The following is a 69,715-nucleotide window of genomic DNA, read 5'->3' on the forward strand; positions in this document are numbered from 1 at the left end:
TTCTCCAGTTGTTTTACATTGTTTTGGTTCCCAAAACAACCTTTCTCTGGAATATTTTACTTACACCTTTGTTTCTTTCCCTCCAATGCTTTTGCAGTTGGTTGAAGAGATGTATTGTTCTCTTTCCATTTTTTTTTTTTTTTTTTGAGATGAAGTCTTGCTCTGTCACCCAGGCTGGAGTGCAGTGGCTGGATCTCAGCTCACTGCAGCCCCCACCTCCCCGGTTTAAGCAATTCTCCTGCCTCAGCCTCCCGAGTAGCTGGGATTACAGGCATGCGCCACACCATGCCCAGCTAATTTTTGTATTTTTAGTAGAGATGGGATTTCACCATGTTGCCCAGGCTGGTCTTGAACTCCTGACCTCAAGTGATCTGCCTGCCTCAGCTTCCCAAAGTGCTGGGATTACAGGCCTAAGCCACCACACCCGGCCTGTTGTTCTCTCTTGAAAATGCAAAATTACTCCTAAATTTTCAATTTAATTCTAGATGGCAAATACATGTGTATTTGTTATTTTAATAACCTTCCTCTAACTTGAAGATGTTTCATAACAAAAAAGGAAAGAAAGGGTAATAGAAGAACTTGCGCATTCTGGCTGTTTTCTCTTCCTTGAAGTTAGGATACAGTTAGAAAATTTACTATTTAGAAAATGAAATGTATGTGTTCTGAAACATCCCTTTCCCAGATGCAAGTTTGGTATACAGTGAGCATGACATGTTCCGGAGGATTGCTAAGGAAGAAACTGTGCAGTCACTCCCTGTTCTGTGCATATTTGCCTCATGGGTTCTTCTTGTCTCGCTTTTTTATAAATTATATTCCTTTTTTTCAATTGTTTTACCACAGAGTTATTCCAGTATAAATGTCTTCTTAAGAGAAATATACTCAAGTATGTAGGGATGACGAGTCTGCAATCTCCTTCATTAGTTCATAGATAGATAAACTGATGGATACATAGATGCCTAGATAAATATATGCATAGTTAAAAAATAATTTATTAAAATATAATGGAAAGTATGTGTGTATTATTCTTTCACTTTTTCTGTATGCTGACATTTTTTATGATTAAAACTTAAAAGAATGAATGAGAGGAAAGAAGAGATGGAAAGAATGAAAGAAAGAAAAAGAAACAGAAGAAGAAAGGAAGAAATAAATGATTTCTTAAGACAGACCCCCTGAAGATGTAGTGTTTAGCTGGTTTGTTCATTCTGAGAGCTTCCATGGTCAACAATAGCTTACAACATTACATTTTAATAACCTTATGTCCAATTATTATAAATTACACAATCACTTTGTGAAATTTGATACCAGCTCCACTAGACTTCTCAGTGAACCTTCACAGAGCAACTTCTCTGAGAATCCTCTAAAGTTTAGCTGTAATCTTCTTCTGGCCATTCTGTGGGTCTGATTTATAGGTGAGATCTGCTTCAGCATAAATACCTCACCCCTACTCTTTTCAGCAGTTCCAGGAATCTTTTTATTGTTGACCACCTGTCTTGAACTAGTCAAGGTAGGTATTGTTGACTGGATGACCCCACCAGTAGTCACAACTTAGCCACCTAGCCCCAGCCACCTCTACCTGAGATGGCATATGTCACAGTTCTAGCCTTATAACATATGTGAAAATCTGGTGGGTGAGTTCTGAATAAATTCTTGTTTTCCTCATTAAATGGGCCTTATCACCATTTTACCCTTAAGCCTTTGTCCTTTGGCCTTTAACTCCTTTTCCTTCTTCCTGCTACAATGTAAACATGAGTTCTGGAACTCTAGCAATCTTCTAGAGATTCTGAGGTGACCAAAGAAGAATGACAGTGGAGTGGCAAGAAGAAAAATGTCTAGGTTTCTGATATCACTGGTAAGCCACCTTGCCAGCCTTGGAATTCCTTTTGAGAAAAATAAATAATGGCCCCTAAGAGTGAAACCTTATAGAAGGGTTTTCTATAATTTGCAGCTGAAAGCAGGTCTCACTGACTTGACGAACTTTATCACCTTCTAGAAGATTTGGTCCTGGCATAACAAGAGTCACTCCCAGACTCATACTGTCCACTCATGATACCCTAATCAGAGCTTGGGCTGCCCACAAGTTACCAAGGGAGTGAGTCTTTCATGTGCCACATTTTTACACTCCACTGAGAGACTGATCTTAGGTTCTGAGCGTGACTGTTTCTTTTATTTTCTTCAAATCCTTCTTCCAAAAGAGCAACGTGATTTTTTTCAGACCTGTGGACTAGGTCCAATTCTCTCAGACAAGGCAATCTTGCTACTTTCACCCCTGGAGAGTTACCCAAGTATTGAGCCAAAGAAATTGAATATAGTCTATGAGTCAGTAATCATACCCATGAAATTTTTCAAGAAATAAATCTTCCTCTGGCCTATAGATATGTCTGGAGACTCTGGGAAAAGAATCCTGGACTTCCCATTGGGTAGAGAGACAGAAAGAAAAGATATTCTTTGTTCTCATAAACTTCCAAAGAACAATTTAAGTAAATAAGGTTCGACTAATAACTCTGGAGATAAAATCCTTTACCTTGGCATTGCTGAAATGCAAGCCAAGACAGAACGAATTTTCCCTGCCACTAGTCCTCAGGCCTTAGTTTTGTACTGGGTCCCAAAATGATTTCTGTTTTGGAAACCCCAAACCACGCAAAACTTGGTAGGTCTGGAGTTTGTACATAGGAATAAAACAAGCCAAGTTTCCTCCTGACCTTGGCTAACCTTAAAATCAATCGTTCTTCCAGTGCTGGTCTGGCCAACAGTGAAGCTTGTGGTTTCATCTTGGTTTTACCACAAAACTTTGTGATGAAACATTAAGAACCCACTGAGATTTGTACTTCCATTCTTGTCTTGTTTCAAGTTATTTTTGCAAAACCTGGTGAGTTCTGTAGCATATGACTATATCACCCTAATATTTCTCTTCTGTTGTGCATGGGCTTAGAACCAAATTTCTGCCCAGAAGCAGTTTTTGAGAACCCAGTGATGAAAAGGCAGAAAATATCACTAAAATCCAGTCAGTGTAACATCAAGAAGATTCTACAGATCTGATAGAAATCTATGTGATACCACACTATTACACCAACTAAAGCAACAATTCAAATAATTTGAAACACAGTAAAGAAAAAACTTGCTGGGGGCTGGGTATGATAGCATAAAGGAGTTGGAGGAAAGAAACCCAAGAATTGACAAATGCTGCCCCAGACTAAAAGTACAAGAAACACAGAACTGGCATAGCACTGTGAGAAACCCAAGAGACAAATAAGAGGCTGGGATTTACCCCCAATAAAGAGTAGCTCCATGGTTTCTAGCCCACAAATCTGGGTTAAATCAAGAAACACATGTAGAGAAAATTCAAAAATCTGAATGTGCAGTCATTAGCAAGGACAGAGTACTTTAGTCTCATGAGCTGATTGTGCCATTGTAGGTGTAAAAATTAACATCTTCATTCTGTATTCTAGCTTTGAATTGGTGTTGATAAAAATAAGCATGCCAAGTATTAAGTGGTCTTATCCAATATGGATTGTCATCACTAGAAATCTTTGGGAAAATATCACCAAGCACCCATCATTTTCTCATAAAAATAGTGAATTCTAACCCCCTTCGGTTATGAGGTACCTGACCTGAATATAACTAAAAGTAAAAACAGAAAGCTCTATATGCCTTAAGCCCCTTCGAAACCTGAATCCTATTTTGTAGGTTTAGAAATTTAGCCACAAAAACTAATTAACCAACCTTGGAACAGAGAATTTTTGCTTCATCCCAACAGACTCTTGTGAATTATGTATGATGTTTTTCGGTGATAGTAAAAGGGAAACCAGGGAAGGAGAGATACGCACCACCAACTACTATAAAATCATGAAAGCAGAAAACCAGTCTCATGTCAAGAATATACTAGGGACAATCCTTGGGTCAGTGATAATATACAGACCAATTCCTGGAACTTTAAAATTTCTGCAAAAGCGATCAGGAATGACCCAAGGAGAAGACTAGATAGATGACTGTCACTTCCCCAGGGCCCCTCTTTCTCCACCTCTCCCAGGTAGCTAGCATACAAAGTGTGCTATGCAATTTTCATGTCTTTCTCAAGGGCCAGACTGATAGAAACTTCATGAAGTTCTAATAGATCGAGGCTGGGCACAGTGGCTCATGCCTGTAATCCCAGCACTTTGGGAGGCCAAGGCAGGAGGATTGCTTGAAGCCAGGAGTTCACGACCAGCCTGGTAACACAGCGAAACACTGTCTACAAAAAAAAACAAAAACAAAAAACAAACAAAAAAAAACTCCAGGCATGGTGGCTCACGCCTGTAATCCCAGCATTTTAGGAGGCCAAGGCAGGCGGATCACTTGAGGTCAGTAGCTTGAGACTAGCCTGACCAACATGGTGGAACCCCGTCTCTACTAAAAATACAAAAATTAGCCGGATGTGGTGATGCACGCCTGTAATCCCAGCTATTCGGGAGGCTGAGGCACAAGAATCACTTGAACCTAGGAGGTGGAGGTTGCAGTGCGCTGAAATCACGCCACTGCACTCCAGCCTGGGTGACAGAGCCAGACTCTGTCTCAAACAAAAAAAAAAAAAGAAGAAGAAGTTCTAATAGATCAAGACGTGTATCTATTTATCCTAAAGAGTCATTTCTACCTTCTTGACCTCAATGAAAATCACAAGTTGCCCCAATGCTGCTATGAGTTCCAATCTACTGAATTGCCCCATAGGTCACAGGTCAAGTTACCTCCAAGGAACTGATTACAATAAAGTGATACAAAGAGGCACTTCTCCCCTAAATACCAACCCTGGGCTGTGGCTCCAAAGCCAAAATTCTAGGACAAGATCACATATTTGACATCAAAGCCATCACAGCCAACGGGCCCCAATTTCCTACCCTTCTGCAAGATATACATATAGCCTCCCTATGGTAAAAAGCCACCCACCAACTGCCTATGTCACCAATGTATAAAATTCAGTGAGCTCATAATATAAACAGAGGACTATTTACTATACTCTTGGCACTGGCAAACTTATAAACAATAGCTCAGTGGAATATTTTTGCATTGAGTTTGTTTCCTGAGTATGTTTTTCTTATAAATCTGCATGCTTATCCAAAGACCACATAACTCATTAGGCATTACAGCTGTCCTTGTGACCTAAAATCAAAGGGGTGTTACTTGGGCTCTTTCCCGTTGAAAACTGTAAATGATTTACCATTCTTGGTTTAAGGTTCAGGAAAGAGTTTCTGTACATTGGCCAGCAGGTGGCACTCACATCCAAGGCTATGAGGCGTTTTCCTGCTAGCCAAGGAAATCTTTGTTCACAAAATATTGGTTCATTACAGTTCAGTAAATACTAGGTAGATGACTTTTTAGTAAAAGACCGTGAATTTCACTCCTAGTGTCTTCTTAAATGTTGGCATTGGAGGCCGGGCACAGTGGCTCACGCCTGTAATCCCAGCACTTTGGGAGGCCGAGGCGGGCGGATCACAAGATCAGGAGATCCAGACTATCCTGGCTAATACGGTGAAACCCCGTCTCTACTAAAACTACACAAAATTAGCCGGGCGGGGTGGCGGGCGCCTGTAGTCCCAGCTACTCGGGAGGCTGAGGCAGGAGAATGGCGTGAATCCGGGAGGCAGAGCTTGCAGTGAGCCCAGATTGGGCCACTGCACTCCAGCCTGAGCGACAGTGTGAGACTCCATCTCAAAAAAAAAAAAAAAAAAAATGTTGACATTGGATATAAGCAGGCACTCTATTTGTGTCATTTTTTTTTTGCATGAAGTAATGCGAATGGAGAAATTTCATACTGAAAATATGTGTTTGTGAGCACCATTATTTGGCCCAAGGTACTTCTGTCGTCCCTTTCCTTGGCAATATTTGGAATAGGATTAAGGACTCACATACTAATTTGAATGTTTAAAAAGCAAGCCAAAACCATTTTTTTTTTTTTTTTTTTTTTGAGACGGAGTCTCGCTCTGTCGCCCAGGCTGGAGTGCAGTGGCGGGATCTCGGCTCACTGCAAGCTCCGCCTCCCGGGTTCACGCCATTCTCCTGCCTCAGCCTCCCAAGTAGCTGGGACTACAGGCGCCCGCCACTACGCCCGGCTAATTTTTTGTATTTTTAGTAGAGACGGGGTTTCACCGTTATAGCCGGGATGGTCTCGATCTCCTGACCTCGTGATCCGCCCGCCTCGGCCTCCCAAAGTGCTGGGATTACAGGCGTGAGCCACCGCGCCCGGCCCAAAACCAATTTTGAATAAGAATGAATTAAGCAGAAATAAATAAAGACAGTCCTTGCTAAAGAGTCTCTTAATATAACAATAGTGGCTACATTTGCCAAGTCATAGTTCATGAAGGTCTAGAAATTGTTTTGTAAAAAGGGTTGAAATTTAATTATCCATAGACTATGCTTAGAATATATTTACCACTGAGTCACATGTACAAATTTTTTTTTTCTTTTGAGATGGGGTCTTGCTTTATCTCCCAGGCCAGAGTACAGTGGCACAATCATGACTCACTGTAACCTTAGGCTCCTGGGCTCAAGCGATCCTCCTGCCTCAGCCCCCTGAGTTGCTAGGGCTACAGGTGTGCATCACCATGACAGCTAATTTTTTGTAGAGACAGGGGTCTTGCTACATTGCCCAAGCTTGTCTTGAACTCCCCTCAAGCCATGCTCCTGCCTTGGCCTCTCAAAGTGCTGGGAATACGGGTGTGAGCCACCTCTCCTGGCCATACTAATTATTATTAATAATCCATATATCTCCACCTTGAAGAAGCAAAATCAATCACCCTATTATTTTAGTAAATAGAGATACAATAAAGTCTTATTGGCTGTATAAGACCAGGTATACTACTAGCTAGCACTACCACTTGCTGAGCACTTATTACATGTCATACGCTGTCAAAAACCTGCAACATACAGCAATTTAATCTTTACGGCAACCTTATGAGGAAGGTAGCACAATTATCTTCACTTTGCAGAAAAGGAAAATAAAGGTCAGAGGCAAGTTACATAATCTATGTAAGCCTCATCTCATTTTTAAACTGTGAATAACAGCATAGACATGTCTTATAGTTGAGTCCCGGTCAGGCACAGTGGCTCACGCCTGTCATCCCAGCACTTTGGGATGCTGAGGCAGGTGGATCACACGAGGTCAGGAGTTCGAGAGTAGCCTGGCCAACATGGTGAAACCCCGTCTCTACTAAAAATATAAAAATTAGCCAAGCTTGGTGGCATGCACCTGTAGTCCCAGCTACTTGGGAGGCTGAGGCAGGAGAATCGCTTGAACCCAGGAGCTGAAGGTTGCAGTGAGCCGAGATCACACCACTGCACTCCAGCCTGGGCAACAGAGAGAGACTCTGTCCCATTAAAAAAAAAAAAAAAAAGTCCTTACAAAGCACTTAGCATGATAAGTGTAACTCTTGAATGTGTGATTACTATTACAACTACCCAAGGATTACTGCTACTATTTATTTATTTATTTTGAGACAGAGTCTCACTCCATCACCCAGGTTGGAGTGCAATAGCACGATCTCCGTTCACTGCAATCTCCGCCTCCCAGGATCAAGCGATTCTCATGCCTCAGCCTCCCAAGTAGCTAGAATTACAGGTGCACGCCACCACACCCGGTTAATTTTTGTATTTTTAGTAGAGACCAGGTTTCATCATGATGGCCAGGCTGGTCTTGAACTTCTGACCTCATGTGATCTGCCTGCCTTGGCCTCCCAAAGTGCTGGGATTACAGGTGTGAGCCACCACGCCCAGCCAACTGCTACTATTTATTATTAGTAGTAGTATAGAGGTTATTTGCTCAGGGTCACACAGACAGTATGTGACAAAGTTGGAATTTGAACTCAGGTCTATCTGACACCAAAACTTGGGTGCTTAGCCAGTAGGAGATGATGCCTCTAAATGACAAATCCAGGGTAATTCTGAGAATAAAATAACACTTCTAGAAATATGAAAGTGTTATTTCATATTAACACTTTTATGGAGAGAACATACAAGAATGGTCATCCAGCAATAGAAGCCCATCTCTTTAAAATTTCTCCTTCCAGACCCAAACACACATACGAAGCAAATGTCTCCTCCCACTCATCTTGCAGGTCAAGATGACCTTTTATCTATCTGACCAAAATATGATATCTTGATGGTCATAAAACTATATCCTTCTCAAGGGAGGAGGGTAAGGAACTAGAAGTTAATGAAGAAACATGACTGGTGCAAGCCAGAAACACCCAATATTGAGCCAAGATGACCACACCATAGAATGCAGAACCAAGTCTTTATCCTGGCTGATACAGTACCAGCAATATGACTTTGAGTGAACTATGTAGTTCAGGCATATAAATCACAGTGAATGGTGATGCTGAACCATGGCATTAAGGGACAAGTTCTCTGAATAGTGGCCTTAGTAAGATTGGTGTGATTTTTGAAATATTTCTTGATATGGTTCTAGTTCACCCACCAAGTTAATTTCACGCATTTGCCATTCTTCTAGCTGCCTTGGAATTCATATGTGAAATTGTTTTGGATCAGTATATTAAAATAGTTCAATGAAACCCCATTCCTTATTTATCAGGATAAAGTAAATTGATTTAAATTACATTGTTTTAGGTTTCTGACCCCCAAGATTTCTCTGTGTGTCTGTGTTTTAAGCTATCATTTCTCAAACACCTACTATTTGCTAGGCATTAGGCCTACCCTTTAAATACATTAATAGGAGAAATGTTCCTATCACTCACTGTCCCTTATACTCCTGAACATCATTCTTTCATCTATTCAAAAAGCATCCATGAAGCACCATCTAGGTATTTGGCACTGAGCTGGGCACTGGTCATACAAAGATAAATAAAGTGCACCCTCTCATATGATAGATACCCATCTTCTTCCTCTATTTATCTTCCCTCAGATGCCATCTATGCCTTAAAACTTAGACAGAATTATGGACGAGAAAATAAAGAACACAAAGGGAAATTAGGTTCAGTAATAAACAGGAGTAGGGGAATGTCCAAGAACAAAAGTTTGGAAAAATATAAAACCGATCAGACTCTCCTCAGGTGCTCCATATGGATCAGGTCTTACTAGAAATCTCTTACCTGGGAACTTTAAACAAAGGACAGTCAGCCTCTAATATCAGGATGACATCTGGCAACCTGAGAACACTCCAGAGACATTTATTCAATATTCAGAAAAGAAAACTACATGTCTAGGTTCTTTATAAATCATCAGAGTCAAGGTTTTCTTGTTGAGGGGAGGAAGAAAGAAAAAGGAATGATAATGCTACCTTCTGAAGTTGACCAAGACAAAGTCTCTAAATCATCACAAGCTGATCCTATCTAAAGTATGGACAATTTGAAAATCCATGAGATATTTTCCAGATTTTAGCCCAAGTCCTAGACCCCTTGAGGTTTAACTAATGTGCTAAACTCGAAATGATACTTGCCCCTCTAAACCCTTTCTGAACAAGACTAGAAGGGGTTTATTGAGAGCATAATTACTGCTTCTGGAAATAACACCAGAAAATGTTTTTTAAAGGATAAATACTGAGGTGTTTTGAGTGGGCATCAAAGGTGGCAGTGAACTTCTGCCAAGAACCTTAAAAGGCAACCACAATGCAGTAAACTCAGCCTGTTCTGATGGGTTATCTAGAACCTTAAATGTTTTTTTTTCTAGCCACCCTGAACTCTTAACAAGAAGATGACAAACCACAGGTTAGACAACTGCAATAAAGGATGTTATTTATTATGTACAAGTTACACTCTTAATAAATTATCTTTGCCAACATGCTGAATACAGTAAGGCATTCAGGCAGCTGGTGTACTCTTTAGCAGATCTCTAAGATATGATTCTACTAAAAATATAGAAAGAAATTTTAAAACATAAAAAGATAGAAATAGAACCCTGATGGCCTGAAAGCTTTTGTGTACCTTAACAGACCTGTAATTTACTAAGGGGTGAGGGAAAAGGTTGACTGAAGCTGCCTGCCTAATCTAGATTTACAAACTGTTTATAAAATTGGAGCAGTCAGTCCAATAAACATTATGCTTTCTGTACTGCAAATGGCCAGTTTCACTGCATTTGAAGTAGTTGTTGTTTTATGGGAATGTGATGCCAGTTTTCTATAGGCACAGCCTTAGGCATTTGGAAGAATCTAGTTTAAAAAGTGTAACCATAGTTTATACACATGCTTATACTTGTTAACCAATACAACTACAATTATTCCAAAAAGACACTGTTTATATTAGATTTGTTTTTCTGGGTTTAATACAGAGTTAAACACCAATAAATTCACTGAATGTAGTTAGATAAAAATCTTGCTCTCATTACCTTATGAACATTTACTATGGTTAACACCTTCCTGGGGTAATCTGGCAGTATTTTTGTTTGGATTTTTTTTTAATTAAAAAAAATGCTAGCAAAGGTAAAGAGTCACAGTTTAAAGACAAAGATCATTTTTCTAAATTTTTTATAATAAAAATACTTATCTCCCCCAAACATGAATGACGTATATATTAGATACAACTTAATGAAACCAGCCTACACCTTTGTTATAAAATATGTGATGTTACCATGATGCTTTTCTAGGTAATTGTACTTCCCATTTCTCAGGGACAATTTGTCTCCAAGGCTACCTGGACGGTTTTTAGTTTCCACAATCTTATCAAGAGAGATCAGGCAGGGTGATAAGGCTATCCCATATACAGTTGTATCTGGAGGCCATGGCCAAATCCTCACTGTTAGCGCTACACTTGACCCAAGAACCATTTTGTGGATTGCTCGTGAATAATATTTTTAACCATAATTCTCTACTCATTGTTAGAAAGGAGAGCTTTCTTTATATTTAACTGGTCAACTCTTTAAAATAAATGTGACCTCAACTCTATGAATTAACCAGTGGCCATGAGCAGATTCTTTCTGAGACAGCCACATTAAATCATTCTACCAGGAGGGCAGAGGCCTTTCACGATGGTGGTTTTCTAACTATTGCCAAATTCTCAAGGTAGAAAAGTGTTCCTATAAGAGTTAGAGGTACACTCCACTACCTCTTTTCCTTGCATTCACAAACAAAGACAGTACTAAGTTGGAATTCTCATGAGATGCTTACTGTTTTCAACCTTACTTTTATTATCATTGCTTGTACATACATGGCCAGCAATTTCACTTTGCCAGAGATTTCATTCTAGGCAAAATTTCTAATTTAACTGTAACACTCAGAGCATATCTAAATATTTGGATTCATTTCTGATGAAAACAAAGGGGCCAGAAGTTTAGAAGAGATCTCTGTGCTGACATGTCTGCTTTCTAGATGCAAAGCATTTGGCTCAACCAGGCAGCACAAGTTCACTCAATTATCTAATCCCTTCTAGCATTACATTTTTACTTTTTCAAATCTTTAGCTAATTATAAGCACAACTTTATCAGCAAAAGAGAGAAAACGTTTTTTCTTACCCCTTTTGATTCAACTTCATTACCAACTCCAATGTCTCCCCCCTACAAGCCTTAATTAATTACCCACTGTTGATGAATGAGTCAATGATTCAATAGTGTTTATTTCCATTAGTAAAGACAATTGCATAGAATCTACCTGGCATGGTTATGAGAATGTGTGAAAGAGGAAGATATAGGGAAAAGAAAGAGCCAAGCTTTTGAGAGATTACTAGATAGGTCAAATTGCTGAGAAAATAAGTAAGTTACAGTAATCTCTCACTTCACATACATTACCAAAAACTATGGTCCTTAGGAATTCACTGCTGGTTCTGTTTACTGTCTCCAAATAGCTGATCCAAGATAAGAAATTTTTTTCTGACATTAAGCTGATTCGTGAATGCACATTGTCTAAGATGGTACTTCATCTTAATAACCCATTGATTTCTATAAAACTCAATAATCGATTTTTTTCTTACTGAAAAAATTTACCAATCTGGTAGTCATAAAGAGATACAGTATACATATAATAGCCATCAGTATTATAGTCTCAGTAATTCACCTACACTAAGCAAGCTTATATTTTTCTTCCATAAAAAGTATTTATAAACATTATAACTTTTTGTTCAATCTTAAGAGGTTAAATCAATTAAAATATGAATAAATAGAAAGTCTTCAAAGCTTCCTCAGCCATCAGCTTAACAGCCATCCACATACACACAAAAGATACCACACTAAAATCTAGAACAGGAAGTAAAGAATAAATACCACTTCCAGTTATGACTGGAACATAAAGGCGCATACGCCAGGTCTTACATCTGAATTCCAGCCAGGATGCCAGCATCGTTGATACTACTTCCAAGAGAACTAAAAAATATTAAGGTGAATTGTGTGGTCAGGACTTGATGTTTTATTTCTCAGCTCTTAAGAAATGTGGCATCTTAGAATTCTCTTCTCTTAATGGATAAAATACTGTAACTTCAACTTTCGACCAGTTGATGTACTGGGTCAGAAAGGGCTAATGGTGGACTTAAAAATAATAGTTGGCATCAAATTAGCCTTCACAATACAAACTGGCTTGTGGACAAAGAAGGAGCTACAGATCAGGCTCTGGACCTGCTGCCTCTTACCCACTCTACCCAGGGAGGCATGAAATCACCAAAAGCATTTCCCGTAGGAAACCACAAACCCCAATACCTCTGGTCCCACCTGCATGTCCTCTGTACAAGGGTTGGCCCACCCCAATTCTGTTTAACTCTCAGAGCCAGCGGGTATACAACTGCAGCAAACCACTGAATTTCACAATGTAACTTGAGACAAACTGAATCTGAAAGGCTATTTTATGGGTATTTTGCCTCCACTCCTGCAGGTAACACAATCCACAGTTCACCCACTGGCTAGCAGTATTTGACTCTCCTAATCCTCATTACCATACTTCCTTTGGTATACTTCTCAAGGGAAGTATGGCTGAGAACACCAGCAAAGAAAATAGGTCTTTCTTAATCGCTCGTGTTGTTCATAAAAAATATAATGGAAGATTAAAATCAATCTTAAGTCTTGTTTGTGAGTTTTGTTTATATCTCCACAAAGATTTTGTACTTTTGTTTTACTATGTTTATTATCTATTTAAGGTAGTTATCCATATCAAAATCTTCATTGTCCTAAAGTTATACATGATCTAATAATAAAAAGGGGAAGAGATCACAAATTACAATATTTTTCATGAGCATGTTTTTACAGCAAGTTTGCCACCATAAAATGCTGAAAAGTTGAACTTTGAGAAATGAAGCTGATATTTCATTACATTCTCTGTTTAGCTCAGTTAACTAATGTTGAAATTTTTACTTTTTTTTTTTTTTTTGTGACGGAGTTTCACTCTGGTCACCCAGGCTGGAGTGCAATGGCAAAATCTCAACTCACTGCAACCTCCACCTCCCAGGTTCAAGTGATTCTCCTGCCTTAGCCTCCCAAGTAACTGGGATTACAGGCGCCTGCCACCATGCCCAGCTAATTTTTGTATTTTAGTAGAGATGGGGTTTCACCACGTTCACCAGGCTGGTCTCGAACTCCCAACCTCAGGTGACCCACCTGCCTCAGCTTCCCAAAGTGCTGGGATTACAGGCATGAGCCGCTGCGCCCAGCTGAAATTTTTACATTTTATTTGAAGTTGACTTAATTTTCCATTGTTTTGGGCTTTAATCAAAAGGAAAAAATATTTTTAACAGTTGACAGACCAGTCAGCTATCTGAGATTGACCTATAATTAAAATCATAAAATGTTATGCATCATGAAATATGCTGAAAACGTCTAGTATGTTATCTTCTAAGCACTCCATGAGGGCTAATTCATTTTACCTATAACTAATTTCCAGTAGAAAGAGAGTTACCATACTTCTGAGCATACTGACAAGTCTTTCAGTTTCATGAAGGCTAAGTGATTGAACAGGAACTACTATCTCGGCAGTTATATATATAAATTCTTTGAAGAAATTCTACAATTGAAGGGCCTAGATTTCCACAGTTATTTTATTTCACCATGATAGATCTGCTGAGTAGAAATAAGACTCCCCTCTTTATCCAGCCTTCAAGTTCAGTCATATATTTTTTTATTTGAAATGAACTAAAGCTGATTTAGAGCGGACATGCCTTTTGGAATGCCCTGAGGCCTTTCATTTCTTGAATGATATGCTAAGGTTTGGAATCTACCCAAACCTCCTCGAAGAACCCTCTGCAAAGTTTAATCTAATTTAAATTTACTTATTCCTCAGCATAAAGTGCTCTTTCTTATTTCTCTTTGTTTTTTCGAGTGAGCACATGGACATATTTTTGTGTTTCTAAACATTTGGATGCTGGAACAATATAAAAAGAAAAAATACTACATATTTTATTCTAGTCATGTTAAAAGTTGTGGCAGAAAAATATAATTCTTAGAACTCCTGGCCCTGGTATTATGCAAATCATTTCACAATATGCAAATAATTAAGCTGCAGTGTAATCACAGTTCCTACCAAATGTTTCTCCGATTATTAGACACATTCTTAAAAGTGATGGACCTGAAGTTTCACTTTATCTTCTATCCATTTCTGTGTACTGATTACATTTAAATCTTTGCTTTGCAAATAAAAGTAGTATTAGAACATGTATTTGCCAAAAATATGTGTGTAAACAAGTATAATTTTGCAGGCATAAAGCAGAGTATAAATATATAACAAGTCTTTAGGTAAATTATTAAACATGCATCTGCTGTTTCCAGCTCTACTTCCAGGAATTTGTGAGTGTAATACATAATTTTTTTTTTTTTTTGAGATGGAGTTTTGCTTTTGTTGCCCAGGCTGGAGTGCAATGGCATGATCTCAGGTGACTGCAACTTCCGCCTCCCAGGTTCAAGCGATTCTCCTGCCTCAGCCTCCCAAGTAGCTGGAATTACAGGCTGAGATGGGTGGATTACCTGAGGTCAGGAGTTCAAGACCAGAATTTTTTTATTATTACTATACTTTAAGTTTTAGGGTACATGTGCACAATGTGCAGGTTTGTTACATATGTATACATGTGCCATGTTGGTGTGCTGCACCCATTAACTTGTCATTTACATTAGGTATATCTCTTAATGCTATCCCTCCCCCCTCCCCCCACCCCAGAATTTTTTAAACAAACAAAAAAAAAGTGTTCAACTCTTTCTGAGCCTATATGGTGATTGACTACAAATTGATTAACTTCTCTAAATTTAAAATTTAAACATACACAGTTTTTAGTTGGCCAGGATACTTTTGAAGAAAATAAAGATGATGGAAGAACATGTAGTGTTAAACAACTAAATAAAAAATGGTTTTCCAGGCCAGGCTCAGTGGCTCATGCCTATAATTCCAGCACTTTGGGAGACTGAGGCAGAGGATTGCTTGATTCCAGGAGTTCAAGACCAGCCTGGACAACATAGTAAGACCTCATCTCTACAAAAAATAAAAATAAAAAACAAAATTAGCCACGCATGTAGTCCTAGCTACTTAGGAGGCTGAGGTGGGAGGACCATTTGAGCCTGTGAGCTCAAGGCTGCAGCAAGCCGTGATTGTGCCACTGCAGCAAGCCATGATCGTGCCACTACACTCTAGCCTAAGCAACAGAGTGAGAGCCTGTCAAAAAAAAAAAATCTTTCCAGTAGTAATAACAGTGAAATAACTGTGAAGGGATTGCAGTGCATGAGGATCCATCCTTAAAAACACCTACCACAGGCATACTCCACCTACTCTCTAGGTTTCATATCTACTTGTGCTGGGGTTGTTCCTCCTACCAATAGTTCTCTGGTTCTACCACTGCATCATTCTAGGGAGAAACAGTCCCCTTCCTGTTCCTCTCTCCCCGCTCCCACTTTTACCCAAGAAAATTTCAGCTATGCATTTTGCTTTCAATAATACCTGAATGAGAAAGTCCTTGAAATAAGAGAAGGATGTATTATATGTCAAAATGAGCTATTCATCCCTGGTGATCATTAGAGTGTCACAAGAGAAGAAATGTACCCAGGAGGGTCTTGCAAAATTTCAACTCTGGGAAATGTGTTCTATCTAAAGACTCTCCATCATTTCAGCAGCCCATTCATTTACTCAAAAATATTTATCAGGTGCCATTATATCCAGCACTGTGTTAACATCAGCAAGACATTAAATCTTAAAAGTAGTTTCTTATTCTACACTTATGTTGACACATTTAGGTGGGGCCTTAAATTCTCTACTCAGCTAAATGCTTTAGTTCTCTTCTAAGTAATTTGTCATTTTCCGTCACATTTAAGTGGGTTTTATTTTTTATCAATAGAATTCTACCATATATAATGACATTTACGTAAAAGTTCAAATCATGAGAAATAGCGATAGCAAAATCCAAGCATTACAGATTTAAATATTCTTCCGGAATTAAATTACTGGAGTTAAACTTCTAGATTCCAGACTCACAGTTTCAAGAACTAAATTTCAGCTTTGACTACCCTCAAAGTCTAATCAAGCCCTATGTCTTCATAGAATAACTTGCGTTTCTTTTCGTGATCCAGAAAAGGAGGAAATGGCCATAATCTGCCCTCACTACAAACTCTAGCATCACGGGAATTTTCCCAGGCGGCTTTGTGGCAGTCTAAGGAGGCTCCAAGCATGTTATAACTGCTATTCATTTAACGTCTATAGTGCCAAGCACTTTACATTCAAGACTTTGGCTAATTTTAAGCTTCCCTTGCAGTCTAAATATTGTAGTTCCTATTTTCCCGAAGAGGAAATCGAGGCTCAGAGATGTTAACTTGACTCAAACCAATGCAATTTGTGTGTGCCAGCGATGCATCTGTGACATTGCCCCATCAATTCTCTCCACAATGTGTTTGTACGTTTAAGAAAGAAAAAACAATCATCCGTGAAGGTTGAGGAGAGAGATGGGGGTTGATAATGTTGTCTGAGAAAGATTTCTGAACACAAGGGGAAATTTAAAAAGAAAATTCTGTAACAAAACAAACCAGTCGCAGCTGTTTGGGTTAAGGGGGAAAACTCGCCTTGAGGGGTCCTGGGTATACTTCCTCCTATCTACGGCTAGGCTGCGCCTGCATCAGGCGTGGTGATTGGCAGGCGCCTACGGCCCACGCAGAGATGGCCGCGTGGGGGTCGGAGCGCCAACTTCTCAGCTCCCCTTCTCCCATGACCCTCACCCCCCACACCATCTTCAGCCGCCCACTGGGAGCTTCCTCCACCCCTACCCCCCAGTGCCGGCGAGGCCCCCTGGCAGATGGAAGCTGCTGACTGATGGGGGCTGCCGAGCGCGAGGGAGCTGAGTGAGGCCCTTGCGCCCTAGGCGGTTGCACCCCGGACCCCTGCAGCTGTGGACGCCGGAGCTGTGCGCAGTCATCCTGAGCCAGCCCGCGGGGCCCGATCGGAAGGGACGCCTCTCCTAAGAGCTGGCCTGGAGTCCTGGAGCCTCCAAGCGGGCAAGTAGGGGCCGCAAAGGCTGGGCTGGGCCTCCGCTGAGGCCCTCGGGGGCCTCTGGGCCCTCATGGCCTGGAGGCCGCGCGGCCCAAGCCCCTAGAGCAGAGGCCGCGCTAGCCTGCAGGGGTCGACGCAGGGCCGGAGGCAGCGGCTTTTCCTTCCCACTCCGGGTTGACCCTAAAGACACGATTTAACGTGGCGGCGGCAGCTGCCCACGCTGTCTGGAGGAGCAGGGCGCCTGGGATGCGGCGGCGAAACTGGCCCGGAGGGGGGCCCAGGCCTCACGCGCCCGGCTCTCTCCCAGCTCTCCTCCTCCTCCTTCTCGGGCTCAGAAAGCCTTCCAGCCGCGGCCCCAGCCCTCCCCCCAGCCTGTGCTGGGCTCCGCTTTCCCTCCATCAACTCCAAGCCGAATTCAATCCGAGAAGGCTCCTTTGAGCTTTTGTGTTTGCTGGGGGAGATGTGGGCGCAGGAGGGATCGCGTTACAACTTTCATTTCCTGAAATGTTTGAGGGAACATCCAGGGTTTTTATCCCCACATCAGGCCGGGCGATGGGCTCGAGTTTCAGGCCTTGTCACTCAGCTGTCACCAAACAAACGAAGCTCTCAGAGCCCAGGAGAGGGAGAGCTACCTGCTATTCATGACCCCTGGAGCAGGTGATCGCTCATGGGAAAAACAGGTAGAATTAATCATAGGACTGTTCTCTGTTTCCTCTCCTTTTTGGCAGACCTGCCCACAGTGCGAAACCTATCAGCAAACAAATTAACTCTTTCTTGTCACCCAGGGGAATTAAAAATACGGTTTTAGAAAATAACTAAAACACACACGTTTCTCACCAAATGACAAAATGGGAGTTGGAAGGAACATCTTACATCCCGCCCTACCTTGCAATTTCTTAGTTTGTGGGATTCTCATCTTGGTAGGATTTAGAACTTGGGGAAACTGGTAGAGAATGAGGCATTCTCATGTTACCTGGTCCTACTACTGGATGGAGCCCCAGGTGTGGTCCCTGAACTCAGGTAGATTTCAACATCTCCTTCTTGGCTGGGTGTCAATGCAGTTGGGCTTGATCCTACTAAAACAGAAAATCTCTACTCCAACAGGAATTTCTAAGAAATTTCTGTAAATTAGTGTTTTGCTTCCCCCAGCCTCTTCCCTAAGTCAATCATGTTGAGCATCCATGTTGGCTTCTGTGTTAGAAAATCCAAATGCTTTTGAAATCTCCCCATTCATTTCAATTCTAACTTAATCCTAACAGTTTTTTTTAAAAAAATTACTTCTTGCCTTAGTTGAACTAAGAAAGTTCAGCATACTGGCGTTGTTTTTGTAGATACTGTTTAATGGCTACTTATTAAATATTACAATACAAATTTCAAAGTGTATCTTTATTTTGTTTAGTTCTACTTTTCCCTTTTTTACATCTCTTTCCCTTCCCTAGAAAATAGAAAGAAAGAAAGAAAAAGAGGAAATTCATCTGGACTTGCTTCTAAGATATATTGATACTGGAAAAGTTAGGCAAGATGGCTTGGGAATCTTCAACCAGACTGATTTTTTTTTTTTTTTTAAGTAGAAATATGGTAAGGGGCCAGTATTGTCATTCTGCCTTTCAGTTCTTCCATAAAAGTTTTGTGTGCATGTGTGTGTGTGTGTGTGAGAGAGAGAGAGAGAGAGACAGACAGACAGACAGAGAGAGGAATCAGGAGATATACTGTATGTAAAATAATCCTCCTGGTCCTCTTCATGAAGATTTTGTCTGTTTATTTTTAAAATAGCCATTGGTTCCAGATTCCCAGAGCTGATTTTCTTAGATTAGCTATTTGTACTCAGAGGTAGAGCCCTGAGCAATATTATTCTTCAATTAAAATCAAGAACTTGACTTTAGGAGGAAGCATGTTATGTTTATATAACATCTGCAATGCATAGAAAATATTCACCACACATATCTGAAGACAAAGCTTCAATTGTTTAAATGTTCTTTTCACTTCATAGATACTAAGGCATGTTGATCTTCTATCGAGCTTAATTTTTTAAAAAGCTTGTTACCTACTTTCATCTCCAAGGCATTTTAAATAAATACAGAGCTAATGCTGTCTTCCTTGTAACTACCTCCTTGATTTAAAGGTAAAATTACCTTTTGTAAAGTATTGCAGGCTGCCATCTCACCCTCATACATGTGCATTTTCTCTACAAGCACTCCACCAAGTCCCCACCACTACCAGTCCCCACCACTATCACAGGCAAAAGTGCTGCAAAAGTTAAGAGGAATATGACTGCATACAGAGTTTAATATAATAGCTGTGTGAAGGCCAACACAAAATGTCACAATTACGTGGGTTTGGTTTGGTTTGTTGGCTCTTTTGGGGGGTGGAAGGGAAGAGGTAAGGAGGTGTTCACAATCCCATTGTCTTTTCCTGGTATTTAGACTATTTGGAAAACTGGCAACTCAAATTAAAACTGAATTATTGCAAAGCAACTAAAGTTTTTCCTTGAGGGGGAAAAAAAGGAGAGTAGTTAAGTTTGTAAAAACACTTAATAACAAGAAAAGAACATCTAGAAGGTTGATTTTACAGGCATCCTGGCTGGCATCTGCAGATTTTCTATCAAGGATGTCTATGAAATGTTCTTTAACATTTCAATATTCTTTAAGAATCCTGACACTTAATGGCTTATGTCAGTAAAAATATGTAGTCTAGACTGTTTTTTCCCCCCTTTAATATCCCACATGCATATCAGCTCAGGTCTTAAACCACCACCAACCCCCCACTGCTCCCCTCCCCCCACCACCAAAGAATGTTTCTACTGTAAATAAGCCATGGCATTTTAAAACCAATAATCAATTTTAAATCACTAATTAAAATAAATTATATAGAAACTTAAAGTAAATTTGCCTTGTGTTAATCCACGAGTGTTTCTACTTGGGTCTACTTATGTCAGTCTCATAAAACACTGATCTTCTAAGTTAGCATGGAAAGGACGGGACCAGATGAAGGGAGGTGGTATACATTTCCATGCCTTATTATAGTAACTAATTTCCATGCCTTATTATAGTAAGCAAAGAGCCAGAGTCTCTCTGTCTACTTATTTATCTTTTTAATGGCAACCACTAATGGCAGTAAAGAAGGGAGAGTACCCAATATCACCTAACCATACTTTAATTACAGTTGGGTAGCCACTTCAGGTAAGCTTAAGTATGTGTTAAATCTGAAGGTAACTGTTTTCTCTTTCCAAGATAAGATTGTTTGAGTTTTGGGTTTTAGGTTTTTGCTTGTTCCTGCATTTTTCTGTTTAATCACAAAAAAAAAGAATGTTATTTCAAGAATATTTAACATATGGCAAAGGAAAACAGTGAGCACTCTCCCGAAAGGAGAGGGGAGGAGGGAAGATTCTCAGGTAGCAAAGCGGGAGGGAGCAAACCTTAAGGTGATGGGTTGGACTCTATCTGCTGAGAACTGGGGTCTCAGCTGTCCATTAACAAGTTAAAAGGCGAGAAACTTAAACTCCATTGGAGAAGAGACAGGCGTCCACGCGCCTCAAGCAGTCTCTTTCTCTTTGTTTTTAAACGCTACTGCAGTGTTGTTTCTCGCTGTCTGAAAGGACCACAGCGTCTAAAACCCTGATTGTCATCCTCAGTGGGAGAACAGGTTTCCAATTTCATCAGCTGGACCCAAGTTGTGTGTGTGAGTACTTGGTTTAAAATATTAGAGAAAATGCAGCCTTTCCAGGGCAGCGCTTTTTCTGGGTAGACCAATAGCCAACAACTCGCCTATGATTTTGGCTATTTTTGTTCCTGGCTGGCTCACACCACTCGTATCTAACTCAACCCCTTTAGATATTCTTCCAGGTGGAATTATTGGATTCGGTCAGAATGGGGGAGGGGCCACTATGCCCTTAAGAGGCTCAGAAGTGCCTACCTGGCTAAGGTCGCGGAACACGCGTGCAGGCGATGAGACTGAGCCTTCGGGTCCCTCAGTGTGAATTGTCCATGGGGGCGCGGTGGGGACACACACTAGTGCGCTGGCTTCGGGCAGCTGAAGGAGGTAGTCTCCGAGAGTTTTTAGAGTCCCCTCCAAGGGAAAGCTTGGAAAAAAGAGAAATGGAGCGGAGAGAGCACGTGGGCTACCAGCGACCACCCTCACCTTAAACCTAACCCACCTGTCCCTGTCAACGCCACCCTAACAAATCAGGGCAGAAGGTGAGCCGCGACAGCCTGACCCGAAGCGCGCTGCAGACCTAGGCTGGTGCCTTCCCCTTGGGGCCAGGGCTGTGCGTGGGGGACAAGGCCGCTGCTCTCCCTAGGGCCGCTGGCTAAGAAGGAAATACCTGACCTGGCCCCACCAAGAAAGTGGAGCTCCTCCACCCCCAGTTCTGCTGGAGACACTAGAAGCCAGGGCCCCTCTCTCTGCCGCGGGAAGTTCTAGCGACAAGCCCAGAAAGTGACGTCCTCTCTACCTGGCACCCCTCCTCAGAGCGCGCGGGTGAAGAGTTTGGGTCCGAAAACCAAAGCCAAGACCCCAGGAAGCGAAGAAGGAGACAGGAGGTGTCTGAAGCAAGAAGGGCACTGGAGAATCGGCAGCAGGGCCTAGGCCGCCTCCGAACCAGGATCCAAGGCCTGCGCCATCTGCCCTGTGCGGGAAGCGCGGGGCCTGGGAGGCAGGGAGCGCTCACACCTGCGGTCGGGCAGGAGGCGCAACGCGCTGCCAGGGCGGCTTTATCCTGCCGCCACAGGGCGGGGACCAGCCCGGCAGCCGGGTGTCCAGCGCCGCTCACGTGCCTCGCCTGGAGCTTAGCTCTCAGACTCCGAAGAGGGCGACTGAGACTTGGGCCTGGGAGTTGGCTTCGGGGTACCCAAGGCGACGACAGCTGAGTTGTACCACGAAGCTCAGGCCGAGGCCTCCTCCCTTGTCTGGCCTTCGAATCCATACTGGCAGCCTCTCCTCTCAGGCACTCCGCGGGCCGGGCCACTAGGCCCCCTGCTCCTGGAGCTGCGCTATGATCCGGGTCTTGAGATGCGCGCGATTCTCTCTGAACCGGTGGAGAGGAGGCTCTGCCCCGCGCGGAGCGAGGACAGCGGCGCCCGAGCTTCCCGCGCCTCTCCAGGGCCCAATGGCAAGAACAGCCTCCGAAGTGCGCGGATGACAGGAAAAGATCTTCAGTTCTTCTGCCGCTAGAGAAGTGCGGGATACAAGCCTCTATTGGATCCACAACCTGGAGTCCTGCCTTCGGACTTTGCCAAAGACTTGCAGGCGGTGGGGAGGCAGTAGGAAATGAAGCCCCCTCCAGCCTCAGCCGCCGCCGCGTTCGGTGCAGCAGCAGCAGTGCCACTGCCACAGAGCAGAGGAAGGCCCGCTCCGCGCGAGTTCTGTGCCAGGTGTCCCGTTGGCCCTCAGCGGACAAGGGAGAGCCGCTAATAAGGGTCGCTGCTCAGCAAACTCAGAGCTCATCCATAAGTGCCAACGCCACTGCTTCTTTCTGGAAGCTTCCACTCCGGCCCGGGGTCCGGCCCCAGCCACGCTGTCCTAGCCCAGAGAACAGGTTCAAGAACGGTGGTGCCCAGCCCCAGCGGTGCCCTTCTCCGTCCCTGTAGCTCGCTGGGCTCTTGAGCCCCTACCCACTAAGCCAAAAATTCGGGAACCGGGAGCCAAACCCCTTGGCCTCTGAGAATTTAGGAAGCTTCGTTTTCAGCCAAGAGGTCAAGGCGAGCAGAGAGTGGGGACTCGAACAATCGCGTGTTTAGGTTTAAAACGTTAAAAAATAAACATCACTCGAGTGTTTTTTTTTTTTTTCATTTCACTTGGCACAATGCTGTATGGTTTCGTCCTACAAACTATTTATAAGCCGTTGTTCATTACTTTTGGCTACCGTTATGACATCTGTAGAGGAGAAACGAAAAGTGGCTTTAGATTCAGTTAAACTGCGACGCCCAGAAGGTAAACTGGAGGTCCCTTAACAGCTGGTTCTCGAAGATTTCCTCGAGGGAAGAAAAAAATATGGTTAGTTTCCCCTAATGATCTCTCTGAAATGATTGCCAAAAAAACTCAAAGCAATATCCAGCTTTCTCGCCTCCTCCTGCTCGCCCCTTTTACCCAGACTGAGCCGAGGATGGCGGAAGGAGGCACATTGTGCAATTTCTTATTAAACACATCTGGAATATGCGCGCTCTGGATTTAGTGCCAGGGGTTTTACAAAGAGTTTATGACTGTGACAGAAAATTGTCCTTTTAACAAGTTTACAAGCAGTAATCACGGGGGCTTTTACAGGACCAGCGCTCTTGCTCCTCGCCGGATCTGCAGACATTTCCAAGATTCACCAACTAAGGGAGCAGGAAGTGGGCCGGGGCGCCCTGCGAGACACAACTTCCACGAGCCTAAAATTATCCCAGGCGGAGCTGGGAGAGTGGAGGGTAGTCACCGGAGTAGGAAGAGACGGCATGTAAGAAATTAAAGTAATTGGCCCTTCCTATTTTCCAGAGAGATTTCCGCAGCGTCCTTTGAAGCCTGTCAGGGTCATTGAAAGCTATCTTTGTGCAGGGTGTTTGTTTTGGGGAGTGAATGTGAAGAATGTGAGGAGATTCCCTGTGAGAGCCCCTCCTGCAGAGGGTGGCATTTCTCCGTGGCCCAAGACAGGGAGAATAAACACCCTAGTGACTTAAATAAACACCGACTTAATGATCCAAAACACTAACAAGGGAGATTGGGACCCTGAGCTCCCAAACCAAATGATGGTCTCTGAGTGGCTGTGTGCACATCTGTCCATCACTGAGGGGGAAAAACGACTTTATAAGTAAAAGTGTGTACAGTTAAGTACAGTGACCATTTCTCCCTGGAACTCAAAGCTATTTGACAGTTTTAAAAAATAAGGCCTTGATTTCCCCAAGCACACCTCAGTTTTCTAGACCAGAACAGAAATAGGAAAGAGTAAGAAAGAAATAATATATTAATGGTGACAATTATAGATGGGAAAAAATCAAAATTATGAAACTGTCATGTCAGAAAATAAATAGATTCTCCCTGGGGAACAATATTTTACAAAGCACAAGCAAGCCAATCCTGTTATCCTGAGTAGAATTTTAATAAATAATGCCATTTGTTTCACTAATTTTAAAAGCTAAATACAGAAGATACATCATTTTGCCCCAGGCAAAAATAATATGGAGCCTACATGATTACTGGGATTTTTCTAGACACCATCCGGCAGCACTGCAAAAGAGCTCCTGTCCTGCTGGTCTGCTTTCTATTTGTACAAATTAATTCACAATGTTTCTATCCTTGTTCTCCTTCCCTTTTTTGTCTTCAAGCAGATAAATTATTTTTACTTTCACAGTCTTGTCATAAACTTGTTAACACAAAAGAGCTTAGTTAACATATGAATGCTGTGAAGAGATAGTGGTAAACAAAATTGCATATCTAAATAATAGAAGTTAATAAATACCCCAAGGCTAAATTCACTCTTTCTGTCATATAATTAATCTAGTTACTACTCTTGGTTCAGATGATGGCCTTCAAAGTACCCTGCAATTCACAGCCACCATTAAGTAAGAAAGAAAAATATATTTAAAAAAAAAAATAGGGCCCAATGACAGCAATACACCACTCACCTTTCAGAAACAGAATCATACTCCTGGTGTTCTACTAAGTTTTAATTTAGACTGCTTTAGGTACAATAGAAAAGAAACCTGAAAACACATGCTGTTTTAGTAACAAATACCAGGTTGCCAGATTCGTTGGCATACCTTTGCAAACTAGAAACTAGAAACAGGAGAAACCCTTTACAGGAGTAGGCTACAGATATGAAAGCTTTGAGGGCATGAGTAATGGCATTCAGGAAAGTGTTTTTTCACATTGGTACATTTTTAGAGTTTGTCATTTAAAAAAAAAAAACCCAAGAAAACAAACAACAACCAAAAAATCCCACTAAATTTGACAAAAATAGTTGCATTACTAATGGTCACGTCTATTTCTGTCTCACATAGAGAGCATTAAGACATTTAGGCACTTGTTTTTTCCTCCTAATACTGGTCTTTTATTTTAATCTACATTAAATTGTTTAACACTAAATATGAAAAATGTAAACTTAATTTTTCCTCATCAAAGAAAGTTATAGATTGTATTTTTCCTGTTCACCTTAAGAATGTAATCAGTTCTTCTGAGCCTGGAGGCTCTTATTTTCACTATTTTTATCTCCCTTTCTCTTTCTCTTTCCATTTCCTTTCCCTCTTCACATTTCTCCATATATAAATTAAAAGGAAATAATGAAAATCCAGTTGATTTGCAATTCCCATTCATTGAAAAAAAAGAAAGGCTGCTGAAACAGGCGTATCAGTTGCCCAGAACTCAGACTGGGTGCCTGGGTGCTTTTGTTTGTTTGGGTTTTTTTTTTTTTTTTTCCCTGATCTCTGCATTGGGAAGGAAAATGCAAAAGTGGAAAGAGTTGGAGAGAAGAGGAGATTAAGCTTGAGATCGCTGTTGGTTTTGATTTTTAAAAAGATATTTGTGAAAGTCCACCATTCCTTTATGCGCAAACAACTCCAGAAACAAGCTGCAAAAATGTTCCTGATTTCTATTTACAAGTGTCCCTAGTCGCTGCAGTGGTTGCTGCTCCAGGAATCCCTTCGAGGCCCCAGTCCCTCCCCACTTAGGACCCCAAGTCCACCAGACTGGAGGTGAGGGGGCCGAGCAGAGAGTCTTGGAGCTGATGCTGGTGGGTCTGCAGGCCGTGACTGGGCTGCGAGGCTGTTAAGCCCGGGAGAGAATAGTTTGAGCTCCTGGCGTGGCCCATATTGCCCTGCAGCAGAAGGACCGAGTTCTGGTCTGGACTTTGGGGAGGTGAGAATTCCTCTTCTGAGCTGGACATGAGCGGCTTGCCCCCTTCCAGAGGAGAGAGTTGGTTCTGCTTGTTGGAGGAGGAGTTATTGTTTTCGGTGTTCTCCCTAAGAAATAGAGGACAACACCATATGGTTAAAAAAAAAAAAAAAAAAAAAAAGTAGGTTAAAAAAAAAGTGTGAGATGGAGGGAGGGGAGCTGGAAGGAGGAAAGGGCCATTGTGCAATCTGTCACCAACCCAAATGGAGGAGCTCTACCCTTCCACCCATCCCCAAGGGTAATGGGGGAGGTGAGGAGTCAGAGGAACCTGGAGAAATGGAGAGCTACGGACAGAGCCTCCTGTTAGGAGCCAGGTCCTTTTCTCTTCCAGATTTCAGAAAGTGATAGATTAGCAGGATTTATTTGAAACATACAAAATATATGTTTTAAATTTTGTTCAAGCAGTTACATTTAAATACATATAAACTAGCAACATATTTAAATGTAACTGAAAATCTTTCAATAAATAGATATTGGTGATAAAGAAATGATAGAGGACAGAGTCCAATGCACAAATGTTTGGGGTGAATCAAGTCCATTGCCTTGTTCGCATATGAGGAGACAATTAAACATCCCGTTTTCCTGCCCCAGCCCAGAGTTGGTGGTTTTGCAGACACAGAACAGGTCATGGGAAGTGGTGCCCAGCGCGGCCCAGTGACCTGAGTAAACACAGGGAGCGCAGCCAGTCTCTGATTTCATCTGGAGTCGGCCCTCGGGCCTGGCTTATAGGACGGCCGTTTTGTAACTAAAGGCTAACTGCAACCATACAATCCCTGTTCCTGTGTTACTTGCTAACTCTTCAGCCCCTCGTGTCCCCCTCTCAAACTTCCTACCAACACCCACCCCAACCCATCCTTTCTGGGCAGGGGAAACTTCGCCGCCCCGCACAGGCTGCCAGCGGGCGCGGCGCGCTGGGGCGTCAGTCCGGGCACTCGGTACCGGTTAACTTCAGGATTTCGCTTCCCTCGCCGCTTCCGCCTTCCGAGTGCTCGTCAGTCCTCCCGACTCCTAGCGCCTGTCTGTCTCCTTTCTTTCCCCTTATCCTCACAGTCTCTGTCTCCCGACAAGCCCATTTCAGCAGAATTTATCCTGGCTCTGGTTTTCCACCAAGACAAGAAAGGGAGCAAGATCTTCGGCCCCTAGTCTTGGAAGCGAACAAAGGAAAACCTAACCGGCCCCTGCGCTCAGGTTTTCCCCCAAACTCTTTGGCTTCGCGGAGCGCTCTCCCCGCCACAGCCACCTCCCCACCGTCCTTCTGAATCTCTGTCCGAAACGCTATAGAGAACAGAAGGAGCCTGCCCAGGTGGCCGAAGGTGTTGCCCCGAGGTGGGGGAAAGTAGAGACCAATTTTTAAAATATTGCCTTGTGAGCTCCAGTGCGAGAGAGGGCTGCGACTGGAGACCCTTTCCTCGTCTGGGCATGCGGCGCGGTCAGCCAGACCGACGGGCTGCAGTGCCGGGCCACGCGCGAGCGAGCACGGCGAGGATCAACCCTTTCTTAATTTGGGGCGCCGGGGAGTAAATGCAGCGCCAACTCTCCCCAAAGCTCTCTTTTTGTTGTATCTTTAAAAGTCTCCTCCATTTGTCCAGCTAGTGAGAAATGAAGCAGGCTACCTCTAAACCAAAAGACTATCAAGAGAGAGCTGTGGAGAACCAGGCGGGAGTGGGGGCAGAGCCAATGTCTCAGGCCAGCTTCACCCCTCTGGGGAGCAAGAGGAGAGAGGTTCGCGAACCTCAGCTCCCACCAAACCCCTTTCCTTGCGACACCAATCAACATTTCACTGCCCGTTGATTTAGAAACTCACTCTCCACCCACCACTCATAGCCGCGGCCAGCCAGGGAGGCATAAAGACCAAATCTAGCGCCAATATTTCCCGACACTCACATCCCAGAGAAACCCACGCGCGGGTGCTCAAAGCAAATGAGGCCCCATCCTTAGCAAGGAACCTCAGAGTTCATGAACTTTCGCTGCAGCGCCGCGGAGGGCCTGCGCGCCGCCCCGTGGACGGGCTCCGGCCGGCGGGGAGGACTTGGTGGCTGGTGCCTGCGGGGGCGGGAGGGGGCGGAGGAGAAAGGACGGCTTCCTAGGGTCGCCCGAGTCGCGGGAAGCACGCCGCGTACCTTTCCTTGGCCTCCGCGGCCCGGTCTCTTTGCCTCCGGTTCTTAAACCAGTTGCTGACCTGGGTGGTGGTGAGGCCGGTGGCCTCGGCCAGCTCCCGCTTCTCACGCGGCGATGGGTAGGGATTGTGCGCGTACCACTCCCGCAGGACACCCCTCGACTTCTCCTTGAAGCAGTAGCTGGTCTCCTCGCCGTCCCAGATGGTGCGCGGCAGTGGAAATTTTCGGCGCACCCGATATTTGCCCACGGCGCCCAGGGGTCGGCCGCGCAGCTTCTCGGCCTCCACGTAATGCGCCTTCAGCCACAGTTGCTGCAGTTTGGGGTGGTTGTGAGGCGAGAACTGGTGGCTCTCCAGGATCTTGTAGAGCTCACGGAAGTTGCCGCGGTGGAAGGCGACCACCGCCTTGGCCTTGAGTACGCTCTCGTTCTTGTGCAGGTGGTCGCAGGCGGGCAGTGACCACAGGAACCTGCCCAGGCGCTCCAGGTTTCCGCCTTGCTGCAGAACCTCGCACACGCACGCCACTTGCTCCTGCGTAAAGCCAAACGACGGCAGCATCGACATGGCTGGGGCCTGCCGGGGCGCACGGCCCAGGCGCACGCGGCAGGGAGCAGAGCCGAGAGGCAGGGGGCGGCGGCCGCAGGGAGGGGGGCGCGGCTGTTCCTAACCTCCTCCTTAGGCTTTGCAAAGGCGAAAACCGGAGTCGGAACTTGGCGGTGGGCGGCCAAGGAAGAGAAGGCGGAGGAGTAGGGGAGGTTCTGGACACGGAACGGCCGGCGCACTCAGTAGCCTTTAAGGCCTTGCTGCCTCCGACCTCCCGCCCGGTGGATGCTGCTAGTTGCCGGGGAACTTGGTTTCTGTTCTCCCCGCAGCGGCCTTAAAGCGCGCAGCGTCCCCGGCACGCTGATTGGCTGCCGGCGGCGCCTATCCGGGGCTGGCCAGCCAGCGCGCCGCCCGGCTGGGCAGAGAGGCCGCACCGCCCAGAGCGGGGAGGGCGAGGCTGCGGAGCTGGGGGTTGGGGGTGTTGCCGGGGCTGCGCGGGTAGGGAGTGGTGGGAGGAGAAGGAAGAGGAAAGGTGGGAAGCCAGTTGGGGTCTGAGGGAGCTGCGCTGCGGAGGTGTGGGGAGGTAGGGAGTGGGTGAGCGCGTCAGGACCCTGCAACGCGGGACCCGTCGCCAGTATCACCTAAGGGGAGTCGCGCACAACTCCGCACAAATCAATGACTCCAAACCTTAATTCCTCCCCTCTCCCTCCGTACTCTTGTCCTCATCCCTTGCAGACTTGCCCTCTCCCGGTGAGCTCATATTTAATTACTTTAATGTTGGAATGAATAAATAATGGATTGATGAATAGCTTATGGAACGCGATAAATAATTCAAGAGCAGACCAGGGTCCGCGCATGCAGCCTCTGGAAGAGTGGCTTCGGGTTGGCTTCAGCTCGAGGAGTCCAACCCTATTTCCTCCTCCCTCCCCCCACCAACTACCACTGTCCTCCCCCCACTGCTGCACACCACCCTCCAAAGGGCACAAGTACTCCCAGTCGGACAGCGTTTCCCTCGTTCACAAAAGACCTCCATGATTTGAGACCAGGCAGAGAGCTGTTTAGAGCATACTTGCTGAGCACCTAGAGACTCCGAGCGTTCATTTGTGATTTGGTATCTTAATGTTCTGCGATTGAAACCAGCAGGTTCCTGAAGCTTCTGGACTCAATTTCCCCATCTGTGCGGTTGTGTTTTGCAGTGCCACCTCTGCTACTGAGGAATGCCGAGAGGCTTTACTTGCTATTAGCAAAAATGCTTTGGGAACCTCGTACGAAAGGCGCTGGATGTGGTGTAAATTAAATAAAACTGTGCCCGGCTCCAATAACCGTCCGGTTGTAATATAATCCTTACCCTGCTCTGAGAGGGACACTGCCCTCAAAGCGAGAACGACAGCGGCTCCAAGAAGATTAAATAAAGAGGTGTGTGTGTGTGTGTGTGTGTGTGTATGTGTGTGTGTGTGTGTGTTGCAATGCTGGCCTATTTTGCTGCCAGGGAATGAGAGATGCACTGCAATTTAAGTCCCATCATCTGCTGTTTTGTTTATGTGTGGAGAATGCTTAGTAAAACTGCACAAACAAGTGAAGTTGTAATTATCTTAAGCCTCATTTGCACACCTAGTTCCAAAGCAATAATTAAAAGGATTTTGAAAACAATTAGCCTCTCTAAACAAAGATAATCTATTGTCAGTAGCTGAGACTAGCAGGAGATAAGAACAATGCGTGGAGATAAGGGAAGCCAAATGGTGGAAGGAGAGTGACTTTATGACTATACTTATCTCTGATTAGATAAGTTCAAAACAGAATTCTAAGTACACTTCAAAAATGCTTTTGATTTCAATGTGCCCTCTTAGTGAGTGGTGAAGAACAAACTGTAGGCTCCTTAAACTGGCTTGTCTTCTTCAAATATGTTTTGATTCCTTTAGCCAAAGAGCCCAGCACTACAGAACCTTTTGCATATTGAGATGCAAGTGGGAGAAGGAGAAGCATGTCTTGGTTTCCTCTTTTATTATTAATATGGTTTTAAAATGATGCACCCAGTACAGTGCACCCTGCAACATACATTCTAAACTCATAAAGGGTTCCCACCTCAGGGCTGCCACATGGGAGATTCCAAGTAGACAGGAAGCTGCTTCTCTGCTGAACATAATGTTTTCTGCATCCTTGAAACTCTTGCTTATTCCATGCAATTAGATCTTGGAAGCAGATGCTGATATTTCATTACCTTAGGCTTTTTTTTTAAAAAAATGCATTTAATAGGTGTGCATGCTTTCAAAAGAGCCTCTGCCATATAGTATGCCCAATGACTTTCTAAACTGGAAGCCTGGCACTGCTAAACCCAGAGCCATGTCTGGTAATTTCCCCTCACTGTCTTATTTTAGTGCTTATGATGTTTCACATGAAGTCTTAAGGAGCTGCAGTGCCCTCCCAGAAGGAATGCCTCTGCTTGAAACAGTCCTTATTGACATGGCAGCTGTGTGAGGACCGGAACGGAGGCTTAAACCCGGCTCTAAAAATCAGTTAATACCCTAAAGTCTGGAGCAAGTGCGCACAATTACAATGGGGGGAGGGTCTTTAAGCACAACCACGTCTCTTAAAAGACAAACAGTATGTTGAGTATGGGGTGTGCTTTGTAATTAACAATTTTGTATAAGGAAATGAGGCATAGCCTGCACAAATAAGGGCAGGTATAAATTTACAGAGGATGACAGCAGAGATGGCAATTAGACACAAATAGGACCACCTTTTTTTCCCGGCTTCCTCCAGACCTACCTGCCCATTTCTTTTTATCTGTCTTCAAAAGGAACCAGGACGTACTACATTGCCGTCATCTGGGAAGACGACGTGTAGAAGGTGTGATTGCGGGAACCCGGGCAGAAAAGAGGTGCTCTTCCTCGGAGGCCGTGACTGGGCCGGCCAACATTTTTCCTCCCGCTTAATCCAATAGATCGCGTAACTGGAAAGGGAAAGTGCTATGCGCTTTATACCAAGGAGTCTACCTGCTATTTCGATCCCTCGGTTAGGGGAACCAATTGTTATAAATGTTAATTATTGGCTCGGATATATAAGGTTTCCCAAAATGGAACCTTTCACTGAAAACCGCTGAAAGAGGTAAAATGACATGAATTTACAAACCACCTAAACTAAATGATCCATTTTAAATCGCACACAGAAAGGTTTGAGTTGTTCTCGTAACATAAAACCTTTGCTGTCAATGCAAATCGCACGAAAAGCAGAGATGCGTTGGAGATTTAAAGGAAATGAGCAACTCTAGCCAGCCGGCTGCTGCCCTCGCTGCAGCGCGGCTCGGGAGGGAACACCGCTGGCAAGGAGCGCCCGATGCCAGGTTTCGGCTCTCCAGTGCCTCCTCTGTGCAGGTAACGGCCGCGTGCGCTTTAGTCGATGAAAAAGCATTCAGTGGGACAGCATTAGCTGTTGCTAGGGTTTCTCGGCTGGGTTGACAGGCCTTGATGCAAACACCCCTAGCTGGGACCCACTTGTTTCCCTTCTGGCTTGTAGCAAGATAGTTAGGGGCTCCCGGGCCGCTTTCTTGGAATTCTTTCACCATCCAGAACGACGGTGAGGATTCTACTCTACCTACAAATATTTGGAAAGGGAGGGCATAGAGAGGTGTTTCTTCAATAAATTCGTGTCATCGCTCTGGGGCAGTGCGGAGACTCCCCAAATCCGGCTGAAGTGCCAAAATTCTTTTTCCTCTGCTTAGTCGGAAACTCCGGGTGCCCTCGACCCTTGGGAACTCCGGCTCCGATGGCCGGCGTGGCGCCGGAGCAGCAGCCCACCTGCTCCTGGGGGACGCCGCTCCCCGCGAGGTCTGAATAGGCCTGGGGCTCAGGCAGAGAGATTTGCGGACTCAGAGAAGAGAAACCCAAAACCAGTCCATTAGTAAATGAGTTTTGTGTTGTCAAGGTTCTTTCCCATCCACTTGCTGTTCTGAAAAATAGATCACGTTTCGTTATCTTTAGTGGGAATCTGCAACGTGACACCGGATCCGCGCGGCCCCCGCCTCCCTCCCTGCCTCGCTCTGCCTGGCTGAGGGGAGCAGGCGGGCCTCCTCAGCTTATTTCTGAACAATGAAGATTTGTCTCTTCCCCAAGTGTATTTATGTATGTATGGAGGGAGGAAGTTTTCTCCTGGAAGCGGGAAGCTCGAGAGCAGAGCCTCCTACTTCTTTGGTGCGAAAACGCTGCGCTGGCCCAAGATTCAGGGCGACTGACGCCCCCCACCACCTCCACCGCCCACACCTGGACAAACAGAGCCAGCTGTGAGCCTGGCTCGCCGCTGAAAACCCTGCCGCCCCGCGCGGCTCCCGAAAATACCATCTCCGTATTGTCTCGAGGTCAGGGAAGGGAGAAAGAGAGAAACACACACAGACTGATGGACCGACTGAGGGTCAAGCACTGGGAGGGAGCTCAGACTGGAGGGGAACAGAGCTGGGGTGTGTGTCTTTGGAAGAGTTATTCTCTCTCTCCCTCTACGTGTGTCCCCGTGGCAGGTCTTTCCCAGAGTGTGTCTCTAACTCTTTTCTCCATCTGAAAGAGGACGCTCGTTCATTCTGTCTGTATGTGAACCTGTTTCTCATTCTCTCTCCTTATCTCTCTCTCTTCTTTCTCATTGTTTTTCCTCTTCCTCTTCTCATCCTCCTCTTTCTTCCTCCTTCCCTCCCTCTCCCTTCCCCTCGGCTCTGGGCGCTCGTTTTTTTCTCTCCGGGACTGGGCGCTGTGAGGTTTCACAGAGTGTGCTTATGTCACCCACTGAGGCAGCGCAGGTAAGTTCTCTTGAAAGTAGACCCTCAAGTCTGGGCGGTGTAGTAGGCCTTACTTGGCGAGAACCTTTCACAGGGAGTGGAGGGCGGGCAATAGATGGTGTAGCCTGCACGGAGGGCGGGCAAAGGTGTATTGGCCACCTAGGGGAGAAAAGGGTTAACAAATTGCCCTCTGAGAAAGCTCTGACCAATCGCCAGGTTTGAGCTAGAAGACCCTACTCAACATCAGATGCCAACTACCTCTCTGGAAAGTGGAGCCAAGGTGTCACAAGAAACAATTCTTAAGAATTAAAGGGACTCTGCGCCCCACCCCCCATTCCCTGTTTTTTAAAATGTCTCCTTAGGGCAGGTTTATGAAATGAAACTCTCCAAAACCGCTATCTTCCATTGAATTTCCAATCAACTTTTTTTTCTCAACTTATGTACATCCTGAATACCACATCTGTCTAAGCTAAAAAGAATTTCCTTTTGGGAGGTGAAAGCCTGCAGCTCCTCCTGTTCAGAGGAAAGTGCTAGTGACGGTAATGCAGGGTGACACTAAATAAACAGTTAGGGTGGACTGGAAAGATGGAGTTAATTATCCAGTGAGCTGCATTTCAGCCCAGACCATCAGGGGCTGATTTGTTTTGGCTCATATTTGGAGGAAGGAGACAAACCACTCTTCTCCACATCTCCTTGGGATCCTGATCATTCATGTCTTCAACAAAACAAAAAACAAAAACCACTACCCAGGTATCACTGCTTCACTTAAATTTTGGTTTATTACTCCTCTGCAGGCTCTGAAAAAATGTCCACTCCATTGCCCCATATCCCTGGAGGGAAGAACCAAAGCGACTCAAAAATGTACTCCCACGAGAAGAAAAATCAAGCTATTTGGAGTCCAAATGGTAAGGAGGCCCAGTGACAAGGAAAGCAGACATTTAGCACCCCTCCCCATCTCTTCACTTGAATTCTTACAATAAGCTTATAAAACTATGTGTTTATAAAAACTAAGATATTGGCTTGGTTTCATGATGGTTTTACTCCACTCTCCAAAAAAATCAGGCTTCGTGAAATTTGAAATGCAATTAGATTTATCGTTAGCGTGATTCACTGACTATCTGGTTTCCTCAGGTAAACCTGCACTTACATATAAATCCTAGTAATTTGAAACTTCTCCCTACCCACTTTGCCCACCCACTCCCCCCCCACCCCCGCATTCTGATATTAATAATCCCCGGCTGCCCCTCTTTCCGGGTCATTACGGTACTGCTGGTCTCTAATCAATCCTAATGCGATGGCAATTGGAGTCCCTGATGACTGCGGCTCGGGTTTCTTGTAATGGCTCTACCACATTTTCCTGGACCTCCTTCTTTAACCTGAGATGCCAGGGGGACAAGTCTCTTCTCGGCTGCTGATTACTTCAAGATGTGGGGGCTGGTTTGAACTGAAGGATAAAGACACGCGCACAGCGTGGCTGCCACAGCAGGCTGGGCGGCTGGGGAGAGCAGACGTCTGCACGCGGGGCGCCGCAACCCGAAAACCTTTCGCTACTCTCTTTTCTTTCCCCCATTTTCCAGGCCCAAACTCACCCTGGTGGACCGAGATGAAGATTCTCAGAGCAGATTTTTTTTTTTTTTCCTGGTGCGGAAAGGCCTGGTGGTCTCTGGGACTCTCCAGTTATCGAGCGTTCCCACCCTACAGCGTCCGCCCAGGCGCAGGCCTGCCCCTAGTTCAGGAGTGAACCCCTTCTCCCATTGCAAAGAGCCAGCTTCTTTTTCCTTCGGGTTGTTTTCTCCCAATGCCTTCCTCCTCCCCAATTGCCCAATTGTAGAGTGGGTGTCCTGAAGAGAAACTGGAATCTCTGTCCCGCCCCCCCGCCCCCATCTCATTCACTAACCCTTGACCTTTCTCCTGTTCCTCATCCCAGCAGTGCCTGAAGTTCCCAACCTGTTCCTGACCCAAACCCCAGACCCTGAGACCAGAAGCTTGGCCTGGTCATGTTGGGATATGACCTCTTCTCCCTCGACCTTTGGGGATTCGTCGCTGGGAATCCTTAGCCTTTAGAGATAAAGGGCCAACACTCCTTTCTCGCTGGTGCCACCCGGAGACGACCACAAGTGGGAACTTGCGCCTGCCTCCCTTCTCCCCGGCCGAAAGCTCTAGTTCGCCTCCCCTACCCCCGGTCCAGGCTCGGCAGCGAGGCAATCAGCACGTTCGCGGCATTTGTATTCTTCCATTTCTCAGCCTAAGCCATTTAGTGTAACCCGAGCTCAGGATAATTGCCACGTCTCTGCCGTGATACTTTTTAAAACAAGATAATGCTTCTGAATTGCGGAAGAAAGTGCTGCGGACAAATTGGGCGCTGAGCTGCTGAGATGGATCGCTTTGTTAGTGGAGGCCAGTGGTTTGTGACTCAATTAGTGCATTTCTGGGAGCCGCCTGTGTTGTACAGTAGGGTCAGCTGGAAGCAAACTACCCCTGTGGCTCCCACAAGCGGGTAGGAATTCGGGGGATGGGAGCACTTCAGGCCTGTACCTCAGTCGGTGCATACCCAAGCCGTGGGATCTGTTTTTGCATTCTCACACGAGCATATTGCTCGGGTTCTAAAGGATCCAGATTTTCGCAGACAGAAGCTCGACCGCCTCTGTTCCCAAAAGGGCCGAGCGGCGTTTGTCTGAATCACCAGTCCTCTGAGCAGTGGGAAAAGAGATACTGGGTAGAGGGTGCTGGGAAGGTGCCCACTCATCCATGCCCCTCTGCGCGTCTCGCCCACTCGCTTAGGCTTGGACTTTGCAACAAGGTTTCCAACACCGCTGCAGTGCTTGACAAAGCCCTCCTGGAAGCCAGCAGGGTGAGGCTGCCAGCAAGCAGGCGGGCTGCGAGGGACGCTTTTAGGACTAGGAAGAAGGCCGTAAGATCTTTCCTTACCTCTACTCAAGTTCACCCGCCACCCTCACCCATCAACCCTCGTGCAGGCCCGGGTCCACGTTTCGCGGACTGATCCTGAGCCTCAGTATAACTCGCTGTGCCAGGTGCGCGCGCGCAGCCAAGTATCCGCGCGCGGACGCCGGGGAGGCTTCACCGCCCGGTGTGCTGGCGGCCCCGCCCGCTGGCTCGCAGAGCGGGGTCTCGCAGAGCTGGGCCTCACCCGTCGCCCCGCCGCCTGCACCAGAAACTCCCTCCCCGGGCTGTGCGGGAGCTCTTGGGCGCCGCGTCTGCGCCGGGGCCGACTCCGCCCAGGCTTGTAGCCAGAGGTCGCGCTATCTCGCCGGGCTGGCCCGGCGCTCTCTGGGGTTGTTCCCTCGGGCGGTGCATGGGGCCCACAGGCGTCGGGGCTTGAGGGAAGAGGGGCCGGGGCCTGAAGGGCGGGGACCACAACGAGGCGCGGGGAGGTCAGTGGAGCGGAGAGCCGGCGCAGGCCGGCGGCGGCGCGGCCGGAGGAGAAAGAGGGCGCTGTCTTCCTGGCAAAGGAGTTTTCGCCTGGCCGGCAGGAACCGAAACAACAACAACAACAAAAAAAAAAGAAAGAAAGAAAATCTGCTCCGCCGAGTCCCCGGAGTGAAGAGCGCGCGGCGGGAAGGGTCTGGGGTAGCGGAGCGGATTCTCGGCCCAAAGCCTGGGGACCGCTCAGCCCACCTTGGCTTCGCCAGCGCCACGTAGCCCCGGACGGCACTCGCGAGGAGGGAGTTTTCTTTGGCTTCTTTAGCTGTTTCCATAATCGCCTTCTTTTAGGGCCATCCCTCCCTCACTTTTTCCCTCCAAAAACTGGAGGCGTTGGGATAAGGACGGCGACGCTTCGCTGGCGAATGAGGTGCCTCAATTTGCCCGAGGCGAGCGGGGAAATCGGGATCTCCTTTCATGAAGCCGAGTTGGCTTCTCGGTTTCGTGGAATCTGCGGCCGGAAGCCGCGACCCCAGCCAGTCATTCGCGTTGAAGCGCCGCAGCAAGTGGCAATGCTTTTGGCCGCGCATTGCCCAGGAACAGCAAAGAGATGGAAGACCCTCTCATTTACCATCACCAACTGGTCGGGGAGCACACGCAGAGACCAATAAGGTCCCAAAGACAACTACTATCAACCATTCTCCACCCAAATCCACACATCAAAAAGACTGAACTTGTATTAATGCGGGTGAAACAGCCATCCCTCCATTCCAAAAGTACATACTTCTCTGTCATCTACCCAGGATAATTTGTTCTTGCCTTTCCATGAGCGTAGTAAACCAGGCAAAGCAAAACAAAAGGATCCCAGACTCACTTATCTTCTGCCTTGAAAGGTCGCTCTGGATTCATGGACATATTTAAAGGCCCTCCTGATTTGTACATAGATACTAGAGCCGATCATCTCCATCCACCTCTGCCGCCAGAGCGCCTCAAACTCCAGTCTCTATTTGAATTTCCTGTGAAGTCTTGACTCTTCTGTAGCCCCTCCAGTAGAATCCAGGTGGCCTTGTAGTTCCGCCTTTGGCAGGAGACTTATTTCCTAGGAGTAACTGGGTGGGCTGCAGTCCGCCTGCCTCTTCACATTGAGAAGCGCTTCTCTTGTGGGAACGTCTGTTTCTATTCAGCGGATTTTCTAATTTCTTTGATCAGCCTAAATATTTTCTTGGCAAACGGAAATTGACCATGCCATGAATATGATAACAACCTGCTTGGAAAAAAAGCTATTTTGTTTCCAAGCAGCAGAAAAAAAGGGGTGGGGGGACGGTGAAGGAGGCTGGCTGTTAGGAATGCCTGTAACAGATTCCAGCACATACATCTTTTTGCAGTCTCTGAAGCAGCTTTGTGAAAACTGCCTTTTCTCTCTCGTGAAGCTTCTTTCCTTCCTCTCCTCCTCTCAGTTAAACACACACCTGGTCTCCTAAAAGCCTTTGATACTCTTTATTAAAAAATAGAACTTCAATGGATGCCTCAGGAGACTTTCCCTTTAAAACATAGATGAAAGGCAAGGTTAATACAATGTTCTCTTAATCCCTTTGCCTTCTGAGTCAAAATAAATATTTTCTTCTGCATGTGATTGTACATCCTGCCATTTGGCTATGGCTATAAGCAAATTGACGGTAATAAAAATGTTTTGAGGCTGTGTATTAAATGCCGTTCTCTTGAAACCAAGGGAGGGGAGGGAGGAGCCTTACTTCACAGGCAAGAATTGGTGGATTTCTGAAAAAGCTGCAAGAAAAGGACCTTTCACCTCTCATTAGTGATGCCATCAGTGCTCAGGCAGAGTGGAGCTGAGGTCATGTTACATATGGCACACAGTCTGCTCAGCACTTGAAACGTCAGCTTTGAAATTTTAGAGAGGGGAAAGGTCATCTTTAATAAGCTAAAGTCTGGGGCTCCCATTGCCCTCACTGCTAGCTGGGTGGGTGTCCATATGCTTCAAACCCTATGCAAAAGTTTTTTTCTTTTTCTTTTTAATTTGCAGTTTAAGGCTGATTTTTGTTTCTTCATTGAAATCTTAATGTTTTCAGCTGTTAATACTCCAAAAGGCCTTTCATTTTTATAGCAACTTCGTCATCTTTCCTTTTCTTTTCATGCAGTCATAAAACTGTCTGTTCTGAGTGATAGCTTTTTAGAGCTCAACTTCCCAGGAGAAATGAAGTGTATCTGTCCATCTGCATACATGAATCCAGACATGTGGGCTATAGGGTTACCCTTCTGTATGGGTAATTTAGACTTCACTCTTGTGTACTCATTATTTACTGAACCTTCAAAACACTGAAACTTCCATATTATATGAAAACACTAGTTTCTGAAAACTTCCTGGGTACTACTAAAATTTTTTATGCCAGTTACTGAAATTTCACATTTTATTTTTACCATGTGGGAGAAACTCTCAAATCAGAATATACTGCTTTTTCTAGAAGGCTTGAAATTAAGACTACCCAACAGATGCTATAATGGTAGATACAGTACTGAAAAAAAAGGTGCTAACATCTCACTTCCTTGTTCAGAAAATATTAGAAACATTTGTGATTGTTTCATCCTCAAATTTGTTCAAGAAGTGAAGTCAACCAAACCAAGGCAACTGGCCGGACACAGTAGCTCACACCTGTAATCACAGCACTTTGGGAGGCCAAGGTGGGCGGATCACCTGAGGTCAGGAGTTCGAGACCAGCCTGGCCAATATAGTGAAACCCCATTTCTACTAAAAATACAGAAATTGGCTGGGCATGGTGGCGCATGCTTGTAATCCCAGATACTCAGGAGGCTGAGGCAGGAGAATCACTTGAACCTGGGCAGCAGAGGTTGCAGTGAGCCGAGATCGCACCACTGCACTCCAGCCTGGATGACAGAGCAAGACTACATCTCAAAACAAAACAAAACAAAAAAACCAAAGCAACTGAACTATCCCCAGATCTCTTTGCAGCCACTGTAAAGATGGATAAAAATACCTTTAGGTAGGCCAGGCGCAGTGGCTCAAGCCTGTAATCCCAACACTTTGGGAGGCTGAGGTGGGGCGCATCACAAGGTCAGGCGTTCGAGACCAGCCTGGCCAACATGGTGAAACCCCGTCTCTACCGAAAATACAAAAATTAGCCGGGCGTGGTGGCGCTCACCTGTAATCCCAGCTACTCAAGAGGCTGAGGCAGGAGAATTGCTTGAACCCAGGAGGCAGAGGTTGCAGTGAGTTGAGATCGTGCCACTGCACTCCAGCTTGGGCGACAAGAGTGAGACTACGTCTCAACAAAAATAATAATAATACTTTTATGTCACCCTGTAAGGAACTTCTCAATAGTGATTTGTTACTGAGTTCCAGAACATTTTTTTTTTCATATGGACCCACAGTCCAAGAGGAGTAGCCTTAACACACCATTACATGTATTCCTCACTTATTTTTCTTTGTATCTGTCAACGCATTTTTTTTTCCTTTTTTATAGATAGGATCTTGCTACATTTTCCAGGCTGGACTCAAACTCCTGGGCTCAAGCAATCCTCCCACAATAGCCTCCTGAGTAGCTGGGACTACAGGCATGTGCCACCATGCCTGGCTACTTGTCAACCTTTTTTTTTTTTTTTTTTTTTTTTGAGACGGAGTCTCCCTGTGTCGCCCAGGCTGGAGCGCAGTGGTACAATCTCTGCTCACCGCAACCTCTGCCTCTGGGGTTCAAGCGATTCTCTTGCCTCAGTCTTCTGAGTAGCTGGGATTACAGGCGCCCGCCACCATGACCGGCTAATTTTTGTATTTTTAGTAGAAACAAGGTTTCACCAGGTTGGCCAGGCTGGTCTCAAACTCCTGACCTCAAGTGATCCCCCACCCGAGTCTCAGCCTTCCAAAGTGCTGGGATTACAGTTGTGAGTCACCGCACCCAGACCTTGTCAACCCATTTTATCTGTTTATATATACCAGATTCTGATTCTTTTTCCAGTTTTTTCTTTTTTCATAAAGGTTACATATCTTGTGCTTATAAAATTAACTTTAAAAATAACACAACAATGTATGCTAATCGGTTTCAAACAAGTAGACTCAATGATACTTTGAAATCCTTTTTCCTACTCTGCAAATCGAAAATATTGGAACAATCTTTAAACATTCTCTTGAGCCAACTAGGGGTTCCTCATTACTAAAGAATTTAATGATGGCGATATGCAGATAGGTGTTGGTTTTGCTTTGTGTCTAATCAGATTCTCAAAAATCCTTAATTTTGAATGAGCAAAATTTTAAAATAACAGTTTTGCATAATTGCAACTGAAACTATAAATGGGAAGGATGATTTTTACAACCAAATGACATCAAGTAAATAATTTATTTCTAATCACTTTGCTACATTAGGGTTTACTGCTAATGAGCTAGTGGACTTTGTGATACTTTAGCTAACCCAAGGCACTTGAGGCTTTGATGACCCAAATGGTTTAGTAAGTTCAATCAATCTAGTCAATAGAAAGTGAAGATAAAGATGCACGCTGTGGTCTTAGGGAGTGCAAGTGCATGCATATGTGTGTGTGCATGTGTGTTTGGGAGGGAGATTATGTTGCTTTTTCAATTTTAAAGTTCCCCAAATACTCCAGGAAAATTTATGAGCAGATTGCATCACTCTAGTAAGCCTGAAAAAACAAGAAGTGAAATACTTCAAGAGGCAGATTCATTAATGATAGGTTAATAACTCATTAACAGCCTATACAAGGAATAGTAATAATTTTTTTTCTTTTTTCTTTCTTTTTTTTTTTTTTTTTTTTTGAGGAGTCTCACTCTGTAACCCAGGCTGGAGTGCAATGACACGATCTCAGCCTCACTGCAACCTCCGCCTCCCAGGTTCAAGCGATTCTCCTGCCTCAGCCTCCCAAGTAGCTGGGATTACAGGTGCCTGCCACCATGCCCAGCTAATTTTTGTATTTTTAGAAGAGACCAGGTTTCACTATATTGGTCAGGCTGGTCTTGAACTCCTAACCTCAGGTGATCCACCCACCTCAGCCTCTCAATGTTCTGGGATTATAGGTGTGAGCCACTGCACACAGCCCAATTTTCATTTCTTTTACCATACCTCATTCAAGAACATGTAATATTTTACAAGCCTGATCTCATCCATCTCAAAATTTTGGGAAATATCATCCTTATTACAAACAGTGATTATCTCTATTACAAAAACATAGCAAGAGCTGGGCACAGTGACTCAAGCCTGTAATGCCAACACTTTAGGAGGCTGAGATGGGAGGATCACTTGAGCCCAGGAGTTCAAGACCAGCCTGGGAAACATAGTGAGACCCTGTCTCTACAAAAAAATTTTAAAAGCCGGGCATGGTGATATGTGTCTCTGGTCCCAGTTACTGCAGAGGCTGTAGCCAGAGGATTACTTGAGCCCAGGAGTTTGAGGCTATAGCGAGCTATGATTGTACCACTGCACTTCAGCCTGGGCAACAGAGCAAGACCCTGTTTAAAAAAAAAAATCCAAAACACCGTGGCAGAGAGGTCGCATAATTTGCTTAAGGTAATATAATTCAGAGGCAGTTTGGGGGCAAGAGCTATAAATCCCAGATCCTTCCCAATTTATTTAAAAGGCAATTTTTCGCAAAGAGGTCAGTGATTAAAGTGACTTGGATTTAGTGAGTTTTTGTAAAATATTTTTCTCCTCTATAATTCAGGGTCAAGATTTGTGAGAAATTTGATAAATGTCTTTAAATTACCAAGAAAAACGATGTAACATGAAGTGGCATCAGCCCACCTAGATCTGGTAGTTCTTCCATTCTGTCTGGAAGTAAGCCATAGTCTTAGTTGGTACAAATGTCATGTGGGAGGAGACATACAGATTACAGAACCATGAGGTAATTACTACAGCTTAACTGTCCCACACAGAAGCTATTAAGTGATCATAAACAGAGTTACAATAGAATACACATTCTATGACAAGATTTGGCCTGTACTTTTAATGCTTACAATTCTTTCTTTGGCTTATTGAGGAGAAGAAATATAAGATACACTAGAAATTAAGAATTTGGTTGATCTTTAGGGCAATGCTTCACAAACTGTAATGTACATGCAATTGACCTGAAGCATTTATAAAATACAGTTTACAGGACCCTGCCCCAAGAGTTTCTGATTCCCTCGGTTTAAAGTGGGACCATGAAATCTGCATTTTAACAAGCACCCCAGATAATTTTTTTTTGAGACAGAGTTTCGCTCTGTTGCCCAGGCTGGAGTGCAATGGCACGATGTCGGCTCACTGCCACCTCCGCCTCCCGGGTTCCAACAATTCGCCAGCCTCAGCCTCCAGAGTAGCTGGGATTACAGGCGCTCGCCACCATGTCCAGCTAAGTTTTGTATTTTTAGTAGAGATGGAGTTTTACCATGTTGGCCAGGCTGGTCTCAAACTTCTGACCTCAGGTGATCCACCCACCTCAGCCTCCCAGAGTGCTGGAATTACAGGCATGAGCCACCGTGCCTGGCCGCACCCCAGATAATTTTGATGCAACTGGTCGGTGGGCTATCCTTTGAGAATAAACATCCACTCTGCCTAAGAGTAGAGCATAACAAATCAGCAGGAATAAAATCTAAACTTCAAATTTTTACCTAATCAAAATTTACTTTTCTTTGTACCATTCTAAAGAGGACTTGTAGATTAGATTTTTGGCAGGATGGGAGGAGAATCTTTGGGTTTCTGAAGAATTTTGTAGGAATTAAAATGTTTCTAACTAGTAATTAGGTATGAAATCATTTGTCCTTTTTAAGTGATTGGTCTTGCTAAATGAGATAGTAGGAAGTGACACCAGATCAGGAGTGACAAGAAAGAAAAACCTCTGAAGAAAATCCAAGCACCGTTGCAAAAATTAAGCAAATCTCATCATCCAATGAACACTGCAGAGTATCCAGTATTGCTAGCTAAATGCCAGCTTAAAAGGCCAAAAATTTTTAAACATCTCTTCATTGTACATGACCCCTGTGGAATACTGTGACTCAATTAGACCTGCCCTCCCTCAAGATTTGCAAGAAATGGAGAAGCTCTGGAGAGTTGTCACAATATGATAAAAGGAGTAGAAAATAGACTGTATGAAGAAGTTAAAAGTGGTTGTCCAGGCTGGGCACAGTGGCTCACGCCTGTAATCCCAGCACTTTGGGAGGCTGAGGCAGGCAGATTACCTGAGGTCTGGAGTTCAAGACCAGCCTGGCCAAAATGGTGAAATCCCGTCTCTACTAAAAACACAAAAATTAGCCAGGCATGGTGGTACGTGCCTGCAGTCCCAGCTACTTGGGAGGCTGAGACAGAAAAATCACATGAGCCCGGGAGTCAGAGGTTGCTGTGAGCAGAGATCACACCACTGCACTCCAGCCTGGGCGACAGAGGGAGACTCCGTCTCAAAAAAAAAAAAAAAAAAAAAGTGGTTTTCTACATTGCAAATAGAGGTCATTTTTTGCTTATAAAGGTTTATAAAGGGTTTTTATAATAAATAACATAAATCACAGCTTCTCATTTATAAAAGATATTAAATACTGAAAAAATTAATAATCATAATTTATAATATTTTCCCTTTAAAGATAACTTGAAAATGAGATAATAGAAACATAGACGCCAGACTCTTTGCTGTTGGAAGAGGCTGAGAAGTCAATTGGCAGTTGAACCTGCCAATCTTAGTAGAATCCTTTAGAAAACATTCTTGATGGGACAGCCCTCAGCTCTGCTTAAACACTTGAATATTGGAGACCTCATTATTTCACATCTGTCTTGCATATTTCAAGACACATCAAAACAAGAAAGATGTGCATGGTGATCATAAAGTCACATGGAACCCATGATCCTGTACAAACTAGATAAAATGTGAGTAACGTGGAGGGGCTCTTCTAATTACTTGTTGGTCAAGTAGAAAATAAACTGTACTAGCTAAACTGCTTTCTCAAGTTTCCATTTTAGGTATTTCTACTGTTTGCCCACTGCCTAGTAGACTGCTGGAGTTCACTATAGGAAAAGTAAATATTGTCATTTCAAATAAAGCACTGTTTATTATATAACAGAACAGAGGCTGCTTTCTATTTTTGAGACTCTGCTAAATTAATTGCGGACAGTAGCCAAAGCAGCTGCCCAGGAGATGGTGTTTTCCAACAGCTGCGGTTCTTAAAGCTAAACTGGGATTCATGTTTGTCTATAATGTGGCATCACATTGTTCTTTTCATCAAATGTATTTGGCTGCTATTGGGATTTCATAAATGCGGGTACCATTTGTACTACTTTACTAGCCCATTTGACTCCTGCATTGAGGACAAATGATAAGCCAAGACAGATAAAGCCAAAGTTGGAGGCTTCCATGAATGAGAGTCAGCCCAAATTCTTCTAAATGAAAGAGAAACGATGGCCTTAATGCCCATTTCCATCTAAAACAGGGTTTCAAAAACTTTGGTAGGTTGAGACTGGGCTCAGTACTTTTAATAATGTTTTAATAATGTTTCCACATCCATTTTGATCTGGTGCCCATACTTTGCTACCTACAGTTTGAGAAACACTGGTCTAAATCAGTGATAGGGAAAATAAATCTGGACTGAGTGGTGATTTAAGAGAAACAAAGTTTTAGTTAAAAAGGGAATGTTATTTCGGGAGTCACACTTTGCACTTCCGTAACACTTTCCGTCTTTCAAAGGGCTTCTTACACTTGATCCTCACTTGTGAGATGGATTAGGAAGGACAATATTATTAACTTTATTTTACAAATAAAGAAACTGAGACAGAGTAGCTAAGTAACTGGATATGGGGGCTAGAAGCCTGAGCTTTCCCATCTTTGTTTACACAATTCAGTCTCATTTTTAGTATATCAAAACATATAGATAAACCTCAAGCTCTTTAATGGCTATAACATATTTCATGGGTATTATTTTAATTATCTATTTTAGATAATTTAGATAATCATTGAAGACATGTTGATGAACATGTCTTTTTTCCCCAAGCTTTTTCTTGTATGACTAATGTTTTATTACTATCTTTTCACACATATCTTTGAGTACTTGTATGAATATTTTGTTAGGGTAAATTGCTAAAAGTTAAATTGCTGAGTCAAAGGGTATATATATATTTTTACATATATATGTGTGTACATGTATGTGTGTGTATATATATACCCACACATATATACATACACCCACCCACACACACACACACATACACACACACACACACACACACACATATATATTTTTTCAGACAGTGTCTCACTCTGTTGCCCAGACTAGAGTGCAGTGGCACAGTCACAGCTCACTGCAGCTTCCACCTCCTGGGCTCAAGCAATCTTCCCTCCTCAACCTATTGAGTAGCTGGGACTGCAGGTACACACCACCATGCCCCACCAATTTTTTTATTTTTGTAGAGACAGGGTTTCACTACATTGCCCAGGCTGGTCTTGAACTTCTGGACTCAAGCAATCCTCCCACCTCAGTCTCCCAAAGTGCTGGGACTATAGGTGTGAGCCACCATGCCCAACTGGGGTAGATGTATTAAAATTTTGATGTATATTATTTGATTGGCCTTCAAAAATGTGTACCATTTTGTACTACCCTTGACAATATACAAAAAACTATCTTTCCCTAAATGCCTGTTTAATCTTCGCGAATAATTGGGAAAATGCGGCAAATTTAAAATTTTTCATTTTTATTATTAATGCAGTTAGCATCTTTCAAAATTATGTCTAAGTAAATATAAAGAGATGATAAGAAAGTGTACAAATCTAAAGTATACAGGTCAATGGCTTTTTAACATATGTATCATCTGAGTAACCATCATCCAGATACATAACACATTTCTACTATTAATACCTCAGAAAGTTCTCTCTTGCCACTTTACCCACCTACCCAGAGACGATCAGGCAAAGTGAATTATTATTAGAAGTCAGAAGACTTCTAATATTAGATGCTGACTTGTAATATTAATTCATTTTGCCTGTTCTTGAATATAATATCAATGAAAGCAAATAGTTTTATGACGTCTATGCTCAACATAATACCTGTGAAGGCTGGGCATGGTGGCTCACGCCTATAATTCCAGCACTTTAGGATGCCAAGGTGGGCAGATAGCCTGAGGTCAGGAGTTCGAGACCAGCCTGGCCAACATGGCAAACCCCATCTCGACTAAAAATACAAAAATTAGCCGGGTGTGGTGGTGTGTGCCTGTAATCCCAGCTACTCAGGAGTCTGAGGCAGGAGAATTGCTTGAACCCAGGAGGCAGAGGTTTCAGTGAGCTGAGATCGCACCACCGTACTCCAGTCTGGGTGACAAGAGCGAAATTCTGTCTCAAAAAAAAAAAAAAAAAAAAAATATATGTATATATATATATATATATTTGTGGACTCATTCATGCTGTTGTGCATATTAGCCATTCATTCTTTTTTATTAATATGTTATATTCCATCATATGACTACAAATTAGATTAGTTATCCACTCTGCTGCTAATGGGCATTGGAGTTGATTCCAGTTTTTTACTGGAATAAATAAAGCTGCTGTCAACATACTTGTATATGTCTTCCATTGGGCATAAATTCTCATATCTCTTGGTTATATACCTGAAGTGGAATTGCTAAGTCAAAGAAGACATACAAATGACCAACAGATGTATGAAAAAATGCTCAGCATCACTAATCACCAGGAAAATGCAAATTAAAGCCACAGTGAGATATTGCCTCATATCTGTTAGAATGGCTGTTATCAGAAAGATGAAAGATAAGTTTTGGCAAGGACACAGAAAATAGAACCCTTGTACACTGTTGGTGGGCATGTGAATTAGTACAGACATTAGGGAAAACAGTATGGAGGCTCCTCAGAAAATTAAAAATATAACTATCATATGATATAGCAATCCCACTTCAGGGTATATACCCAGGGGAAATGAAATTAGTATGTCAAAGAGACATCTTCACCCCTAGGTTTATTGCAGCATTCTATTTACATATACGTAAGACGCTAACTGCATTAACAATAAATCACCAAGATAAGTCAGCCTAAGTGTTCATTGATGAATGAATGGATAAAGAAAATGTGTATACTATACAGCCTTAAAAAAGAAGGAAATCTTGTCATTTGCAACAACATGGATGAACCCGGAGCACATTATGCTAAGTGAAATAAAGCAGGCACAGAAGACAAATACTGCACAATCTCACTAAAATCTGTGAAATCTGAAAAAGTCAAACTCATAGAAACAGAGTAGAATGGTGGTTGCTAGAGGCTGGGAGGGCGAGGGGGGATGTTGGTTGAAGGGTACAAAGTTTCCGTAAAGAGGATGAGTAAGTTCTGGAGATCTATTGCACAACATGGTGAATATGGTTGATAATAATATATACACAAAAATTGCTAAAAGAGTGGATCTCAAAACGTTCTCACCACACACAAAAAAGATAACTATGTGAGGTGATGGATATGTTAATTAGCTTGATCATAGTATGATTAAAGTATAAATTATTATAGTCATTTCACAATGTATACATATATTAAAATATCATGTTGTACACTGTAAATATATACAATTATTATTTGTCAATTATACCTCAAAAAAGCTGGCCAAAAAATTGCTGAGTCATAGAGTATGTGTGTGTAGCTTTAACAGACACTGTCAGAGAGTTTTCCAAAGTTACACTCCCAACAGCAGTTGTATGAGAGTTCCAGTTGCTCCACATTCTTCCCAATATTCAGTATTTTCAGTCTTTTAAGTTTTTAGACTCTCGTAAATGTGTAATGGTGTCTTGTAGTTTAAATTTGCACTTGCCTGAAGAATAATGATGTTGTCTATCTTTTCATACACATAATGGCCATTTGGATATTCTCTTTTGTGTGGTACTTATTCAAGCCTTTTGCCCATTCCTTATAAAAATATTTTTGTCTTATTTGATTTGTATAAGTTCTTTATAGATTCTGGAAAGAACCCCTTTGTTAGACAGATGGATAGATAATGATAATATTATCCTTGCCTGTGACTTGCCTGTTCACTCTTTTATGGATATTTTTTAGTAAACAAAAAACTTTTTATTTCCATGAAGTCCAATTATGTTTTTATTCTTGTATGGTTATTGTCTTTTTATCCTGTTTAAGAAATCTTTGCCTACCCTAAAATCATGAAGATTCTCTCCTATTTTTTTCTAGAAGTTTGATTTTTTTAATTTGATATTTATATTTTTGAGCAATCTTGAATAATTTTTGTATATGGTATAAGGTGGAGGTCAAATCTATTAGTTCATTTTCATGCTGCTGATAAAGACATACCTGAAACTGGGAACAAAAGGAGGTATAATTGGACTTACAGTTCCACATGGCTGAGGAGGCCTCAGAATCATGGTAGGAGACGAAAGTCACTTCTTAAATGGTAGCAGTAAGAGAAAAATGAGGAAGAAGCAAAAGTGGAAACCCTTGATAAACCCATCAGATCTCCTGAGACTTACTATCACAAGAATAGTATGGGAAACACCAGCCCCCATGATTCAATTACCTCCCCCTGGGTCCCTCCCACAACATGTAGGAATTCTGGGAGATACAATTCAACTTGAGATTTGGGTGGGGACACAGCCAAACCATATCACCAACTTTGTGTTATTTTTCTCCATCTGGATATCCAAGAGTTCTAGCCTCATATGCTGAAAAAAACCTGTACTTTCTGTTTTCTTTTCCTTTTTTTTTTTTTTTTTTTTTGAGATGAAGTCTTGCTCTGTCTCCAGGCTGCAGTGCAGTGGCGTGATTTCAGTTACTGCAGCCTCCACGTCCCAGGTTCAAGTGATTCCTCTGCCTCAGCCTCCCGAGTAGCTGGGACTATGGGCGTGCGCCACCACACCTGGGTAATTTTTTGTATTTTAGTAGAGACAGGGTTTCACCATCTTGGCCAGGATGGTCTCAATCTCCTGACCTCCTGATCCACCCACCTTGGCCTCCCAAAGTGCTGGGATTACAGGCGTGAGCCACCGCACCATGCCAAAACCTGTACTTTCTACCACAGAATTGCAGTGGCCCCTCAGAGGAAAAGCATTCAATGGTTCGCCATTACATATGTCAGCCATAGTTTCTGGGCTTTCTGCAGATAGCTGTTGTCAGATTAAAAAAATTCCCTTCTATTCTTAATTTGCTGAGCTTTTTTTTCCTGAGTGGGTGTTATATTTTATCAAATGCTTTTTCTGTATTGATTAAGATAATTATATGGTTTTCTTTGATAAACCATAGTTGGTAATGATGTGCTATCTTTTTTATTTCTCTGTATTCAACTTGCTAATGTTGTATTTATAATTTTTACAATAAAATGTATTATGATTTTCTGATATATAACGTATTATTTATATTTTTCTAAAGCATATTAATAATCCTTTCCATATGCAGAAAAGATTTTTGTTTTGGCATCAAATTTATGTTAGCCATAATAAAATATGTTAGCCACAAAAACAGTGTTCTCTTTTTCTCTAATCTCTGAAAGGGTTTGAGAAAGATTGTCATTATTCCTTCTTAAATATTTGGAAGAAGTCACCTTTGAAGACATCTGGGCCTGGATTATCTTTGTGAAATTAAAAAAACATAAATTTCCTTCTAAGCACTGTTTAAGCTATATTCCACAAATTTTGATGTTTTATTTTCATTATTCTTCGATTCAAAGTATTTTCTAGTTTTGTTTGTGATTTATTCTTTGGCCCGCAGGTCATTTGGAAGTATGTTCCTTAATTTTTATACATTTTGGAATTTTCTACTTATCCATCTGTATTGGTTTCTGGTGGTCAGTGAATATACTGTATATTATTTCAGTACTTTGAAATTTTTTAAGACTTGCTTTATGCCCCAGCATGTGGTCTATCTTTGGTATGTGCTTGAAAAGAATGCGTATTCTGCAGTTGCTGGGTATAGTGTTCTATAAATATCAATTAGGTCAAGTTGCTTAATAGTGTTGTTTAAATATATCTGTATTGACTTTTTGGTCTTCTTGTTTTTAACAGTTACTAAGAGATGTCTGTTAAAACCAATTAAGGCCAGGCTTGATGGTTCAAGCCTGTAAACCTAACACTTTGGGAGGCCGAGGTGGGCAGATCACTTGAGGTCAGGAGTTCGAGACCAGCCTGGCCAACATGGAGAAACCCCATCTCTACTAAAAAAAAAAAAAAAAAACGCCAGGCGCGGTGGCTCATGCCTATAATCCCAGCACTTTGGGAGGCTGAGGCAGGCAGATCACAAGTTCAAGAGTTCGAGACCAGCCTGGCCAACATGGTGAAACCCCGTCTCTACTAAAAATACAAAAATTAGCAGGGCTTGGTGGTGCACGCCTGTAATCCCAGCTACCTGGGAGGCTGAGGCAAGAGAATCACTTGAAGCTGGGAGGTGGAGGTTGCGGTGAGCCAAGATCTCGCCATTGCACTCCAGCCTGTGCAATAGAGTGAGACACCATCTGAAAAAAACAGAAACAAAAATTAGCCAGGCGTGGTGGTGGGCACCTGTAATCCCAGCTACTCGGGAGGCTGAGGGAGAAGAATCGCTTGAATCTGGGAGGTGAAGGTTGCAGTGAGCCAAGATCCCACCACTGCACTCCAGCCTGGGCGACAAAAAAACCTCCAATTATGATTGTGAATTTGTCTATTTCTCCTTTTAGTTCAGCTCATATATTTTAAAGTTATGTTATTATGTCCAGACAAATTTAGAATTGTTGGGTCTTCCTATTGAAGCAAACCTTTTTAGTATTATGAAATGTTCTTTCTTATCTCTAGTAATACTTCTTGCCTGAAAGTATACTTTGTCTCATAAATATGGTCATATCAGTTTTCTTTTCTTTCTTTCTTTCTTTTTTTTTTTTTTTTTTTTTTTAGACAGAGTCTCACTCTGTCACCCAGGCTGCAGTGCATGATCTCAACTCACTGCAACCTCCGCCTCCTGGGTTCGAGCAATTCTCCTGCCTCAGCCTCCCGAGTAGCTGGAATTACAGGCGCATGCCACCGCAACCAGCTAATTTCTGTATTTTTAGTAGAGATGGGGTTTCACCATGTTGGCCAAGCTGGTCTCAAACACATTACCTCAAGTGATCCACCAACCTGGGCCTCTCAAAGTGCTGGGATTACAGGTGCGCGCCACTGCACCCTGCACCTGGCCTCCAGCTTTCTTTTTTTCTTTTCTTTTTTTATTTTTGAGACGGAGTCTTGCTCTGTAGCCCAGGCTGGAGTGCAGTGGCGTGATCTCGGCTCACTGCAAGCTCCACCTCCCTGGTTCACGCCATTCTCCTGCCTCAGCCTCCCTAGTAGCTGGGACTACAGGTGGCCGCCACCACGCCCGGCTAATTTTTTGTATTTTTTAGTAGAGACGGAGTGTCACTGTGTTAGCCAGGATGGTCTCAATCTCCTGACCTCGTGATCCGCTGGGATTACAGGCTTAAGCCACTGCGCCCAGCCTCCAGCTTTCTTTTTATTAATATTTTCATGCTGTCCTTTTCCCATCCTTTTGCTGTCATCTGTGTCTTTATGTTTAAAGTGTGTTACTAATGAACAATGTATCATTTAGTGTTTTATAAAGAAAACTGATATTCAGTTACACTTAACGAACTTACTGATATGATCTCATGTAACTCTACCATCTATTTGTTTTCTGTTGGTTTCATCTTGTCTATATTCCTCCTTTCTAACTTGTTTTCTAATAATTAAGTGGTTTGGTCTTTTTTAAGAGACGGGGTCTCACTCTGTTGCCCAGGTTGGTGTACAGTGGTGTTATCATAGCTCACTGTAACCTCGAACTCCTGGGCTCAAACATTCCTCCCACTTCAGCCTCCCAAGCAGCTAGGACTATAGCTATGGGCCACCATACCTAGCTAATTTTTTAACTTTTTTGTAGAGACGGAGTCTCTCTGTGTTGTCCAGGATAGTTTCAAACTCCTGGCCTCAAACAATCCTCCCACCTCAGCCTTCCAAAGCATTAGGATTACAGGCATGAGCCACCCTGCATAATCCATTAACTTTTTATTTCATTTTATTTTGTCTCCACTTAATTTTTATTTTTTTTTAGTAATTACAAAATGACATAGTCAAACTATTAAGTCCTCCTTTTCAGAAATATGGTATATTTCATTCTTTATTCAGGTCACGTTAAGCCTGCAGTGAGTTAAGCGGTGCCCCCTTGAAATTCCTGTCTACATGGAACCTCAGGATACAATCTTATTTGAAAATAAGGTCCTTGAATATATAACTAAGGAAAGAACCTGGTGTGGTGGTGCCTGTTGTCCCAGTTACTTGGGAGGCTGAGGCAAGAGAATTGTTTGAGCCTAGGAGATTGAGGCTGCAGTGAGCTAGGATCACGCCATGACATTCCAGCCTGGGTGACAGAATGGGACCCCATCTCTAAAACATATATATATACACACACGTATATATGCAATATATATGTATATGTACACACACATATATGTGTATATACACATATATGTGTATATATGTGTGTATATATACACATATATGTGTATATGTGTAAATATATACACATATATGTGTATATGTGTAAATATATACACATAAGTGTATATATATACACTTATATGTGTAAATATATATGTGTGTAAATATATATATAACATACATATATGTGTGTGTGTGTGTGTATATATGTGTGTGTATATATATATAGTGCCATGGCTGGCTCATGCCTGTAATCCTAACACTTTGGGAGGCTGAGATAGGAGGATTGCTTGAGTCCATGAGGTGGAGGCCAGCTTGGGCAACATTGTAAGGGGCCATCTCTACAAAAAATTTTAAACCTAGCTGGGTGTGGTGGCACACACCTGTACTCCCAGATACTCTGAGATAGGAAGATCGCTTCAGCCTGGGAGGTTGAGACTGCAGTGAGCTATGATTATGCCACTGTACTCCAGCCTGGGTGACATAGCAAGACCCTTTCTCAAAAAATTATATATATATGTGTATATATATATAGATATATATATACACATATATGCTCAAATAGTGCCCAATTTCCAAGTTCCATATATATATATATATATATATATATATATATATATATATATATATATATATAAAGGATTGAGATGAGATCTTACAGGACTATTGTGGTCCCTAAATTCATTGAGAGTATCCTCATAAGAGACAGAAAAGGACACACAGAGGTGCAGAGAAAGCAATGTGAAAATAGAGGTAGAGATTGAAGCAATGTGTCTTTAAGCCAAGAGACACCAGGAATTGCCAAAACCACTAGAAGTTAGAATAGCAGCATGAACAGTACCTCCCTCATGGCCTCTAAAACCAACTTTGCTGACACTTTCTTTTAAGACTTCTATGTCCTGAACTATGAGAGAATAAATTTCTATTGGTTTAAGCCACCCAATTTATGGTGATTTGTTATGGCAGCCCTAGGAAACCAATCCAAACCCTTCAGGAAAGTTTTAGAGTTTATTAATATAAATCTTGTAAAAGTCTTGTTAAATTTATTCCTAGAGATTTTATTAGATAGTTTTATTGCTACCATGAATAAATTTTTTTTTTTTTTGAGACGGAATCTTGCTCTGTCATCAGGCTGGAGTGCAGTGGCATGATCTTGGCTCACTGCAACCTCCAGCTCCCGGGTTCAAGTGATTCTCCTGCCTCAGCCTCCTAAATATCTGGGACTACAGGCGCGTGCCACCACGCCCAGATAATTTTCGTATTTTTAGTAGAGACGGGGTTTCACCATGTTGGCCAGGATGGTCTCGATATCTTAACCTCATGATCCGCCCACCTCAGCCTCCCAAAGTGCTGGGATTATAGGCGTGAGCCAGCACACCCAGCCCTTGAATAAAATATTTTTAAAGACCTTTTATTTGATTACTGCTGGGGATTAGGGAAGCTATGATCTTTTATCTGGCCTTCTTATTGAATATGGGTGTAACTATTTTTTTTATTATTCCCATTGACTTTCTAGGTTGACCTCAAAAAACAACTTGAAGAAAATAAAATTTTATATTCCCACCATCTAGATATTACCACAGTAAACCTAAGTAGATTTCTTTGTGTTGACTGTCTCAAATTCCTTGTGTAAAATATCCTAGGTCATGATATAATGGTTTTTAATACACTACCATATTTATTCCATTAATATTTTATTTATAACATATCTATTCTGACTGGTGAAACTGCTCTATTGTCATGGTTTTGTTGTTGTTGTTGTTTTGAGAAGGGGTCTCACTCTGTCACCCAGATTGGTGTTCAGCAGCATGATCATGGCCCACTGCAGCTTTGACCTCTGGGACTCAAGGGATTCTCCTATCTCAGCCTCTAGCATAGCTGGGACAACAGGTATGCGCCACCACGCCTGGCTAATTTTTTAAATTTTTTATGGAGGTGGGGTTTTGCTATGTTGCCCAGGCTGGTCTCAAACTCCTGGACTCAGGCAATCCTCCCACTCAGCTTCCCAAAGTGCTGAGATTATAGGCATGAGCCACTGCACCTGGCCTTCACCATCTTCTAAATTAGTTGAAGCTTATGGATGCTAAAAACAGTTGATTAAGCAAACTTGATTATAATGCAGCAGTGTTAATTTAGGCCAAAATGTATGCCAAAATAAAGCAGTGTTGTTGATTCTATCTATGAATTTAGGTATGTATGTATGTATCTCTCTCCCTCTCTCTCTCTCTCTGTCTACCTATTTATCTATCTACCTGGTTTCTTGGGCCTGGCCTTGAATAACTGGATGATTTATAGAGGGGGTTTTGATTATTGTCTCTCCCAGGCAGTCTGAAGCAACAGGACTCAGAGTTGCTGCTGGAGTTTAACTGGTTAGAAAAAAAAAAAAAAACACAATTCCTCCCTTAACGAAACAAAAGACTCACTTTCTTCTGCTCAAATAGTGCCCAATTTCCAAGTTCCTTACATACCTGATTGAAAACTGGAAGTCCATTTTTTAAACTTTGTAATTCCTTTTCTGTTATCAGTTTTAAATAATCTTTACATTTCTTGCAACTCTGCTTACATTTCCTATGCTTTACTTACAAGTTCATTACGAGCTGCTCCGCTGTCTACTCCATTGCTTTCTTGCATCCCATGTGGCAATGGGATCTCTCTGCAATTATTTGTAGTAATCTGTCCTCACTACCCCACCAGGCCAAAGTGTTGTAAAACAGTTTTTCCATGCCATTCTGAAATTTCAGAATGTGTCTAGATAAGATATGTAACTTTTTTTTTTTTTTGAAGTGAGTCTTGCTCTGTCGCCCAGGCTGGAGTGCAGTGGCACGATCTCAGCTCACTGCAACCTCCGCCTCCCGGGTTCAAGCAATTCTCTGCCTCAGCCTCCCAAGTGGCTGGGATTACAGGTGCCCACCACCACGCCTGGCTAATTTTTTTGTATTTTTAGTAGAGACGGGGTTTCACCATCTTGGCCAGGCTGGTCTTGAACTCTTGAACTTGTGATCCACCCGCCTCGGCCTCCCAAAGTGCTGGGATTACAGGCATGAGCCACCGCACCCAGCCCCCCTTTTTTTTTTTTTCGAGGTAGGGTCTTGCTCTGTCATCCAGGCTGGAGAGCAATGGTGTGATCTCTGCTTACTGCAACCTCCACCTCCTGGGCTCAGTTGATCCTCCCACCTCAGCTTCCTGAGTAGCTGGGACTACAGGCCTGCACCACCACACCCTGCTAATTTTTGAATTTTTTGTAGATACAGGGTTTCACCATGTTGCTCAGGCTAGTCTCGAACTCCCGGGCTCAAGCAATCCACCCACCTTGGCCTCCCAAAATGCTGGGATTATGCACTTGAGCCACCACGCCCAGCCGAGTCTTTTTTTTTTTTTAATTCGTCCTGTTCTGTACTTAATAGGTCCTTTCAATCTAAAGTTTTACATATCAATTCTGGGGGATATCCTGTTATTTTTATCATTCTTTTCTCTCTGTTCTCTCTTCCTAGAACTCCTCTTGGACAAATATTTATTTATTTATTTATTTTATTTATTTATTTTTTTGAGACACAGTCTCACTCTGTTGCCCAGACTGGAGTGCAGTGACACAATCTCAGTTCACTGCAACCTCTGCCTCCTGGGGTCAAGCAAGTCTCCTTTCTTAGCCTCCTGAGTAGCTAGGATTACAGGCCCTCACCACCACACCCGGCTAATTTTTGTATTTTTAGTAGAGACGGGGTTTCACCATATCGGCCAGGCTGGTCTCGAACACCTGACCTCAGGTGATCCTCCCACCTCGGCCTCCCAAAGTACTGAGATTACAGGCTTGAGCCACCACGCCCAGCCAAAATATATATATATATATGTTTTTAGTTGTTCTGCCTCTCTTGACATTTTTTCGCCCAAATGTAGAAAGCTGGGAGGAAAGGGAGGCTCTGCAACCCACCAGCATCATAGCAAAGATGCAGTAGCCTCGGTTCCATACCACCCTCTAGTTTCTGATCAACTGAAAATCTTTTCCTTAAAATGAGCATAGTGTAATCATGGGAGGAGAAGAATGTGGCTGTGGAAAGGACATTTGGAATTCTGCAAAATGTTTAAGGCCTATTCATTCCATGTGTATCTCTCCCTTCATTTGTAGAGTTCCTATCCACTTCAAAGGCTTCTCTGAGTGCTGACAAGGAAGAAAGTTCTGCTAAATTGGAACCTTTTAAATAGATCAAGATTTTCAACATATCCCAAACATGGTTAGATTAGATGCAGATAAATCTCAACCACATCACAATGTTGATGGGATCATTCATTTCCTTTCTTTTTAGCAGCAGAATAACTGTCATTCCCAAACACACATCAGGCATTTAACCCTAACAAATGTTGTAGTAATCAAAATAGAGGGTGAACAGCTTATCCAGTTTCCCATCTGTGCTTCAGCTGGGATGTTTAATTTTCATTTCCTCCTTTCACTTGACATCCTAACCTAGTCAGGGAGGTCTGATAGCCCTTTCCAGGGGATGTTGTTATTTCCTTATTCTTACATAAGAGCCGGAATTCCATTTGGAAAGAGCAATTATATTGAGCTTGATCAATAACCTCAAAGAACAAAGAGAAAAAAATTACCTGTTATCAGACTTTAATATGTACTTGATGTCCATGATTTGTGTTATTGTGTTAATTGTAGGGTCACTAGCAATTAGATTTAGCTATTGTTAACATCTAAAATTGATTTAAATGCTAAAAGAATCAATACTTGAGCTAAATGTTTAAATATCAGGACACTAAGAAGCTACTGAGTCTTCTTAATTGAATTATTCTCTGCTTTCTGCATTTTAGAAGACTGGGCCTATTTCAGAGAGATGAAAGTAATAGATGTCTATATTGTAAATGACAATGTAAATACTTGCTATGGTTATAGAAATGAAGGCGGTTGCACAGGTGGGAGTCATGGTAAGTATAGCTTGTGAAACTAAAATACTTGGTTGGGTGTGGTGGCTCACACCTCTAATTCCAACACTTTGGGAGGCTGAGGCAGGCAGCTCTCTTGAGCTCAGAAGTTTGAGACCAGCCTGGGCAACATGATGAGACCCCCATCTCTACAAAAAATTAGCCAGAAATGGTGGGGAGGGCTGTGATTGTGCCACTGCACTCCAGCCTAGATGACGGAGTGAGACCCTGTCTAGAAACAAAATATCTTGGCAGTCAAATTTCACAAACGATTATAGTAACTACAATGGCTTATGTTTTTGAGCACTTACTGGATGTTTAACACTCTTATTTTATTTTTCTCATTTAATCTGCACAACAACCGTATGAAGTAGGTACTAAATGAGTCAGTGTAATCAATACAATATCCATGTTTGACTACACTGACTTGCCTCCCACCAAGTCACAGATGGGAAGTAGGGGTATTGGGTTGAAGCCCAGGTCTTCTGACTACAGATCTAGAACCTATAACCACTGTGCTACGTTTTAGCAGTTGCGATTTTAAATATTCTAAACAGAGTCTTGACAGAGCTTAAAGTGTGGGAAGTCAAAAAGACTGATACATTCAGACACGCTTTGGAGTTTACAAATGACTTACCCTTATTGTTCATCAGTTTTACTCTCTTGTTAATTCCGATACCACCAAAACCCTAAATATTGTTTATTGGAGTCTACAGTTATAAAGGAAACTTACAAAGTTTTTAAAAACAAATTCGACTCTTTACATTCTCCCTATTTTCTAATTGAGAATATTAGAGTATATACAATCACAGACCACAGAAACATTCATGAATCTGAGTTGAGAGAAAGCTAACCTAGGTCAGTGTGCGTGTGTGTGTGTCCATGTGTGCACACAAATAAGGGTATGCCGGGCTGGCTGTCAGTGGAGAGGTTTCTTGGTTATATTAAACTTCTGCCAAATAAATTGCTTTTAAACATTGTCTCTGTTTTAAAAACAGCAAGACTCCTTGGAGCAGATTATCCTTGTTCTTTTTTGTTCTGAAGAACCACTTGAGAAGCAGATCTTAGTTATGCAAATTATATCAAGTAGGACCCTGGGCCCTGGGGAAAGTGTATAACAGGTTCTTTTGTGGCTTGACAAAGGCTGCTCTTACCAGTAGCCTTTGGTTTGCAAGCCTGGACCCTGGAGAAGGGAGGGGAGTAAACTGAGTAAATTTGCGGAAATGCCTGAAGAAAGTTTTCTTTTCTGTGGTTCAATATTATAGCTGAACCACAATATTATCTCTGAAGGACTGAGATAATTTGACCAAGGCCAAATGATAGGAAAGGATGCCAACAGACTGCAAATGGAAATTACCCCAAGCCAAGGAAATTCTGACCTGGTAGCCTGGTTCAGCAGCAGCACAAAGAGAGTGTGAGTGGTCTTGGTATAGCATGTTGGTGAGGCTAGACGTCCCTCCTCTGACATTGTTGCCTGAGCATAGTGGACATGCTTTAGACTCAAATGATTGAGCACGTGAGGGTAAAGCTTGTACCCCAAGCCTGCAGTGTTCTGGGCCCATCCTTTCTTGGTTCAGCAATTTTAAAACAACGCAAGTTATTTGAACCCCAAGCTATTGAAGTGTAAATAGCAACAATATTTTAACACACACTCCAACTTCCCCAGTTCTTTTTTTTTTTTTTTTTTTTTTAGATGGAGTCTCGCTCTGTCGCCCAGGCTGGAGTGCAGTAGTACCATCTCGACTCACTGCAACCTCTACCCGCTGGGTTCAAGTAAGTCTCCTGCCTCAGCCTCCCTAGTAGCTGGGATTACAGCGTGTGCTACCGTGCCCAGCTAATTTTTGTATTTTTAGTGGAGACAGAGTTTCACCATGTTGGCCAGGCTGGTCTCAAACTCCTGACTTCAAGTGATCTGCCCGCCTTGGCCTCCCAAAGTGCTGGAATTACAGGCATGAGCCACTAAGCCTGGCTTTTTTTTTTTTTTTTTCAGAGATGAGGGTCTTGCTATCTTGCCTGGATAGACTCAAACTCCTGGACTCAAGTGACTCTCTCGCCTAAGCATCCCAAGTAGCTGGGACTATGGGCATGCTCCACCACACCTGGCTAACTATTGAGAGTACACCAAGAGTTTTATCGTAGGGACTTAAGAATCTCAGGAGAAATAGGTAAAATGGTCAACAGCTTTTATGTCAGCCTGAGGTGATACAAAGACCTGTAATCAGTAGACTGGGTCTGATTCTTAGCTACCATTTAAAAACAAGAGCTTAACTTTCCTTCACTCATTGAACAAATATTTCTTTCTTACTTTATTTGGTAGAATAAAGAGAAACAATCTTACTAAAAATACTTAAGGCTGAGAACGGTGGCTCACACGTGTAATTCCAGCACTTTGGGAGGCTGAGGAGGGCAGATAGCTTGAGTTTGAGGCCAACCTGGACAACATCATGAAATCCCATGGCTACGAAAAATACAAAAATTAGCAGGGCATGGTGGCACATGCCTGTAGTCCCAGCTACTTGAAAGGCTGAGGTGGGAGGATCACCTGAGCCCAGGGAGGTCAAGGCTGTAGGGAGCCATGATCTTGCCACTTGCACTCCAGCCTGGGCGACAGAGTGAGATTCTGTCTCAAGAAAACAAACAAACAAACATTTAAAGTTATATTTGAATTAGGTATTGTTTTCAGAATATTTCAATAATCTGTAGTCTTTTTTAATTGACACAATTTTGTACATATTTATGTGGTATATGTGATGTTCTGTTACATGCATAGAATGTGTAACAATGAAGTGGGTATTTGGGGTGTGTATCACCCCAGCTATTAATCATTTCCATGTGCTGGAAATATTTCAAGTCCTCTCTTCTAGCTATTTTGAAATATATAACACATTGTTGTTAACTATAGTCACTCTACTCTGCTATCAAACATTAAAACATATTTCTTCTATTTAACTGTATGTCTGCACACATTAACCAACCTCTCTTCATCCACCCATCTCCCAGCACACACCCTTCCTAGCCTCTGGTATCTATCATTTGACTTTCTACTTTCATGAGATCCACTTTTTTTAGCTCCCACATATGAGTGAGAGCATGAGACATTTGTCTTTCTGTACCTGGTCTGTTTTACCTAACATAATGACCTCCACCAGTTCCATCCATTTTGCTGCAAATGACATGATGTCACTCTTTTGATGGCCAAATAATATTCCATTGTATATATATACCACATTTTCTTTAACCATTTGTCTGTTGATGGACATTTAGATTGATTCCATATTTTGGCTATTGTGAATAGTCCTGCAATAGACATGGCAGTGCAGGTATCCTTTTTATAAATATTTTTATTTATTTATTTCAGACAGGGTCTCACCTTGTTGCCCAGGTTGGAATGCAGTGGCACCATCGTGGTTTACTGCAACCTCCACCTCCCAGGCTCAAGTGATCCTCCTACCTCAGCCTCCTGAGTAGCTAGGACTACAGGCTTGTGCCACCACACCCAGCTAATTTTTGTATTTTTTATAGAGATGGGGTTTTGCCATGTTGCCCAGGCTGGTCTCGAGCTCCTGGGCTCAAGCAATCTAACCACTTTGGTCTCCCAAAGTACTGGGGTTACAGGCATGAGCCACTGTGCCCAGACTTTTTTTTATTTTTAATTTTTGTGGGTACATGGTAGGTGTATGTATTTATGAATTACATGAGGTATTTTGATACAGGCATGCAATATATAATAATCACATCAGGGTAAATGGTGTATCCATCACCTAGGTATCCTTTTGATATACTGATTTCTTTTCTTTTGGATAAACACCTAGTGGTGGGATTGATGGATCATATGGTAGTTCTTTTATTTTTAATTTTTTGAGGACTCTTTATACTGTTTTCAATAGTGGCTGTACAAATTTACATTCCCACTAACAGTGTATATGAGTTCCCTTTTCTCCACAATATTGCAAGCATCTGGTTTTTTAAGAAGTATTTTTAATAATAGCCATCCAACTGGGGTAGTATGATGTCTCACTGTAGTTTTGATTTGCATTTCCCTTATGATTAGTGATATTGAGCATTTAAAAAATATAGCTATTGGCCATTTGTATGTGTTCTTTTCAGAAGTTTCTATTCAGATGCTGTGCCCACTTTTTTTTTTTTTTTTTTTTTTGAGACAGAGTCTTGCTCTTTTGCCCAGGCTGGAGTGCAATGGCGCGATCTCGGCTACTGCAAGCTTCACCTCCCAGGTTCATGCCATTCTCCTGCCTCAGCCTCCCGACTAGCTGGGACTACAGCCGCCCGCCCAGCTAATTTTTTTTTGTATTTTTAGTAGAGACGGGGTTTCACGGTGTTAGCCAGGATGGTCTTGATCTCCTGACCTCATGATCCGCGTGCCTCAGCTTCTCAAAGTTCTGGGATTACAGGCGTGAGCCACCGCGCCTGGCTTTTTTTGTTTGTTTGTTTTTTTGGTGACGGAGTCTTGCTGTGTCCCCCAGGCTGGAGTGCACTGGCATGACCTCAGCTCACTGCAACCTCTGCCTCCTGGGTTCAAGCAATTCTCCTGCTTCAGCCTCCTGAGTAGCTGGGATTACAGGCGCACACCACCACACCCAGCTAATTTTTGTATTTTTAGTAGAGACGGGGCTTCACCATGTTAGCTAGGCTGGTCTCGAATTCCTGACCTCATGATCAGCCCACCTTGGCCTCCCAAAGTGGTGAGATAATAGGCGTGAGCCGCTGCGCCTGGTGTGCTTAAGTCTTTAATACATCTTGAGTTGATTTTTGTAAATGGTGAGGGAGAAGTGTCCAGTTTTATTTTTCTGCATATGGATATCCAATTTTCTCAGTATCATTTATTGAAGAGGTTGTCCTTTCCCCAGTAGATGTTCTTGGTGCCTTTGTTGAAAATCAGTTGGCTACCAATCCATGGATTTATTTTTGAGTTCTCTATTCTGCTCCATTGGTCTATGTGTTTGTTTTTATACTAATACCATGCTGTTTTGGTTATTATTGCTTTATAATATATTTTGAAATCAGGTAGTGTGGTGTCTCCAGCTTTTGAACAAATATTTATTGAACATCTATTATATGCCAGGCAATGCTCTAAGAAACAGAAATGAAGAAAAAAGACAAAAATCTCTGCCCTTGGAGCACTTACATTCCAGTGACACTTATACAGCAGGCATTTGTTCTGGCAGTTGATTGCTGTGTTATTTATTTATTTATTTATTTATTTTTGAGACAGAGTCTTGCTCTGTCTCCCAGGCTGGAGTGCAATGGCACAATCTCGGCTCACTGCAACCTCTGCCTCCCAGGTTCAAGCGATTCTCCTATCTCAGCCTCCCTAGTAGTTGGGATTATAGGCACGTGCCATCACGCCGGGCTAATTTTTTTGTATTTTAGTAGAGACAGGGTTTCACCATGTTGCCCAGGCTGGTCTCCAACTCCTGAGCTCAGGCAATCCACCTGCCTCGGCCTCCCAAAGTGCTAGGATTACAGGCGTGAGCCACCGCGCCCAGCCCGATTGCTGTGTAATTTAATACCAAAAACAATGGTATTAAAATGTGGGCAAAATTTATTTGGCAATTCTTTTCTTCATACATTACCAACTCTGGTCACTGGTTCCTATTCAGCTGACAGCTGATCTGGTCTGTAGGATCCATATAGCTTCACTCAGATGCCTGGCACCTCGTCAGGATAGCAATAAAGCTGGCCACAATAAGGCCTCTGTCCTCCATGGAGTCGCAGGGTTTCTCCATGTGGTCTTTCCAGAGGGGTAGTCAGAGTTCTTACACTGTGACTGGATTTCCCCAGAGGGAGCATTCCTGGAGGTCAGGGAAGAAACTGAAAGGCTCCTGACCCAGACTTAGAAACCAAGCAGGATCACTTCAGCTGCATTTTATCAGTGACAAGTGAGTACTTGCTACCAGTGTGGATGCAAGGGGAAGAATATTAGGTCCCATTTTTTTCATGGGAGAAGTTGCAAAGAATCCGTGGGCATTTTCATGCTATACGATATGTATATATGGGTATGTGTGTATATATACGTTCTATTTAATCCTCATAACAACCCTATGAGGTAGGTACACTTAAGTTATACTTATTTTACAGACAAGGAGACTAAGACAGCAAGGTTAAGTAACTTGCTCAAGGTTACATAGCTGTCAGCAGTCAAGCCACAATTCAGAAAACAGGAGTCTAGCTCTAGAGCCCAATTTTTTAGCACTGCACTTTACCGCCTCAAGTGATTTACATTACCTTAGATAATGTATTGGATTAAAATGGCTGGCTCCCAATTCCTCATGCACAAAATGAGAGGCTAAGAATGGATGTTTCCCACCTCACACCAGTTAGAATGCCCACTCTCAAAAACAGAAATTAAAAAAATTAAGTTGAGGATGTGCAGAAATTGCAATTCTTGTGCGCTTTTCCTAGGAATGCAAAATGGTGCCGCTGTTATGAAAAACAATATGGTGGTTCCTCAAACAATTAAAAATAGGACCAGGTGCAGTGGCTTATGCCTGTAATCCCAGTACTTTGGGAAACTAAGACTGGTAGATCGCTTGAGCCCAGAAGTTCGAGACCAGCCTGGGCAACATAGTGAGACCCTGTCTCTACAAAAATATATTAAAATTAGCTGGGCATAGTGGCACATGCCTGTAGACCTGGCTACTTGGCAGCTGAGATGGGAGGATTGCTTGAGCCCAGGAGGCAGAGGATGCAGTGAGCCAGGATGGTGTCACTGCACGAGACCCCGTTTTATACACACACACACATACACACACACACACACACACACACACACAATTAAAACTAGGATTACCATATGATTCCATAATTCCACTTCTGAATATATGCCCAAAATAATTATTCAATTATTTTGGACCCTTTTGAGACCCTTTGTCTCAAAAAGATGTTTGTACGCCCATGTTTATTTCAAATGGCTGGCTCCCAGTTCCTCATTTTTCAGCAATTATTCACAATAGCCAAAATGTGGGAGCAATACAAGTGTCCATCAACAGATGAATGGATAAACAAAACGTGGTACATGCAACAGAATATATTCAGCCTTAAGAAGGAATGAGGCCAGGTGCGGTGGCTTACTTCTGTAATCCCAGCACTTTGGGAGGTCCAGGCAGGTAGATCACTTGAGGTCAGGAGTTCAAGACCAGCTTGGCCAAGATGGTGAAACCCCATCTCCACTAAAAACACAAAATTAGCTGGGCGTGGTGGTACACGCTTGTAATCCCAGCTATTCAGGAGGCTAAGGCAGGAGAATCACTTGAACCTGGGAGGCGGAGGTTGCAGTGAGCCAAGATCGTACCACTGGACCCCAGCCTGGCCGACAGAACGAAACTCCATCTCAAAAAAAAAAAAAAAAAAAAAAAAAGAATGGAGTCCAACAATAAAAAAAAAATTAAAAAAAAAAGAAGGAACAAAATTCTGACACTTGCTACAACATGGATGAAACTGAAAGACATTATGCCAAGTGAAATAGGCCAACCACAAAAGGACAAATATTGTATGATTGCACTTATATGAGGTACCTAGAGTAGTCAAATACAGAGTCAGAAAGTAAAAGGGTGCTTGTCAGAGGCTGGAGGGAGGGGAAAATGGGAAGTTCTTTAATGGGTAAAGAGTTTCATCTTTGCAAGATGAAAAGAGTTCTGGAGATTGGTTGCACAACAAAGTGAATGTACTTAACACTACTAAACTACAATTAAAAATGGTTACAGGTTGGGGACAGTGGCTCACGCCTGTAATCCCAGCACTTTGGGAGGCCAAGGCAGGTGGATCACCTGAGGTCAGGAGTTCGAGACCAGCCTGGCCAACATAGTGAAACCCTGTCTCTTCTAAAAATAAAAAAATTAGCCGGGTGTGGTGTTGCACGCCTGTAATCTCAGCTACTCGAGAGGCTAAGACAGGAGAATTGCTTGAACCCGGGAGGCGGAGGTTTCAGAGAGCTGAGATGTCACCACTACACTCCAGCCTGGACAACACAGCAAGACTCTGTCACACACACACAAAAAAAGTACAATAGTAAATTTGATGCTGTATGTATTTTACCGCAATTGAAAAATAAAAAGAATGGATGAATCTCATCTTCAGCTTTTCATAATTCTATGTAATTTTATCCTATATCTAGTATAATAGTGATTACTTCTGTTGTACTTAGAAATAAATATGTACTTAGAAATAAATATTAGAAATATTTATTGTTGTACTTAGAAATAAATATTCCATTATGAGTTGGTCCTTAGTCTCATAATTTTACAGAAAGTAACAAATTGTCTTAAGAAAGTAGAGCACATTGTATAATCTTTTTCCACAAAACATTGAAATAATGAGTCATTAACAAAGGTGTCTAGTGATGTATACAGAAAGTTACTAAAATACACAATAGAATTAGCAAATCAAACAGTGAAAGGCAAACTCAGACATGACTCCTTGCCCATCAGGACAGGCCAAAGCAAACAAGGGTATTTTGCATTGTGCTGTGAAGGTCAATAAACACAGACTTGGCTAGTTCAGGAGAGGCAGAAAAATGTAGAAACCAGGGCCTTTGGAATTAAGCCTCACCCCAAAATTCAAACCATAGGGTAGAACTCAGATGCAAACAATGTTTCTGTTGACTGGAAGATGACTTGGGAAAAAAACCACAACTAATCAGGTTCTGGGTGTCAGAAAACGATTTTACCAGGCCATTTAGGGGTGAGCAAGTTTGATTCCAAGTTCTAATCAAAAGGTGAATATCATTGTCTTCCCAACTGACTAGAAAGTCTGTAAGAAAGTGTTTCAGGGACACTACTGAGCCCCAGGGCAAGAAGGAGAAAGAAGGAAGTGGTGTTCTTTTTTTTACTTTAAAATTTTCTTCCTGATTATCTGCATAAAACATATTCATTGAAAAGTGCAATACACATCGTTATTCTGAGGGCCTAATAGCTCTCCTCTTTTCTAGATACATGGCACTCTTCATTCCCTTGCACTAGCCATCTGGTCAGTGAATATTGCTGTCTCCTTTCACAAATCTGTCTTCCTGGCCACAGTGATTGTTCTAAGAGTAGACACATGATCCAAGTTGGCCCCTAATACTCTCTCATTACCACCACCTGAGCCACTGTGATTGGGTAATGGTTGGACACGAGATCTAACATGGGCCAGTGAGAACTTTTCATTGTGATTGTTCTAGATGCACCTCCCCAACCCCACTCAAACAATGGAGAGACAGTCTTTTATTTTCCTTGGCAAAACTAGAAAATGTGAATCCAGGAGCTACTGGCAACAGGGTTCTAAGGCTTGTGGAGAAGGCAGAGCTACCCTAGGAGACATTGACCCCAAGGTACAGAGAGGAGCAGAAACTGGATTCTAAAGAACTGGAGAGACCCTGGTTGCAGTCAGTTTTAGCAAATGGTTTCATGAGCCAATAAATATTAGTGCCCTGACTGACTCTGTGAACCAATAAATATCCTTCTTACTAAGCTAGTTTGATTTAGGTTTCAGACGCTTACACCCAGAAGAGCCCTAACTGATATCATCAAACAGAAAAGTATTAAGAAACAGAATACTCATCCATAGTGGTATTCTCTAGTGGCAACAGCTGATAATGAGGCAGGAAAATAGGGTCTGGAGGAAGGGAACCTAAGGCCATTTCACACTGACTTCCTAGAACTAAACTGAAAGGAAATCCCTAACTTTCCACACCTAAGTAACAAAAGGACCACAGGCTACTCCCTTTGTAAACCCCCATCTTTTCTGCAACGCAGATGGGAAATTGAAAATACCTCTGCAAGAAGCAACCAATGAGGCATTTGCCTAGGAGTGTAACTTTATAATTTCACTTCAGCCTCTGATTAGTTGCTGTCTGCAGCCAATCAGACCGATTGCGAGCCAAGTTTTCATTTGCATAGAAGTGAAAAATTTGTAACATCACTTTAGCCTCTGATTGGTTGCTTTCCACAATCAGTCAGATGTTTGCATGGGAGTCTGACCTTTGCAACTTCATTTCAGCTGCTGATTGGTTGCTTTCCACAACCAATAAGCGAGCAACCACTGGGAAACCTCTAGCCGTTGTTTGGACCGGAGAAGATTCTGTATCTGGAGCCCTTGGGCCGCTGCTCTGGCCGCTCCCACGCTGTGGAGCGTACTTTCATTTGCAATAAATCTCTGCATTTGTTCTTTCGCTGCATCATTCTTTCCTTGCTCTGCTGTACATTTTGTCCAATTCTTTGTTCAAAACGCCAAGAACCTGGACAACATGCAGTCAAGACCCTCCACCAGTAACAGTAACATTCTGGTATGTGTACTTGTGGACTTTTAACTAAGCTTTTTTTTTTCCATTTATTTTCTCATCAAATTGAAGGTATAATATATACCCTTTTGGGGTCCTTTTATTTCTCTGTCACGTTGTATCATTTTCTAGTATCACTGAAAATGTTATAAAATAATTATAATTTTTTGGCCAGGCGCAGTGGGTCACGCCTGTAATCCCAGGACTTTGGGAGTCCGAGGTGGGCGGATCACGAGGTCAGGAGTTCGAGACCAGCCTGACCAACACGGTAAAACCCTGTCTCTAATAAAAATACAAAAATTAGCTGGGTGTGGTGGTGCACATCTGTAATCCCAGCTACTCAGGAAGCTAAGGCAGGAGAATCGCTTGAACCCGGGAGGCGAAAGTAGTGAGCCAAGATCGTGCCACTGCACTCCAGCCTGGGCGACAGAGCAAGACTCCCTCTCAAAAAAAAAAAATTATAATTTTTACAATTGTTTACATAATATTGGACTTTAGGTTATTTTCAAGTTTTTGATGCATATTGGGAATGAATTTTTGTCTCTCAAATTATCGTGGGAAATATATTGCTAGGAAGAAAATTACTGAGGCAAAGATTATGAATAGTGCCTTTGAAAGTTTTACACTTTTGTCATAAAAGCGATATATGATAAAAATAATTAAACAATTTAAAAGGATATAAAAGTGAAGGTCATCTTTCCATCTCTGACCTTCAGTCTTATTTCTTCTCCCTAGACTATAGGTATGTGTGTGTGTACATATTCCCCTGGAACTTTTTTTTTTTTTTAGTTGGAGTCTTGCTGTGTCACCCAGGCTGGAGTGCAATGGCACAATCTCGGCTCACTGCAACCTCTGTCTCCCAGGTTCAAGCGATTCTCCTGCCTCAGCCTCCCAAGTAGCTGGGACTACAGGCAGCAGCCACCACGCCCAGCTAATTTTTGTATTTTTAGTAGAGACAGGGTTTCGCCATGTTGGCCAGGCTGGTCTCGAACTCCTGACCTCAGGTGATCCACCCGCCTCAGCCTCCCAAAGTGCTGGGATTACAGGCATGAGCCACCGCGCCTGGTCTCCCCTGCAACTTTTGAAGAAACCCACCAAA

General features: G+C 43.1%; 1 protein-coding gene, 1 long non-coding RNA gene and 1 other non-coding gene across 4 annotated transcripts, besides 13 other annotated features; 2 read left to right on the forward strand and 1 right to left on the reverse strand.

Annotated features, from left to right (window-relative positions):
• The first annotated feature begins 18,912 nt into the window (after positions 1-18,912).
• Positions 18,913-20,113, forward strand: SALRNA1 (senescence associated long non-coding RNA 1). Its single transcript, NR_126480.1, has one exon. It is a non-coding gene; the product is annotated as a senescence associated long non-coding RNA 1 (long non-coding RNA).
• Positions 23,118-29,174, reverse strand: SIX1 (SIX homeobox 1). Of its 2 annotated transcripts, none has more exons than NM_005982.4 (2): positions 28,327-29,174; positions 23,118-26,274 (listed from the first exon to the last, which is right to left on the reverse strand). In NM_005982.4, exons 1-2 carry the CDS (start codon positions 28,884-28,886, stop codon positions 25,980-25,982), a joined length of 855 nt encoding a protein of 284 aa, NP_005973.1. In that variant the 5' UTR covers positions 28,887-29,174; the 3' UTR covers positions 23,118-25,979. The 2 variants fall into 2 exon arrangements, with proteins under 2 accessions (NP_005973.1, NP_001412071.1); NM_001425142.1 differs by having other exon boundaries at positions 24,396-26,274; positions 28,386-29,174.
• Positions 23,601-24,163: an enhancer, noted in NCBI's record as "OCT4-NANOG hESC enhancer chr14:61110622-61111184 (GRCh37/hg19 assembly coordinates)". NCBI's record gives its function as "activates a minimal SCP1, AML or CMV promoter by ChIP-STARR-seq in primed H9 embryonic stem cells {active_cell/tissue: H9 hESC(primed)}" and the evidence as "EXISTENCE:reporter gene assay evidence [ECO:0000049][PMID:30033119]".
• Positions 26,593-27,215: an enhancer, noted in NCBI's record as "H3K4me1 hESC enhancer chr14:61113614-61114236 (GRCh37/hg19 assembly coordinates)". NCBI's record gives its function as "activates a minimal SCP1, AML or CMV promoter by ChIP-STARR-seq in primed H9 embryonic stem cells {active_cell/tissue: H9 hESC(primed)}" and the evidence as "EXISTENCE:reporter gene assay evidence [ECO:0000049][PMID:30033119]".
• Positions 27,216-27,837: an enhancer, noted in NCBI's record as "H3K4me1 hESC enhancer chr14:61114237-61114858 (GRCh37/hg19 assembly coordinates)". NCBI's record gives its function as "activates a minimal SCP1, AML or CMV promoter by ChIP-STARR-seq in primed H9 embryonic stem cells {active_cell/tissue: H9 hESC(primed)}" and the evidence as "EXISTENCE:reporter gene assay evidence [ECO:0000049][PMID:30033119]".
• Positions 27,838-28,459: an enhancer, noted in NCBI's record as "H3K27ac-H3K4me1 hESC enhancer chr14:61114859-61115480 (GRCh37/hg19 assembly coordinates)". NCBI's record gives its function as "activates a minimal SCP1, AML or CMV promoter by ChIP-STARR-seq in naive and primed H9 embryonic stem cells {active_cell/tissue: H9 hESC(naive and primed)}" and the evidence as "EXISTENCE:reporter gene assay evidence [ECO:0000049][PMID:30033119]".
• MIR9718 (microRNA 9718) lies at positions 28,345-28,408 on the forward strand. Its single transcript, NR_162089.1, has one exon. It is a non-coding gene; the product is annotated as a microRNA 9718 (primary transcript).
• Positions 28,460-29,080: an enhancer, noted in NCBI's record as "H3K27ac-H3K4me1 hESC enhancer chr14:61115481-61116101 (GRCh37/hg19 assembly coordinates)". NCBI's record gives its function as "activates a minimal SCP1, AML or CMV promoter by ChIP-STARR-seq in naive H9 embryonic stem cells {active_cell/tissue: H9 hESC(naive)}" and the evidence as "EXISTENCE:reporter gene assay evidence [ECO:0000049][PMID:30033119]".
• Positions 29,091-29,330: a silencer, noted in NCBI's record as "silent region_5813". NCBI's record gives its function as "represses an Ori minimal core promoter by ATAC-STARR-seq in GM12878 lymphoblastoid cells {active_cell/tissue: GM12878}" and the evidence as "EXISTENCE:reporter gene assay evidence [ECO:0000049][PMID:35858748]".
• Positions 32,010-32,779: an enhancer, noted in NCBI's record as "H3K4me1 hESC enhancer chr14:61119031-61119800 (GRCh37/hg19 assembly coordinates)". NCBI's record gives its function as "activates a minimal SCP1, AML or CMV promoter by ChIP-STARR-seq in naive H9 embryonic stem cells {active_cell/tissue: H9 hESC(naive)}" and the evidence as "EXISTENCE:reporter gene assay evidence [ECO:0000049][PMID:30033119]".
• Positions 32,780-33,548: an enhancer, noted in NCBI's record as "H3K4me1 hESC enhancer chr14:61119801-61120569 (GRCh37/hg19 assembly coordinates)". NCBI's record gives its function as "activates a minimal SCP1, AML or CMV promoter by ChIP-STARR-seq in naive H9 embryonic stem cells {active_cell/tissue: H9 hESC(naive)}" and the evidence as "EXISTENCE:reporter gene assay evidence [ECO:0000049][PMID:30033119]".
• Positions 32,780-35,463: a biological region, named in NCBI's record as "VISTA enhancer hs1602".
• Positions 33,178-35,430: an enhancer, noted in NCBI's record as "VISTA enhancer hs1602". NCBI's record gives its function as "enhancer in: dorsal root ganglion[6/6] | branchial arch[6/6] | facial mesenchyme[6/6]" and the evidence as "EXISTENCE:transgenic organism evidence [ECO:0001131][PMID:17130149]".
• Positions 34,629-35,463: an enhancer, noted in NCBI's record as "OCT4-NANOG-H3K4me1 hESC enhancer chr14:61121650-61122484 (GRCh37/hg19 assembly coordinates)". NCBI's record gives its function as "activates a minimal SCP1, AML or CMV promoter by ChIP-STARR-seq in naive H9 embryonic stem cells {active_cell/tissue: H9 hESC(naive)}" and the evidence as "EXISTENCE:reporter gene assay evidence [ECO:0000049][PMID:30033119]".
• Positions 36,658-36,927: a silencer, noted in NCBI's record as "silent region_5814". NCBI's record gives its function as "represses an Ori minimal core promoter by ATAC-STARR-seq in GM12878 lymphoblastoid cells {active_cell/tissue: GM12878}" and the evidence as "EXISTENCE:reporter gene assay evidence [ECO:0000049][PMID:35858748]".
• Positions 37,008-37,307: an enhancer, noted in NCBI's record as "active region_8479". NCBI's record gives its function as "activates an Ori minimal core promoter by ATAC-STARR-seq in GM12878 lymphoblastoid cells {active_cell/tissue: GM12878}" and the evidence as "EXISTENCE:reporter gene assay evidence [ECO:0000049][PMID:35858748]".

This window comes from Homo sapiens, chromosome 14 (genome assembly GCF_000001405.40).
Source record: "Homo sapiens chromosome 14, GRCh38.p14 Primary Assembly".
NCBI classification, from domain to species: domain Eukaryota; kingdom Metazoa; phylum Chordata; class Mammalia; order Primates; family Hominidae; genus Homo; species Homo sapiens.

Bases quoted from the DNA above. Each gene is read 5' to 3' on its own strand.
- SIX1 (NM_005982.4), bottom strand. From the start codon at position 28,886: ATGTCGATGCTGCCGTCGTTTGGCTTTACGCAGGAGCAAGTGGCGTGC. The intron at 26,275-28,326 runs GTACGCGGCGTG...TCTATTTCTTAG, and splicing joins GCCGCGGAGGCCAAGGAAAG to GGAGAACACCGAAAACAATA.